The following is a 53962-nucleotide window of genomic DNA, read 5'->3' as shown; positions in this document are numbered from 1 at the left end:
GTTCACCACTGTTGGCCCTCGTTATTTGGGGAAATTAGGGAACTGGGGGCTGCAGCATCTTTGGGCTGATGAAATAAGCCTTCTGCAAATACAGCAAACCCATTGATCCAGAGTGGATCAGAGGAGCAAGAGAAAAAGAAAGGAGGATAGAGGGACTTTGAAGGGGAACCCAGATCTGTGTGGTCTCCAAGCCTTTTTGGGAGTGAGCTTCCCAAATTGCACTGAATCTCTCCCAGCAGGGTAGAAGTGCCAGGTCCAAATGATGGACCATATATTGTCGGTTCACATACACAGTTTGTTTTGAAGTAAATAGAATCTCTTTGTAAATACAGCTGGGAGAATGTGGCTGCTGAGGAAGAGCAACCAGAAAGGGTGTCGTGGTCTTACCAGGTTGCAGGACTGGGACTGACTGGAGAGGACCAGCTCCCCACCATGTCCCAGCAGTGACCTGGTTTAAAATACACCAGGAACGATGCTGAAGATACACCCCAAGCGATAAGAATCTGCTGCTTCTCAAAAATTCCCAGGTAAACAGTGTGAGAGATTAAATCAGCAGATACATCTTGGAGCTGGCTTCAGGGGGGTGGTTGGTTTGCTTGGTGAAGTCCCGCTCTGGGCTGCCAAAACTTGCTGCCTTGCTCACGGGCTGCTGAACTTTGATTAATGTCATTCTGCTTTTTGAGCATCTCCTGGGTTTAAACAAGGGGCTGAGTATCTCACAAGCTTCCTGCTTGTAAACAGTAAATTGATTTGGTTGGGGTTTTGCTCAAAGAAATAAACATTAACTGTTTGGAAGAATAGAAGGTTTATTTTTTTTCTTGGAGAATGTTGGAGAGAAGACTAGACAGCAGGGCTTGGAAAAACCATAGCTGCTTCCCTTGGATATGCCAAAGCTGGGAGATGGGTGCTCCCCACCTCTGTGCTGGTGCCCCCTCCACAGCCGGGGCTGGGTGACCCCACTTATTTGCCAGGAGATGCACGAACCCCACAGTGCTGCCAGATAGGGACCCCGAGGGATGCCTGTGGCTGGAGGTGCCTGGCCCTGCCTGGGCACTCAGCTCCACAGCATCCCACTGCAGGCTCTCAGCATCCCCCTGCAGACTGGCAGCTGCTGTGGCAGAGGTGCTGTAATACAGCCACGGTGTTACGATACCGGTTGATTTTTAGTCTTTTTTCCTGTTTACTTAAAGAATTAAAGTAGGAACTTGCTTCTTGCCTTTTGCTCAATCGCTTCCTTTCATAGGGAATGAAAATTGAGCTTCAACAGTGCACGTAGAGGTGCCAGGCACGGGGCTCGGGGTGAGAGTAGCGCTGGGGCTTCTTTTGGGCATCAGCTGCGCGGTGGATGGAGGTGACCCCCGCCTGCTGTTCCCTAACTTCTCTTTCCCGCATCCCCCATAGCTCCGGAGCAGCGGGACTCGGCCGTGGGGCTGCGGGGGGAGTGCGGCTTTGGGAACGGGAATCCGGTTCCGAGCAGCCGGCCAGCTCTGGGAAACGGGGGTTTGCCGGGAGGAGAAGCCAGCTCAGCCCAGCTCCACCGCCAGTCCCGGGGACCCCGCTCTCCCGTGGGGTCTGGAGGAGCTGGCTCAGCCCAGGAGCAGCGGGACCCGCGGTGGGGTTTTCCCGTGGGAGCGGGAACGGCCGGCCCTGGCAGCCGGGCGCGGGCAGCGGCTTCGCTCCCTCGCAGACAAATCCCTTGCTTGAATTCCCCCTTTCCCCCTCCCTCATCCTCTCCCCCCCTTCCTTCCCCCTCCGGCAGCGGGGAGGATGCTCCGGTGTCCCCGGCAGCCCACGGGCTGCGAGTTCTGCCTGAAAGCTGCCTGGTTGGGGGCGGGGGTTGTGGGGGGGAGAGGACAGAAACCCCTTTTATATGACCGGCTGGCTGCACTCCTCCCCCCCTTCTCCTCCTCCTCCTCCCCCCCCCTCCCCGGGTGTTGTATTACAGCCTTTGGGAGGATGGTCCTGCCTTGCGGAGCCCCAATGACTATCTGCAAACTGCCGCGATCCCAAGCGACACCCCTCTCCTGCCTCCTTCTCGTGGTGTGTGCCCCCTCCCCCCCTTCTTTTTTTTCCCCTCCTCCTCTTATTGCCACAGGCCCGTCGCCAAACGGAGTGATCCAGGGTTGTCCTCTTTGCCTGGAGAGCATAAATACCACTGGGGAGCTCTGTGAGACTGCAGTTGGTGTGAGCTGCTGAGCTGAGACCTCGCGTCCCTCGCACCTCCTCAGGCTTATTTCATCCTTCCCTCCCCCCCACACACACCTCCCTCAACCCCCTCCTAGTTTAAATAGTTCAGATCTATAATTTATTTTCCACAAGCAGGTTTGGAGGAGCTACAGTTTCCTGGGCACTTGGGAAGTACTCGAGGTAAGTGTAAGCTTTGGTCCCCTGCTTCTGAAATGTGGGGTTTATTTTGGGGGGGTGGGGTGGGATGTGCAAGAAATGTCTCTGTTAAGGCACAAATTGAGTAACTTCTCTAAAAAGTTGCCTGGATGGTATAAAAGAGAGAGCTTTCCCTTGTATGTGCCTTGCAGAGGTAATAAACGTCAGCCTCGAATGAACAGGAGGAGTTTGGAAGTGCAGGAGTGGATTTCTGGACAAATGGAAAATACCTAAGGGATGCTGTCGCAGCCTCTCTGAGCTGACTGACTACCTACAGGCACATCTAGTCTGCTCCAGGAAGCCTGTGTTTATGCAACTCTGCCCTAAAGTCCCCGTCTAGAAGGAATTTCACACTGCTGCCACATGTTGTGTCTGTTCCCAGTGGGTTTTCCGTGTGGTTTTGCATAGAAACTCACCCACTTCAGGTCTGTGGGAGTGGGTTGTAATGGGAGATCCAGATGCTTTGGCCCGTGGCCTTGAGGATGCTGAATGCTGAGTGTGTTCTGTGCGGGGCAGCGTTACATCCTGTGTCAAGGAACTTGTCATCCCCTCTTTCCCTTTTGAAGCCACCTCAAGTCTTCAAAGCTTAACATGAATGGATCTTGGGTCAAGAGATGACCTGGGGTTTAATGTGTTACATGTGTTGGGACTTCTATCATTGGGTTTCTCTGCACAGGTTAGAAGCTGATCCCAAGCTAGCTACTGTCTGCTTTGCTGGTTTAGATGCTTTTTGCTGGTTTAGATGCTTTTTGCTGGTATCCCTGCTAACTCTCCTATTTCCCTGCCTTGTCAGCTCATCCCCCCACAGGTCCCGGGGATGTTTTGGCTGCAAATGTCATTGCTAACCAAGGAGCAGACAGCCACTCATGTACCAATGAGGCAGTTAAAGATCAGGAGCTGTAAGGAATAAGGTGAAGCGAGGACATAATGAAGTGCAGAAGTCAGCCTGCATGTGGCTTTAGTAGGCAGCGCTGCACGCCAGGCTCCGAACGCTACCAGTTCCTCTGCTTTCTGTGAAAGGCAGATGCTCTCCATTAGCTGGGGAAATAGCTTTCTAAAAATAAGCTTTAAAGTCCGGTGCTGCTTTTTAACTTCATCAGACCCCAGAAGAAGGCCTCCCCTTTGTCCCCAGTTTGGACAGGCTTTACAGCATATTAAGGAGTCAGTTTCTGCTGACTCACTGGTTTCTGATGGCTCCCAGATGTTTACCTGGCACCAGTATCAAGGGCCTGATGTGTCTAGAGGGAGGCTGTGCGAATGCTTCGCTTAAACCCGTGAAAACAACAACAGAGACTTCCTCAGCTGACTCTCAGCTGATGATTTGGAGCAAATCATGTCAAATCCTGACTCAAAAGGCAGTGTGATTTCTACCTTCCCAGAGGAGGAGTTCCTGGTGCAGCTGGGAGGCATCGCCTTGGCTCTGCAGGGTGCTTGGGCAGGCTGAGCTTTAACATGCACTCCGGTATTTCGTTGGGGGTGAGGATGTTAATAGGACGGACACCTGACATCGATGGGAGCTCGCTGAAACGTGAGCATCTTGCTGCTGCTTTCAATTAACCCAGCCAGCGAGCCCTTTGCTCCCTGCCCCTCTCTGGTCGCTTCATCCTCCCTTTGGATGCTCAGCGCTCCCCACCTCGAGCCAAAGCAGAGGAAGGGACCCGTGCGCCCCAAGCGAAAAGGAAGGTAGTGCCAAAGTGACCTAATTTAAGAGAAACACTAGTACTCCTTCGCTTGCAGACAGGACATGGGGAAGAACATCCCAAGGAATAATGCACCACTTGTTGCAGGCTTTTTGGCTGGGTCACAAAACCGGGTGCATCGGCTTCATTGCATAGCCAGGAGGGGCAGGGCAGCTCCCCAGGCTTTCAGATGTTGCAGATGATTTGATTTTAGATTTGACTTTAGATTTGATTTTAGATTTGATTTCATTTTATATTTTTTATTTTATATTTCAATTTATTTTATAATTTAATGTATTTTATATTTTATGTATTTTATATTTTATGTATTTTATATTTTTATTTATTTTATATTTTATTTATTTTATATTTTTATTTGTTCTATATTTTTGTTTAATTTAATTTTTTTCCTGGCTGCCTTTTCTGTAAATTCAGTGTTTGCCTTAAATGGGTGGTGGATACGGGCTCCTATTTAGCCAAGGGCACCCAGCCAAATGAGGGGGTGCAGCAGCAGTGTATATTAGCCGTCTGTTCCTGCTTGCTCTACCTACAGGGCAGTCTGCAGTTAAAATCCCTTGCATTAAATGGCTGCATTGTAAATGGCTGCGGCAGAGCATCTATTTTTAAACTCTCAGGGAAGTGCCTCAAAGTAGGAATTGTTCCCTGGATTTGGGTCAGACAGTCTACAAAAGCAACAGCTCGTTTTGCCTCCCCTACCCCTCTGTACCTGGGTTAGAAAGCTGGGCTCCTGCTCAGGGGGGGTGGGATGGGGGTGAAGCAAATGCCAACAAACAGGGCTGAGGTTAAAGCAATATTTGTCCCGACGCCACCGAACGTCCTGTCTTTCAGGTGTGCCTGGAGCTGGGGACAAGGCACGTTGTGTTCAACTTGCTCTGTGGAGCAGGAAATAATGCGAAGCCGTTACCTAAACCCAGCAAATTACATTCCCTCATTGTTCTACCCAGGCAGAGGCTTCGTGCTCTGCCCGGGGAGGGACTGAGGGCAGCTGGTTTTCATCTGCTGCGAGGGAGAAGCCTCAGAAAGGGAATTCATCTATTTTGGGTAGACAGCCAACAGGTTTTGAGGGGTTTTCAATAGCCTTAGGAAGTTCTATCTGCAGAATTGCCACCTGCATGAAGCCCTTCTGTGCTTGTCCTCCACAGGGGCCATTGTACTTCTGGGGGACAGAAGTTTGGGACTTTGTGCTTGAGTGTAGCTTTTTCCAGCTGGGAGCTGGAAGGTGCTTCTCTGCCTTGGGTGGTATCCAACTCGCCCTGCCTCAGCGTGTCCAAATCCTGTGTCACTGGACTGAATCTTCTCAAATAATTCCTGCTAGCCAGGGGTCTCTTTCCTGATGCTCTGTAGGAATGCTTTCCATGGGTCTTTTTTTGCAGTGGTGTCAAAACCAGACCCTCATCCAGTGTTAAGAAATTTATCTCAGAGGAGAGAGATGCTGTGCCTGCATAGCATCCATGTCTTGGTTCTGCTCTGGTGGCTTGTAGATCCCACCTAAAGAGCACTAGGTGCTGCAGAGCCATGCGGCAGCACATATTTCCTTCCCTGAATAGCTCATGATCTAAATAAAACCACTCAAGACGCACGAGGCTCGTTAGATGGAGAAATGGGGGCGGGGAGGGGAAGGGAGGAAGAGTTTGGAAATGGCAGGTGGAGCAGGAGCACCATGGAGCAAGGGAGGAGTTGGGGATCCAGTGATGTCATCGAAACACGGCAGTGACCAAACCGACACCCTCCCTCCCAGCCCTCAGTGCTGAGGGCTTGGGAACACCTGATCTCCTGGCCAGGGGAGGACGGGTGCTCCGGCTTCTTTCCGAACCCGCCATAATTCACATGGCTGGCTGTGCTCCCCTTCCCTCCCCCACCATGAAATGATGCGTCAGCGTCAGTGAGAACTCCCCGGTGCGTCATTCGCCAGCGGGGATTTCGGTTGCTCTGCGTTGCAGGGACATTTCACATCAACAGCCGCTTTCAGGGAGTCTGGCAGCTGCTCTGCTTGGAGTCTGTTGGCAGAGCAGGGTCTCTCCAAAATAGCTCTTGCTGGTGTCTGACCTCTGGGATCTGGCTTGCTGGGAATCCTACTTCCCCTTTTATTCGTATCCATTCTCTGCTTTACCAGCTGCTCCTTGGGAGAATGGCTTCAAAAACCTCCCCGTCCCACCTGGGAAGGGATGGAGCTGGGATTATTTGGAGCTGCTGGGCATCGCTGGGTGACACCTGTGCCCTGGCATTGGTGATGGAGAAGGCATCTGCTGCCATGCCTGGGTGCTGCCTGGCTAGCACTCCCTCCCAGCATGAAGTTGCTGGATTTCCCCAGTGTAATAAACTGAGTTCCCATCACTGGTGGGTGATGTTCAGGTCTTCCTGTCAGTGGGGTGGGAGGTAGCTGCTTAGGCTGTAGGTATGGCTCTTTTTCAAGCAAGAACCTGGGTTGTGTGGCTTCCTTGGTGGGGCTCATACACACCGAGACCTCCTCTGGCACTACTCTGACTGCCTGTTTCTCCCCAGAATTCAGGCCCGTGCTGAGCCACAGGAGTCCCTGTGAGGAGATCTGTCACCATCTTCATCTCCACTTCTGCTGGCTGCAGAGGAGGCATGAATCCCACCGGACCCTGGATCCTTCCTCTCGGATGTGTACTCCTCCTGACCCAGGCAGCTGAATGCTTTATCTTGCCCAACTCGAGTCACCTGGAGAGCATTTTGAGTAAATACCAGGATGGGGAAACTCACTCCAGATCCAAAAGAGCCATCTTATTCTCAGACAGACAGGAGATATTGATGCTCCACAACAAACTGAGAGGCCAAGTGTACCCAGCAGCCTCCAACATGGAATACATGGTGAGTCTAGCTCCTGATACCTAACTTTATTATTACTTTTTCTTTAAACTTTATTTTAATTTTCCTCATTGTGGTGCAAGAGCTGCAGCAAATTTCCTTTAAAGTCAGGTTTTTTTTTTTCTCGAGAGGTTTCCTGGAGCGGTTTCATTCCGGAGTGAACGATGCTTTAGATCATGGACTGTTTTGGTTGGAAAGGGCCACAAATGGGTCATCAAGTCCATCCGCTGCATAGTTTCAGGACTGGTTCCATTATTCATAAACTAGCGTCTGGCCCAGCCCTGGATGCATCTCCAGTGATGGCAATTCCACAGCCTGCCTCAGCAGGTTCTTCCATTACCTTAATGTCATAAAAGCATCAATTTTTCCCCAGTATTTAACCCACATTCTCCCTGTGAAAGATTTCAGACCATTAAAACCAGTGTTTCTGGATAGTGCAGCCTGCTCAGAGAAACCTCTCAATGGTCTTTGGGTTGCTGCCAAAGCCTTCCTCCCTTGGTGGTCTTTTGCTACCACCCAACTCTGGAGGCAGCATCTTCCCTTTTGTCATGCACTAACTCCCAGAGATTATCAATGTCAGCCAAGCATCTGTGATCACAGCATCACAGAATTGTAGGGGTTGGAAGGGACCTCAAGAGATCATTGAGCCCAACCCCCCTGCTAAAGCAGGTTCCTTAGGACAGAAATGGTGTAGTGATGCTGCTGGGAGTCTGCTCAGCATCTTAGGGAAAGAAGGCTCGAGGGATGTGGCTCCATCTGCAGAGAAGTTCAGTCCCTGGAGTCAGCTGCAAAAACTCTGGGAGCTCATGGGTGGATGGGTCAGTGCCATCAAAAGTGCTATTAACTTCTTTGCAGTTCAAGAAACCAAAATGCAAGTTCGGTCAGTGTCACAGTCTCTCATGTCACAGGAAGAACTTTAAGGTATGAAATATGCAGTCGACCATCAACAGTTCAGGTGGATGGATTTTCTTCACCTGATGCCAAAGACTTTGAGCTATTTTTGACATGTACTGCGGGGCCAGGAAATGATGTAGGCAAATAATTATTTAATTTTTGGGGGGTGCAGATGCATCTGAACCTGGCCTGATTTCAACTGGCACGCTCCTACTGACAGATTAAATGGTTAACAATCTGTTAGGGCTGTGTTTGAAAGGGTAAAAGGTGTAGTAGGCTAAATGTGTATAAAATGCTTGCCAGCTGTGCCAAAGCAGGGGCTGCAAAGGGGAAAAACCCCACCTTTTGTGGCTGCAGGGAGAAAGAAAAGAGGAGGGAGAGAAGAGGATAGTAAGAGAGGGCAAAAGTCCATTGGTTGGTCTTCATCATCACTTGCAATGCTGGCCTTTCCTCCCGCTTTGGCTGGAATTCCCACAGGAACTGGGGCGTTCGATCTCTCCCTCTCGGTGGGCTCCCGCGTCTCCCCGCTGGCTGCCTGAGAGCAGAGGTGACCCCATTAATTTCCAGAAAGTAAACGCAAAGCCTGAGAAAGCCAAAACGTGTTTTGGTTGGCACGGAGGATCTGAGAGGGCTGCCCTTGCGGGCGGCCCGCTGGCCGGCTGCTGTTTACGCTTGCAGCGCGGTTGCGTTGCCGTGTTTGCCTTCGCCCGGTGTGCTTTTCTAGTGGTTTTTATGGGCGATGGAGGGTAAATGAAAGGGCCTTATATGCTGTGGAGAAAGAGGCTGAGCAGGAGCTGGTGCTACTTGGAAAGGCCATAATCAGCCTTTCATGTGTCCGTGTTTATCCAACACTACTTGGAAATGCCGCGTGTATTCTGAACGTGAATTTTACTTTAATCCTTTGTTTTGCGTAGGGCACTTCTCATCTGGGCTGGTTTGAGAGGACTGTCTGTCTTTAGTACCATAGATAAACTTCTCTCTTTTCCTTTGGTGTCAGTAAGGGGCCTCACAGGCGATGCGTGGTGCTAATTTGTGGACAAGTAGGTAGAACTTGTTCTTGCCCATCCAGCAAGTCCTTCCTCCCAGCTCCCTATCTGACGTATTTAGGTGATCTGAAGTGGCAAGGGGAGCTAATGTATTCCAGGAAAGGGACGGATTTATCTACTCTGGGATGAACTTTAGTCGGCGGAGGCTGTTAATAAGAAAGCATAGAATCGCTTAGGTTGGAAAAGACCTTTAAGATCATCAAGTCCAACCGTTAATCTAGCACTGCCAAGTCCAAGCAATAACACAGTCCCATGACTTTACCTGGTGATCAGAAGGATTTGGGATAAAGGTAAAGTGGAGGGAAAGAAATGGAGAAAGAGGCGAGTTTTGCTGCTGGGTTTCTGTGATTAATTGAAAGCTAGCACAGTTATTCATGCTAATGAGGACTGAGTGAGCACTGTGCATCTTCCTTCCTGATGAAGCTGATCAAGTCCACGATTGCCTTAACTCTGCAAAGAGCTTTAAAAGTGGCCCTTCTGCTCCGTGCTTGGACTTCAGAACAGCAGTGGCGGCAGCGGATGGGCGCCAAGACCAAAACAAACTCCTTGTTAACAAACCCAGAGTAAAAAGGACATAATAGTTCCTAAGACATCTTGACCTTTTAAGACGGCTTAGTCAGACAGCTTTCAGCTGTGATGAAAGGCAGAAATCTTTCCTCTTGCCCAGGCCTCAAAGGCAGCTGGATAGAATGAAACTGTTCTCAGTGCAGATTGCTGGGAGGGAAATAGTTTGTTTTCCCGCATAAGGTATCCATCCTTCCTCTGAGCTCTAGGGTGGTGGCTTTCCTTGTCAGGATGGGATAGCATTTCTGTTTGGGTTCACAAGGCATGTCCAAGCTTCTGCTAGTACATGTCAGTCCTGGACTCTCGTGCCACTCCCAAAAGCCAATTGCCAGCATCGCAAGAAGTCTAAGCTGGGGAGAAAAATGCGAGTAACTCGACCAGTATGGTGCCTAGGGTTGGCTTTACAGGCTAGCAAAGGCTGAGTAAGTAGACTCCTTAGGGGATATATTCTTAGTAAATCCAAACCTACAAATTGCAGTACAGTGTGTGTATGTCAGGCATGTGTTTCACACACACGGTGTATACTGTACTTTGGAAGGATGTTACTGACTGCAGGAGTGAGAAAAGAGAGCCCCTTTGCTAAATCACACTGAATCACATGTACCCTGAGGCTTCTCATCCTCTGCTTAAGAAGGAAACTGAACGTAGACGTACACAACCCCTCTGGCTTCAGTAGTCTTCCTAGATACTGCTTTGTGTATTGGCATTCTTGCAAGTGCAGCTGGGAAGGTCTGAAAGCTATATTTTTTTTCTTTCTTCATATGTTTATTGCTCTGAAATAATTCCAGCCTCCTGACCACATTCACATCTGAGAAGCAAGAGGCGAGTAACTGCTCTAAATTAAATGGGATGGCTTTGTAATCTGACGCCCACAGAAACGAGCTTCCCTACTTATGGAGTACAAAGCCATGCCATCATGTAGCTCATTCCCAATTGCCTGTTGAGTATCTTTTTGTCTGAGTTCATTTACTTTATCCATAGGCATCAAAGGAAGATGTAACACATCCATTCCCATCAATTTCCATTCAATGGCCTGTTGCTCACAATGTCTCTGCATTAAATTAGGAGAGTTGGAGCGACTCTGAGGCTGGGGGAATAACGCTCTGCTAGAAAGTCTGAGGCACTAGCAGTGCATAATGTCTTGGGAGAGTTTCTGTGGCTTATGTGTTGGATGGGAAGGCAGATTGTGGCTGGTCATTGCCTGGTGCAGAAAGTAGGAGACTGCAGAAAGTGTGTGTCTAGGCTCAACTGCAGTAGTCTGCTTGGACAGAGGTTTGGAAACAGAATCACAGAATCATAGGGGTTGGAAGGGACCTCCAGAGATCATCACTCCAACCCCTCTGCCAAAGCAGGGTCCCTAGGACAGGTCACACAGGTCACCATCCAGATGGGTCTTGAATATCTCCAGAGAAGGAGACTCCACACCCCCTGGGCAGCCTGTCCCAGGGCTTCCTCACCCTCACTGGGAAGAAGTTCTTCCACATGTTGGTGTGGAACTTCCTATGCTCCAACTTGAAGCCATTGCCCCTTGTCCTGTCTCCACAGACCATTGAAAAGAGGCTGGCCATTTCCCCTTGTGTCCCACACTTGAGGTATTTATAAACATTAATAAGATCCTCTCTTAGCCTTATTCTCTCAAGGCTGAACAGCCCAAGTTCTTTCAGCCTATCTTTATAGGGGAGATGCTCCAGTCCTTTAATCATCTCCGTAGCCTTCACTGGACTCTCTCCAGGAGATCCCTGCCCTTTTTATACCAGGGAGCCCAGTACACAGTACTCCAGGTGGGGCCTGACCAGGGCAGAGCAGTGGGGGAGGATCCTGTGACCTGCTGGCCATGCTCCTTTTGATGCACCCCAGGATCCCATTGTCTCTCTCAACCCCCAGGGCACACTGCTGGCTCATGGCTAACCTGTCACCCACCAGGACCCCCAGGTCCTTCTCCACAGAGCTCCTCTCCAACAGGTCATCCCCCAGCCTGTACTGATACAAGCAGTTATTCCTTCCCAGGTGCAAGAGCCTACACTCGCTTTTATTAAACCTTTTATTAAAACATGTGTGTGGTGGGTCAGGTCCCACACACCTTCAAGGGGCTGGAGGTCTGATGTGGAAAACAGCTTCATTCCCTCTGTCAGAGCCATGTCCACATGGGGTGTTGCAGACTGGGATGAATTCGCTGGTCAGTCTGAAGCCAAGCTGATGAGCTCAGAGCAGCGCTGGGACGCTGTCGGAATTTGGGTTGCTGAGCATGCTTAATGATAAGCTGTTCTCAGAGGCCTGGGCTGTTAGCTCAGTTAGATGAGCTCATGTTTGCCTTACGAAGATAGTGTAGACGCACTAAGTTCCAGGAGACACTGTGTTTTCCTGTCGTCTTGGCCAGGGACAGCCGGTCCCTCCCCATCCCAGTTATAACTGCCTGAGACGATGTTCAGATGCTTACTTGAAATGAGCACTTGATGTTTTTGAAATGTTTTTGAGACCCTAAATGCTCTCCAGTCCTCCAAACAGGCTCTTCTGGGCCCTTTGATATGTTTGAGATCAGGAGCTGGTTTTCTTCTGGAGAAGAGAGTATTTGGTTGCAATGTTGAAAGAGGACATGGTTTTGTGCTGGCACGTGAATGGGCTGGAGACAAATCACAAGACCTCCCTTTTCTTTGGCTTTATTTGTAGGTAATACTGGGCCCAGGCTGACCCAAGTGAAGCATCTCCTAAGCAGCATGATGTCAAGCAGGAGAAGTCATAGACTCCTTAGTGCCCTGCATTTCTGTGACAGGGGCACATCTTGAGAGACCTGTTTTTAGGTCAGGGCACACCACTGAGATGTGCTGGCTCCACAAGGCCAGGACAGGCAGCAGGGCTGAGCTGTAATTCAGTCTCTCTTTTTCCTCTAATTGCCAGTGGTTGAGCCTCTTGATCTAAGAAGCTTAAGGTGATAAACTGACCTGTTCTTTTCTCTCCTCAACCCCCACAGACCTGGGATGATGAGCTGGAAAGATCAGCCCACGCCTGGGCTCAGCAGTGCATCTGGGACCATGGGCCGAGTACCCTCATCAGGTCCATTGGACAGAACTTGGCCGTTCATTGGGGCAGGTAAGAGTTGGGGTGCTACAAGCTCGCTCCAAAGAGCAAGTTATGGATCCTCCTTCAGAGCCAGTTGATACTTAGAGCACTGGGGAGATGGGAGGAAAGGTGAGGATGGATAATTGGTACCACTGCAGTGCACTGGTGACAGCAACAGCATCTGCAGCCACCTTCTGCTGGCCATTCCCAGCACACCAGCATTGATGGGGGTCACTCCATTGATCCATACCTCCAGGTACTGCAGCTGCAATGTGCCTGAAGATGCTCTGACTCCTTAACGAGAATAGTTACAGCAGCCATAACCCTTGCTCTTAAATCTGCTCTTTCTGAGGAGTTTCTGGCACCATGCTGAGAACAGGCTGGAGTTTCTCAGGAACAGGCTGAACTCAGCTGCTCAGAACTCATTGCTGTAAAACTTTTAATTGTCCCTTGCTGTATTTCCCCTAAATATTTACCCAGCTCCTAATTTCTCTTTAATAAACCACTTTGCAGGACATATCTATCTATCTATCTATTTGTTTGTTTGTTTATTTATTTCCTGGGGAAGGTTTTCAACCCAGTGATCTTAACCTAGTGAGGAAAGTTGACATTAGGACTTCCAAATGGATTTACTTCTCTATTTTATAGTGAAATTTGTTTATTCTTAAGCCTCTCTCATTAAGACTGGCAGAGCTTAAGCTTGTGCAAACATTTTGTTCGTACTCAGGAGCCCTAATGGGTGGAAATGCAGTTATGCTGCTTCCAAATCAGGTAGAACTTGGTTGAGAGCAATGGAAAATTGCTGGTATGAAATTGGCCCGATATAAAAATCAGGCCCATTTTTTGCTGGCAGAATAGAATAATGATTGGAAAGTAGAGTGGTTAATCCATTGGAAACAAAGTCAAAAGATTGGGCTGTTCTTGGCTCTCCTACAAGCATTCAAGATGGCCATGGGTTACTGATGGAGGTAGATCCAATCTCCCACCCTTTGCGGTCGCTGAGAGGAAAAAGAAATCAGGTTTATCTCAGTTTTTTTCAGGAACAGGCCATAACTTGATTGCCTCAATTTCCTCTCCTGTAAAATAGGATTCGGAAAGAATTCTCTTAATGACATCATGAGATTAACCTTATTAAAATACTTCTAATGAATGATTTTTAATGAAGCGTTGGCTGAAAGACCAAACTCCAGTTGGTAATGATATCATTTGTGTTTCTGGCCTCTTGCTTCATGTGAGCTGTTGAAAGCAATGAGAAGTGGTGGGTTTGAAGTGCTGCTCTGCTTCGATACAGAGTTTGCTCTGCTTGCTTGCTCTGTGTACATAGCATGCAAAACACATATGGGTTTCTATAGGTGGTTTTAACCCCGTCTGTGCCCACAAGTTACATCACTGCTGCACCAGGCTGTGGTACCTTATACAAAGTTTGCACAAGATGGGGCAGGTTGAGGTGCACCAACCATTCTTCCCTAGCTACTAACTCTCGGTGTGGTGTGACTGGAAGCCCACTCACTCCCAAAGCTCTTACAGCATTAGCTGCTAGCGTGCTCCCAGGTTCAGCAAACTGCCTGGTGGGAACAGCAGTACTCAATGGTTTAAGATGTTTGGCAAACCTTGGCTTCTGTTTACTTTCAAAATAGGACTTTCTGCCAAACTAGACGTTTTTTGTAGTTGCATGGAAAAGTCAGGAGGACATTTCAGGTCAGCAGGGCTTGAGGAGTGTGTCAAACCTATCAGTGATACACAGAGTCAGAGCAGGGCTGTGAATCTTAGGGGGGGGAGAAAAATAATCTTTAGCATCTTCAATGAGATTTATATTTTTCCTATTCATTAGACCACACTACTGGCTTCTTTAATCAAAACCTTCCCCACAAATGGACCTTGTCTGAAGAAGCTTTTCTGTAAGAATTAGCAAAACTTGTATTAAAACACCCAAGCTCCCAACATGGCAGGAGGATGTAGGTACCGTATGAAAACCTCTCCTGGAACTTTGTGATTGAAACTGCCTTTACTCATGCAGGTACCGGTCTCCAGCTTTCCACGTCCAGTCTTGGTACGATGAAGTTAAGGATTACACGTACCCATATCCCCACGAGTGCAACCCATGGTGTCCAGACAAATGCACCGGCTCTATGTGCACGCATTACACCCAGGTAAAGGCAACGGTGTGGTTTTGGACCTCCAACTCTCTGCACCTCCCCATGTCCCAGTTGTCACTGCCCCATGTGCCCACCGTGGGGTAACTCACCTAATTTCCACAACCATGTTGCCCTTGCAGATAGTCTGGGCCACGACGAACAAGATCGGCTGTGCTGTGAACGTCTGCAAGCAGATGAACGTCTGGGGAGAGATCTGGGAGAACGCTGTCTACCTGGTGTGCAACTACTCGCCGAAGTAAGGCGGATGGGCTGGGCTCTCTCCAGCTTTCCTATAACTGGCGGGTTGCTTAACTAGCCCGGGATCTGGGGAAGAGATTTCAAGCAGTCTAGACTGGTGGTTGTGGCTTTAAATTTTCTCTTTAGACGGCAGCACAGAGCTGGGTTCAAGATTTTCTGAGCATCGCCTGGAAAACTGAATGAGGGGCTGGGGCCAGGCCGGAGCTTTGATGTTCCTGCCATGGGAAGGAGGAGCAGGAGATGGCCGGGACGGAGCTGCTGTGTGCTGCCAAGCCAGGCTTGCTCGCTCTCTCTGCTGCTGGGAGGGGACGGGGTGGTGATTTAACACAGCCCAGCGTGGCTCCAGCAGCAGCCTCCATACCCAGCCAGGTAGGCTGTGGTATCGTGAGGCGTTTTCATCGCCTCTCCCTGCACAAATCCACTGGTTTAAACACACCACTGCTTAGCACCAAGCCAGCCCTGCTGCAGTCGCTGGGGGAAGCAGAGCGAGCTGGGGCCCGCTGCAAGGAGCTGCAACAAGAGAAATGCCAGAGTCAGTGAGCTGCCCATGGCTTAAAAACAAAACCAAGGAGAATAGAAGAGTGAAATAACTGAGTCTTGACCGGTGCCGTTACTCGATGGCTTGATTAAGTTTCAAAGTGAAATACATGTTTCTTGACTCATCCGTCCAGGAGAAGTTTCTTCCCTGGCAGTGGCAATTAATATTGTCAGCTCTGATGGCTAATAGCAGAAACATTCCCACTCCAAGTCCTCAGCAATTTAAATCTTAGCAACCAAACAAAGTAGGGAAACGTCCATATACAAATAGAGCAGCCTGGGGAGCATCTGGCTTCTGGAGATCATAGGGCAAAGCATCACAGAGAAACGTGTGGGCACAGCACTGGCACCTCACAGCACTGGCACCTCACAGCACTATCGCTGTGGGTGTGTTATCCAAGCCTGTCTCCCCACATCAGCTGCTGAACGCTCATGGGTTGGTGGGACCTGATAACCCAGCCCTCGTATGGGGTCGCGCTGTCTTCCATGGAGCTCCTGCAGCAGGCTGGGCTATTTGCACATCATCTGTCCCGGGCTGATGGATGGATGGAAAAATACTCTTTATTTCTTCAGCTTCTGCTTAATCTTCTCTCTCTGGCATCAGCACGCGTTGTCCTCATCTTGCCTTATAGGTGGAGACAGCTGAAAGAGCAATAACCGAAGGGTTTGTAGCCACGGGCTGAACTCTGGCTCCTTCATTCTCCTCAGCCCCTGAAGTCTGCAGTACATAGTGCCAAGAAGGGCTTTTGTTTCTGGGTAGTTTCTTGAGGAAAGCGCAGTAATCCATTGATTTGCTTCTGTTTACATAAGATCAGAGTATTTATACTGGAGTTTAATGTAAAAGCGATATTGCACGCAATTTATTTAAGTAAACCCCTAAAAATGTCATCTGGGAGGTGAAATGAGGAGCTTTCCTAGGCTGGTTGTTTAGTCTTTGCTTAGTTGCTCTGGGCCAGGACGATGTTTCTGCAGCCTCAGAGGCAAAACTGGGGATTTAAGGAGGCCACGTTGGGTGAGGAGAGAGTGCAAAGTGCTGCTCCCATTCCCAGATGCTCTGGCACGAGGGTCCCTCTACTTCTGTTTGGAAATGATTCCAGATGGAAAATGGAGCAGCTTTTAAATGGCAGGAGCTGTGCTCCTGTGCAGCTGCCGGGGGGTGTACCAGGAAAAAAGCGGTGGGAGATTTGTGGTTCTGATGGACAAGAGAGGGGAAGGCAAGCATCAGGCAAAGGGAGGCAGCCACTCAGCAGGCACCACCAGGGTGGAAAGAGTGGGGACAGGCTATCTCTTCCTGATTTACAGCCCCAATCCAAGGATGGGTGCAGCAGAAACACCCATTTTTCCCCACTCCTGTAGTGCCAGGAGGTCTTGGGGGCTGCCTGGGTATCGAGGTGCCTGACAGGTGTGCATTGTTCCTCTGCTTGCAGGGGGAATTGGATCGGAGAAGCCCCGTACAGGACCGGCCGGCCCTGTTCTGAGTGCCCACCGAGCTACGGAGGGGGCTGCCAGAACAACCTCTGCTACAAAGGTACGTGGTGGGGGGCTCAGGGCACCTTCCTGCCTGGGAGGAAAGCCTGGAGCAAACTTAACGCCTCCAAGCTTTGAATTAAGAAACAGCCACAGCTTTACACTCCTTTTAATTAGCCATCCTTAATATTTCAACATCGTGACACGCGGTAAACTGGTGGCTGCTGCTGAAACCAAAATGGCTTGAAGTCTGGAGCTGGGATGGGGGGGAAGCTGCTCTGAGCTTACGTGGGTTTGGCTCGGGAGCTCCAGTGGGATTTTAAGCACTGGCAGGAGCAATCCCAGGCTCGTGGGGTTTGTTTGGGAAGGGAATGTTCTCCAGCACTTACCGGAGGCAATGTGGGTGGGCAAAGCTTGGCCCCCCCCTCCCTGCTCTTTCAGGGGCTGGGGACGGAGCGTGTCCCTCTCTCCCTACCTCGTTTTTCACACTGCAAAATGAATATAGTGATTTGAGTCCCTTGAAAGAGAGGAGGGCTGAAAATAATACATAAAAAGTATTCTTCGTGCTGAGATCCCTGGCGAAGCCGTGCTGCGCCTACGGCACGCAGAGTTTCCTGGGGTGATGCATTGAGGGCTTTTTTCCCTTCCCATGTGTTTTGCTTCACAGAGAGCTGGGCTCTTAGAGACAGGCAGCTTCCCTGGAGACCTGCCCAAAGCAGAGGCTTATTTTGCTGCAATGTTGCATTTATCATTTGAGTTTGCGGGAAGGTCCCCGGGGGCGCGGACAGGATGCACTGGGGAGAGGGGAGGGGATGTCCCAGTAGCAGGAAGCTCTCTCAGAGCCACCATCCATCATCCCTTTGTTTGCATCCTCTGCTGAGGATGAGAGCAGCACAGGCTTTTGGGTAGTGGCGGCCAAGCAGAATGAATTTCCTTGGCACCACTTCCCAAATCCCTTTGTCCAGCTGCAGTAGCAGAAGCCTTGTTCTCCAGTGGAGGCAAAGTGAGGGACAAACCTGCCACAGGCACTAAAGCTGGGATCACCCTGCAGCAGGGCCCGTGCTTTCGCAGAGGATGGGCTGAAACCGTGCTCGTGGGGTGGTTGGAAGGAGTAAGCCAGGTGGGGAAAACACTAGGATGCTCTTTTCTCCCAATTTCCAGCAAATTTGTGTTTTCCTCCCAAGAGAAAGAGCTGTCTGGGTATCAGAAGAAGAAACATCAGTGGGTTTTTTAGCTAATTAGCGGGGATCATTTCAAGCCTTTATTCTGAGATGCTCTAAATGCCACTCTGTGTACAGAGGATCTGGGAGAGGAGCAGGAATCCCCTCCGGTGCTGTACCTGACCTGGCAATAGCCACACGCTGCCTTTACTGGCAGGTTTGAGTTTCCAAGTGTTTAAAAGCAGATCCTCATCAAACCAAACCATCTCCCTCAAAAACATAAACCTGGCTGACTCTCCTTGTCTGTGCCAACAGGCTGTGATTATTTTTAATCCCTTCTCCTACCCAGATTACCGTTACCAAGATCCCATCATCTCCGAGACAGATGAGGCCAATGAAGTGGAGATTCCACAGGTTGTGGAGCAAAATCCAGTGCGGTTCTACCCTCCGGAGACCAAGCCCAACAAAGCCAACAAGCCCAAGAAAACCATCCCAGAAACCTACATGAGTAAGGCAGCCTCTTTCTTTTCTAGTTCCTATAAGATTTAAAGTACCTTTATGGGGACAGGTGGAGAAAACGATGAGGATGCTCAGTGAAAAAAACATTGGGAGGGTGTTTGAGTGGAGGGGGAGGCAATCTGTGTGAAAATTCCCTGATAATCAGAGCAGAAGCCTGCCAGAAGCAGAGAGGAAAAGCTTTCAAAGACCGCTCGTGCCTTCTGCCACATCAATCTGCAATAGTTATTTGTTCTTTCAAGCCATCTCAAGGAAGGAGCAAGGAACCAAACGGCCCCCAACTGACAATCAATTTAAGAAATACCAGGATTATTTCCCATTTAAAAAGCTCCACACCCAGCCATTACCCCCTCTGCAGCTTTTCTGCAATTTTTCATTTGTTTCCTTTTGATTTTTTCCTTCCTTGGGAAGATTTCTGGAGTTATTTGTGGAGCCAGTAGTACTTCCTTGCTTGTTTCCTAATCATCGTTAATTAAAAGAGACTTATTGTGAAAGCAAGGTGAGGCAAGCCAGCGCATCCTTTTCAAGTTTATCTACCAGCATCTTCAGAGTCTGTAATTAAATGCAGAATGAGAGCACTGGCAGCAGACCTCGGGCTGTAAATCAAAGCTTTTCAGCTGTCAGATGTTTCTTCCTGGCTAATATTTCCAAAGGCACCTGTCTCAGGTGAAGGGCTAAAGAGACACAAACTTCTCCAGGCTGGGTTTGCCTGTGATAAGATTTTTATCTTGCTGCCCCAAAGACCTCCAGGAAAGATGCTTTGGTGGTTGCTGATCTCTGTAGATTGAGAGCAGGCTGTGGCAGCCTCTTTCATTTTTCAAATATTTATTGTTTTTAATTTTTTCCTTCTTTTTTTTCACCCCAGCACAAGTCATTACCTGTGAAACCAAGATGAGAGACAAATGCAGAGGCTCAACATGCAACAGGTAGTGTTTTATTGATACCTCTTGGAGCACTGAGGGGAAAAAGTAGCCTAAAAATGGTCCAGTTCTTGCAAAAGTGGGATAGGCTGCACTGTGTATTTTTGTAACTGTCTAGGCAGACCTCTTTTTTAAAAAGAAAACCCAACAATGCCTTAATTTCTCTTAATACAAAGCCTTCAGCCAAGCCCAGCATTAAGGTGACTCAGTTTATTTCATCCGGCCGTGATGACCCACAGCTTCAGGTGTCCAAAATCAGTCCAATACATTTTGGCAGAGGAAATTCTGAGCCTTTTTCATGCATTCCACCACTGTCCAAGCCAGACCAATAATTCATAGCTTGTCCCCTCCCAGCCAGTCAAGAACTTCTGGTTAAGGTTTCTGCAAAGAACGGGACAGTTTATCACTTGGAGAAAACCCAAATCCACGGAATCTAAATATTGGTCAGGCTTTTAAGGAGGGTGGAGAAACCATTTTAAAAAGTAGCTATTTTGCAATCTTGTTTTTAAATGGAAGAGTTACGTGAAATGAATGGAATGACTATTAAACGAAACGGAGTCAAAGTCTGTTTTTCTTGAATTGTTTTTTTGCCACCCTCAAAGATATATATCTTTACTAGGTATTTGTGCCCAGCTGGCTGCTTGTACAGTAAGGGAAAGATCTTTGGAACATTTTATTATGAGAGTGTAAGTACCTTTTAATAGCTTATAGATGTAATTTGTGGGGAGTTAGTGGTAATAACAGAAATGGGAAGTGCCAACGACTCTGGTGCAATTTGGCTTTTACGTATTCTCCAGTTGTGGTGCTGTAAAATGGTGCTAATAAAGATTATCTGTATTTTCCTCATCTTCCTGATGAAAAAAAAAAAAAAAAAGGAGCAGTCTGGAAAGGCAAAGTGATTCCAGACTTGATTTTGTCATGAAAGCCCTTAATATGCAATGGAACCCTTGGAAAGGGAGGGATGGGGACCAACAGACAGTTCTTACAGAGATCTCTTCTCCAATGTGGGCAGCTGTCATGCTGAACAGAAACTTTATATGAAAACCACTCTTAAATGTTGTAACTAAATAAATTTGGGGGCTGATTTTTCTGGATCTTGGATTAGCAAGATAGCTTTTAACTACAGCGTGGCGCTGCTTTCCCATCACAGCTACTTTTGGGGTGAAGAAAGGTTGGTGATGAAAGGGGGTTTGTGTGAACCCATGTTTGCTTTCCCCATTCCTGCCATTGGTGCGTGACTGTGATATGCTTTGCTCTGCCATTCTGTGACAGCAGACAGCCACCTCCTCCAAATGGCTTCAGCAGAATTATTTGGGGGTTGAAGTATTTTGTAGAGCACTAGAAATATTTCCTACCAATCACGGATTTCCAGCACTTCTTTTCTTCGAAATTGTGTCTAAATGTATGGTTTCTCTATTTGGGGGGGAAAAAAAGAAGCAAGCAAGCTTGCCATTCAACCAGACAGTGCTTAAAATAATAATAATAATAATGAATAAGGCTGTGTAAGAGTAACATTTAACAACCAGATTCCAAAGGAGCGTACTCAGCATAGTTTCCATTTGGCACTTTGGTGGTGGTTTCATTTCTCCTTTGGGTTGTTTTTTGTGGCTGCTCAGCGTTGCTCTGTGAATGAGATTTGTGTCACATCCTATTTGTATTTGTACTCTCCTCACAGTCGTCAAGCATATGTCGCGCTGCAATTCATTACGGCATCCTGGATAATAAAGGAGGGCTGGTTGATATCACCAGGAAGGGGAGGACGCCAGCTTTTGTGAAGTCCACCAGGAATGGTGTGGAGTCTTTCAGGTGCTATTTTCATTTATAAGTCTCTATATGGGCTTTACATACGAGCAGATGTTCAGTTGTCATTGCTGCTCCTGTGTAGACATGGTGACTTGAATAATTCCAGCCTGCTTATTTCTCTTAATGAAAGTTTTTCTTTGCTTGTTCTGCAGGAAAAGCAAGCCTTCAAATGCATTCATGGTTTCCAAAGTCACAAGTAAGTTTTAAAAGCTGAGAAGACACTGCTCTTTCTAGAGCTTTATGGGATACCTGAAAACATCATCCCTTACAGTGGACAGTTTAATTTTAAGTGGGCGTGTCAAATGGTTTGGTACCACAACACACTGGAGTAGTGATCCATCACCTGCTCTAGGCAATTCCACCACCACAACCTCATTTTTCTTTAGGGATTTAAGTGGGTGGGGCAGAAAAAGGTGATAATGGGCCATTTCCAGCAGTATCTCCTGGTGATGGATCGCTCAGGTCCAAACACCAGCTGCTGTGTCATGAGCTGGGGCAGTAAAATGATGGAAGATCCTCGAATGGAAGTCTCAGTCTCATGTGAACACTGTACAAACCCCCCCAAAAAAATCAGTACCTGGAGTAATGGTGTGATAGTGCAGTGAAACACATCACGCACGCGACATGAGTTTATAGCAGTGAGTCATCATATGTATGATAAGCTTATAAATAGCTACTGTGGAGTTCTACTTCTTAAAAAATTCCCACTTTCTGAACGTCTTCAAGTAACTCCTCCTCCCTATAATCATCATTTTGGTTAGATCCACCTGAGCCCCTTCCAGGGGAAGCTATAGGGGCCAGGTGGTTTGTGCTCCGTGCCTGGAGCTGTAGCAGAAAGATACACTGCCTTTCTTTTTTGAAAGCCGAGCCCTTTTCTAAGCCACTTTGTAGTGTGGCAGCAGGATTTCTGCTGGGAGCTGCTCAGCCTCACTCCTGGGTGCGTGTGGTTCTTAAAGGAGCCAGCAGCTTTCCTCCTGGTACCCTGGGTCAGGCATGGGTCTCCCCAGCTGTGTTATGTGACTGTGGCTCGTGTTTTCTCCAGCTGCCTGAGCTATCAGGCCCCGTAATTTGCCTTTCCATGTTTATTTCCACAGCACAGACATTGGATTGCTATACCACCGTGGCTGAGCTCTGCCAGTTCAAAAAGCCAGCGACCCACTGCCCGAGGTAACGCAAACCTGACTATGTTCAGCTTGAAACCCGCTCAGCTCCAGGGAGGGACATGCTGGGATCCCCAAACCTGGGGGCAAGGGGGAGCAGAGCTGGTTTTTACCAGATGAGCTGGAGGGGAAGGGGCTGGGGACAGTGTCATTTCCTCCTGCCTCCGTGCTGCTCTTGGCACCAGGCGCTTCAGGGGTGTGTGTGTGTGTGGGGCTGCACTGTCTCCTTGCAGCACACCCCAATGCATGAGTGTGCAGCACCCCGATGCACGAGTGTGCAGCATCACGTTGCACTGTGCCCTCCTGTGCTTGCTGGGGTGGGATGCAGCTGTCTCTTCCACCTCCAGCCACGCAAGACGTTTTTTCTAGAGAGTTGCTTCATGCAGGTGGGGGTCGCAGCAGCACGAGGGCCTCTTAGATGTGCACAGCACTGTAGAGAAGTGCAGGTGCTCCCCTTTGAAAGTGTCATAAAGGACCAGCCCTTCTTTTATGGGCCTGAGCCCCTCCACGTGTAAGTTCTCCAGTGGCCACCGAATGCCATTTGAGGGGAGCAAGTGACTACATTCGCTGTTGCCACCTGCAGACCAGATGCAGGCACTTGAACTCTCCCAGGAATGCAGTTTGCTTTCCTGTTCGGCCTTGAAATAGAGAATAAATATGAATAAATTGTTTTCTAGGATTTATTGTCCAGCCCACTGTAAAGATGAGCCATCGTACTGGGCACCGGTGTTTGGCACAAATGTTTATGCAGATGTGAGTATGCTCCTTCCCCCGTGACCCTGTGTGTTGACATGTCTGTGGCGCAGAGCCGGGGTCATCCTCTGTGATTTTGGAAGGAGAGGCAAACTCCCTGGGATGGTTGTGATGTGGGGATGGGTAAACGGGAATGATGTAGGAAGCAGCACCAAAAGCTGAGGCATGGGGCTGGGCCAATGGCATCCTGGGGTGTATCAGAAAAGGGGCTGGTTAGTATGTCAGGAGAGGTCCTTCTCCCCCTCTGCTCTGCCCTGGTGAGACCCCACCTGGAATAGTGTGTCCGGTTCTGGGCCCCTCAGCTCAAGAAGGACGCAGAATTTCTAGAAAGAGCCCAGTGCAGGGACACCAAGACCATGGAGGGAGTGGAACCCCTTCCTTGTGAGGAGAGGCTGAGGGAGCTGGGCCTCATTAGCCTGGAGGAGACTGAGGGGTGACCTCATTAATGTCTATAAATATGTAAAGGGCCAGAGTCAGGAGGCTGGAGCCAGGGAAGGCAGCGACAGGACAAGGGCCAGTGGGTGCAGCTGGAGCAGAGGAAGCTCCGTGGGAATGTCAAGAGGAACTTTGTCCCTGTGAGGACAGGCTGCCCAGCGAGGTTGGGGAGTCTCCTTCTCTGGAGACATTCAAGCCCACCTAGACACGTTCCTGTGGGATTAGTCTGGGTGATCCTGCTCTGGCAGGGGGTGGGACTGGATGAACTTTCAAGGTCCCTTCCAAATCCTAATGACCTGTGATACTGTGATTCTTTTCTCCGACACTGACTTAGTCTAATGGACTTGGGCAGGTCACTTAACTGCTCTGGCCATGAAATCTGGTACTGCTTGTCTGCCCTAGCAAAGTGTTTTGGGATCTACAGATGAGCCAGATGAGCACCAAAGGACTTTTATTAGAAACAGTCATTCTATATAATTGGCAAAACTAGGCCTTCTTCCCTCTGCCCTCTCATCCTCTTTCGGGAGCCTAACAGTGGTTTTGAGCACTTGGGATGCAGCACAGAGCAGTGGAAAGAAAGCATGCAAGTTGGTTTTATTGGTTTGTTTTTCTAAACTCTGCTCGTGGGGATAAGCAGAGACTTGATGCTAAAACTAGGCAGAGAGTCATTTTTTTGAAATCTCTTAATATTAGGCCTCTGAAAACTGGTTTTCAACATTTTTTCCATTTGTGGGTGCCTCTTTTATTTCTTTCTCTTTTTTCTTTCTTTTTTCTTTTTTTCTTTCTTTCATTTTTTCTTTCTTTTTTTTTCTTTCTTTCTTTTTTTCTTTTTTTTTCCTTTTCTTTTTTTCTTTTCTTTTCTTTTCCTTTCTTTTCTTTTCTTTTCTTTTCTTTTCTTTTCTTTTCTTTTCTTTTCTTTTCTTTTCTTTTCTTTTCTTTTCTTTCTTTTTTTTTTTTTTTAAATCCAGTTAGAGGCTGTGTTTAGAAATGCCAGCTCACTGGCTGCTGTGTAACGTGTAGGAACGTGCTTTCCCAAAGCCTGGGAGAAGCAGTCCCCCCCCAAGCTTGGGGTCACAGTGGAGCTTTGCAGGCTCTTGAGAAAAATTATCCTTCAGAAATCATACAATAATTTGGGGCAAGCAATTGTAAAAGATATATATATATCTATATATATATATATAAACCCCCCAAACCAACAACCATTTTTTAATTTACTCCAGACCAATTCTTTTTAGAGGCAAGAGCTGCACAAACAGGTTAGCCTGGACTAGCTCTCATGCAAATTCATCAGGCAGCTGCCACCCCATGGTCTCTGTGCGTGCTCTGACCTGCAGGAAATGGGAAATAGTTTTCCCTCTTTTGCTGAGGACAAACCTACCTCAAATTACCCCCGAACAGGACCCGTGATTACAAAGGTATTAGGAGAGGACCAGCATCCTGGGCTGGCTTTGTGTGTTGATTTGGACTGACGCAAAAGGATTAGTGTCCTGTAATGAATCTCAAGCTCCATTTCCTACCCCCTGGGTATCCTTTCATAAATGGGGGCATGGACTTTGATTTGGAGGAAAATTGAACAGGGGGAAAAATATTAAAGAAAGCATTTGGCTGCTTCCTAGAGGGTTTGGTTAACCTTTGTGTGGACTGCAGTCCTAAGAGCGTGGTGCTGGTGCAGTAAGGAAAGGATTTAGGTGTGAGATGGGTGGTGAAGCAGGTGAAGCCAGCTGGGAAAAAGGACTTGAGGTGGGTGGGGAAGATGCTGTGCAGGAGAGGTATTGATGCTGAGGAATGCTCAGGCTGGGCAGTGGGCAGGAGAAACACGCTGTGCAGCCAGAGTTTGGGCAGAGGGTTTTTCCCAGGGAGTGCAGGCTGTGCAGATGCTCTCCAGGAGGGGATGCTGTGAATTAAACCCAGCTCCACCACCCAAGAATGATTAAAGCAAGGAATAAGCTGGATGAGACAAGTCTTCTGGGAGGGCTCTTTGGTTTCACTGAAGTGGCACCTTCATGGCCCTGGGGGGACCTGCTCTGACTGTGTCTTCTTAAATAAGTTATCCAAAAGAAAAAAAGCATCTTTCCCTCTTCCCAGTCTGTACTCCCTGCAGAGTGCCCGCTGGCCTTTTAGCATCTTCTCCAAAACGTCAGTTTGCTAAATGCTCTGGCAGATAAGGAGTTGATAGTCCAAGCTGTGATGACAGAAATGCTTGGCTAGTCCATGCAAGGACCTGCTCCACTGTGCTTTTGGCCAGAGAGAGTGTTCACATTTACACGATCCCAGGAAAAGGCATGTGGAAAGTTGTTTTGCCAAGAAGAACAAAGCTGTGACATGAAGAATTGGCAATTTTTATGAGATAAGCCTGATTGTTATGCAGAGGCACCACCCTTGGTTTGTGTTGAGGGATTTTTATCCACTTAAGATGCATTCTGAACGTTTGGTTCAGGGTTTTTTTTTAACATGTTACTATAATATTTTCTTGGTTTGTGTGTTTGTAAGATAATCTCCTGGGTACTGCTGAGGGCTTAAAGCACAAAGAGATATTAGCAGAGATATTAGCAGCCTTTACTATATAAAGTAGTGCAGGAAATTCTTCCTGGTGAAATTAGTAAGACTGTGGAAAAGGGACATGAGAGATCCTTAATATTTGGGGTAAATTAACCAAGGAAACACACGTGGGGAGAAGTTCATGGCCAAAACCCCAGGTTTTTCCACTGAGTATCATTTTTTTTTGGTGAGAACAGCCTTGCTGCCCTCATGCATGGGCTGCAGATTGAAATGGGACATAGGGAGAGTGTACCCAGCATCATTCCAGTGCTGGAATCAGGACTGAGAAGCAGCTGGCTAGAGAACAGAGAATTTGTTGCCTCTTTTCCCCGGTGGCACATTGCAGCAAAGTTCTCTACACAGTCATGTAAACAGGGGGGAACAAACAAAAAAAACCCCTGTGAACACATGATTGTGTCAGGGAAATAAAACTCTGCTCTTGCTAAGGTCCACAGGACCAGTTCTGGGGGGATGCTGGAACTGCATGATCCCCTGAGGGGCTTTATCAAGGCTGTAAAAGAGCTTTTAAGTTTCATTGTCATTTGCCACTCTGCCTGGCTCCTAGTGTGACATCAGACTGCAAGGGAAACCCATCCCCATCCCTGCTCAGGAGTCCTACCAGCTCCTGAGGATGAGAATAGATCACCCACATAATGAAGCAGGCGGTTGTCACCAAAGCAAACCAATTTGGGTGGCTCAGCTCCCAGGAGACAAGGGTTAAACCTACACTGGACACACTAATGAGGAAATTATGGGTGATTAAACTCACAGTCACGGAGTATTGCTAATAGTCAGCTGTAAAAAGTACTGTCATTTTATGGTGTCTGCCTCAGAGTCCCCTTGGTCGGGAAATGCTCTCAGAGCATCCCCTGGGGAGGGGGAAACCATGGAAAGCCCTTACGCAGTCCATACTGCTGCTGTACTTCTGAACATCTCATCTTCTGAAAGCTCTGCAGTCAATTCATCAAAGCAGAGCATGGCCTGGGATGCAAGAGGGCTATGATCCAACGGAGTGATAAGGGGAGGTCTAGGGTAGGACAATAAAAAGCCTGTGGGTCAAAGCTTTGAGTAAGTTATGGAACAGCAAGTCCTGGAAAAAGCCCAGGAACGCCTTGAGAAGAACATCGTTTAGGATCTCTCCCAGTGGAGAGTGTTGCAAATTGATTCAGGAAAGTTTAATTTTACGAGCCAATTTTAGATTTACAGATTTCCCACTGCATACTAGGGTGAATTCAGAGCATATCTTCCAAACACAGCATTCTCTTGTTCCCTTCACCATATATAGAAGCAAAATACCAAATTGGCCCTCAAAAGTCAGGGAGCTGCCAAGAGATAGGCCATCCAAAGCGATAAATACATAGGGGACAAGGCAAACCTGCCATATATGGCTGCAAGAAGGAAGCAGCACGGTCTGTATCGTACATATGAGATGGGAACATTTGTCTTTGGCACTGTTTTTGTGGTACTTTGGTTTTTTCAGGGAGTTTACAGGGCTGGGATTTTCACCTGTCACCAGTCCCTGTGCAGAGCTGGTGGTTTGGTTTTTGCTGTTCTAGCTCACTGTGGGGAAATCCTCTAGAGAGTTGATGGCCTAGTTTACGCTATGCCTAAGCCTTCATTGCTTTTATTCTCTTTTCTGGATGCTTGGGCAGCTTAGTCATCGTTTGTGAGTGTTTCTTGTTCCTCCAGCTCTTCTGACTTGGCACATCTCAGGGAGCAGAACGGCGCGATGCGCAGTAGAGAATCACAGAATCACAGGGGTTGGAAGGGACCTCCAGAGATCGAGTCCAGCCCCCCTGCCAAAGCAGGGTCCCTAGGACAGGTCACACAGGCCAGCATCCAGATGGGTCTGGAATATCTCCAGAGAAGGAGACTCCACACATATTAGTGTGGAATTTCCTGTGCTCCAACTTGAAGCCATTGCCCCTTGTCCTTTCCCCACAGACACTGAGAAGAGACTGGCCATTTCCCGCTGTGTCACTCACTTCAGATGTTTATAAACATTGATCAGATCCCCACTCAGTCTTCTTTTCTCAAGGCTGAATAGACCCAGGTCACTCAGCCTCTCCTCATAGGGGAGATGCTTCAGGCCTAGTCTTTTCAGAAATGTCAATCTCCCTCCATACTCGGTGTTGTCTTATGGGGTAAAGCCTGTCCAAAACCTGCACCGCCGCTCCATGGGTGCAGTCCCTTTTTTCCTAGAAAGAAGGACAATCCATGGTTGTTTACATTCATTCCAGAAGAGCATCTGCCTCTCAAGCAACTGGGTGAATAAACTTTGCTGAGGTGGCTGGTCACTAGCAAAGAGTTTCACCACAGTGGTTTCTCTGGTGCAGACCCAAGAGGCACTGGCTGGAAAGCTGTCCTCAATTCAGCTTTGGCCCTGGATGATCTCCCAGGCGTGGCTCCACCGTGGGAGGGAGTGGTGGAGAGGCTGCTTGTTCTCTACAGCAGTGGTGTATCTTCTTACAGACAGGGCTTATGACACACCTGCAAGACCTGGGCCATGACATCTTTTATCCCTAGTCTGCCCATAAGAAGGGCAGAAGTGTTTCAAAGCATTTTCACTCCACTTTTCCTGTTGTTTTTTTTTAATTTTTAGTTCTTTTTTTCCCTCGTTTTCCTTGTTTTTAATGTAGATGGTAAATCTCTAGGTATATAGACAGTGTTTAACCCAAAATAATGCAAATCTTTTTCAGAGTTCCAGTATCTGCAAAGCTGCAGTGCATGCAGGAGTCCTTGCAGATGAAAGAGGTGGCTTCGTGGACGTGATGCCTGTAGAAAAGAAGAAAAGTTACGTTGGCTCCTTAAAGAACGGAGTCCAGTCTGAGAGGTGGGTTCTTTATTCTTCTTTGTGCTTTCTCCTTCTCGACTGTGCACTCAGTGGTATGTCAAAGTCGGCAGGTATCAGCCAGAAAGGCTGGTGGCTTGGAAATATGTGACTTAACAGCGTCACTGTGAATTTTTGAGACCCAGCCAAGTAGAGCGTGTTGTCCTGCTCTCACCTCCCGCGAGCGAGTAGCTGCTTTCGGACTGGTGTGAAAGGTATGAACCTTGTAGTAGCCTTGGTTTATTTTGTGATGGTATGAGCCCGTGTTAACGCACTTTGTTCTGCATCTTTCAACCTGGGACGTGTTTCAAGGCTTAGAACTGGGATTTACATTCAGTTTTGGGGCACAAGATGCTCTTGTACTTGTTAACTCATTCCCTATATTCTCTCTGAAAGAAGCATGAGTAAATTAACCTATTGAGAGGCGATCAAACAGGTTTTAAGGGTGGATTTGACACACTTGTGATTTGTTTCCTTGCAGTTTCTTTTGGGCCAGCCTTGCTGGTTTCAGTGCACAATCACAAACTAGCACTTCCAAAACCTGGCGCCTCCAGATAACTGCGATGATGCAGTCGTAGCATATTCAGTCCTTTCTAATTGGAAGCTTCTGCTTCAGTCTGTGAAGTATTTTTTCAGACACCAGTGTGATGGTACTACTTTCTCAGAGCCGTCTTTGCAAACATAGAATTTCCTGCTATTGTAGAGGATTTTGGGTGCTACTGGATGCTCTGTGTGATTCCTCTTTATCCTATGAAATCCAAACAAGTTTGCTGATTTTATTCCAATAATGGGCATCCTGGAATGCTTTAGAGCATTTCAGAAAATAAAAATAGGTTAAGACAGGGAAGCTACAAGCATTAAATAGGGAGTTCTCTAGTATATCTCTATGATGGTCAGCATCTTGCAGCTGTGTGATTTGCAGTGTGGTCGGTTGGATGTAGGTGACAAACCTCCTCTTCGTATGAGTTTTCTTCTACCTCTTGCTTCCACTTCTCTCTCATACTAGCAGACAACTTTCTCCTTGAATGGCAAACTCTGCCCTAGCTAAGAATAAACTCTACCACTGGCAGCATGACATGCAATATGAGCACCAGGTGCTGACCTGGAAGGTGAGGGAAACCAAAGACGTTCTCACAGCAGGGATGAGCAGGAAGGTTTGGACAGTGTTAGTTGCACTCGGTGATAAAGGAGCACCTTGGTGCTGTGAGATTCACTGGACACCGAAATAGCTTATCAAAGATCAAGGTGAAAGCCTTACCCTTCAGGACACTGGAAATAACCTCTGGTAAAGATACATACCCAAGTGGGTATGGGAAAAGGTTGCCTTCAGTATTTACTGAGTCTTTACCCTTGTTGGAATATATATTTGGGGAGAATATGAAATTTTGCCTTCTTTCCTGGGGTTTTGCAGCCCAGCAGGGCAGGGAACAGAAACACCCCCTTGCCCCCATGCACACAGCCACCCCTAGCAGCTCAGAGCTGGAGCTGTTAGGGGCACCAAAAATGAACATCCCTATTTACTGTCATTTAACATGAGCCGGTCTGGTGGCTCCCATTGCCAGCACTGGGAGATGGGCCAGATAGGCCCTGGGAACCTGCCAGCCTGCTTGACAACTGGCTTTGGGAAAGCATCTTCCCCTCTGTGTCTGAATCCCTGCACGGGGAGCACAGTCGTCCCTAGCACTGTCAGAGAGGATTCTGCTTCCCAGCTTCTCTTGTTGGCTTTAGCACCGTAGATATGGATTGAAAATGTCAAACAAAGGTGAACACGTGGGTTTGTGTTTCCTCTTCTTCCTCCTTTATCTTTTTCCTGCTCCTGTTAGGGCCACATCAGTGTAGAGCTGCCTGCCAAAGCAGGGCACTCTGAAGAAACTCAGTGTTGCCTTTAGGTCTATCATGTGGTGGGTCCTGCATTTGGTTGATCGCTCTATTTTCCTTGTTGTGATTTTTTTCCCCCCTTTTTCTCCAGCTTGAAGAACCCTGCAGATGGCAACGCGTTCCGAATTTTTGCTGTGAAGCAGTAAATCCCCAAGGAAGGTGCAGGTTTCTTTGGGAGAGCGCTCTGTTGATCTCCAGAGACAGGAAGGCTCCTCTGATGGCATCAGCTCTCACCATACCCTCCTTGCCAATCTCTTTCAGGGAAATTAAAATAAAGAAAATGGAAAAAAAAAAAAAAAAGAAAAGAAAGAAAGAAAAAAAAAAAGACAAAACTAGACCAGGTTCTGACTCAGCTGTTCGCATCTCATCGCACCCGTTCAGCGTTGTATCTTTTCGTTACATGTTTTCGTTTCTCTAGGGGCATTCAGCAATGATAAACTGTTCTAACTTTCACATTACAAGAGAGGTGTGCTCCACGGAACGGCGGTGGCTCAATGTCCAGCAGATGTGGGGATCTCAGCCTGGCCCTGGACGGTGTTTTTAGGGTGTAAAGCATCTTCTTGCGGTGGGTGTGAGGAGGAGGTGTGCTGCCGAGCAGATGCAGAAGTGAGCGGCTGCCTGGGCGCTGGACCCTTTGAAATGAGAGACTGGTTTAAAAGTTGCATCTTTTTGGGGAGAGTCTGGGCTTTAATAGAGTGGTTTTGTGTGTGTTTGATGTTTCCTGTGCAAAAGGAGAGAGAAAATTGGGTATTTTCCCAACGAGGTGGCATGCATCAGCACCGCTGTGTAAGGCTGCCAGGGCATCGCACTAGGCTTAAGTTCGGTGATAGTGTCACATGTGGGGAGAGAACGTTCTTGTTGGCTGGACCTAAAGGTTTCTTGGGGATTGGAGTAGGTTGTGAAATGGTGGCAGAGATCCTTGCTGCAGAAAATGAGGGCACCAAATAATCAAAACAGCAGGTTTAGTGTTTGCTGGTCAAACACATTGCAGGTATTTGGCAAGTCTGGCAACCTGTGAGAAGTCAGTGAATCGGGGCTCCTGTGCTGGCACATCTCATCCTATACTACCCGCCATTTCAAATAAAACTTCAGTTAAAATGCAGCATATTGTTTTATACAGCAGTGCTGGTTGGTTTATCTGTAATAGTTAAGTAGCAATGAAGTTAATCTTATTTCTTCTAGGAATGGTTGCATGAGTAGGAAGCATGTTCACCTCCATGAAGCTCTTTGTGGTGTGTGTGGTTCTGAGACCTTAAAGATACGGCAAAAATTGGGGTAGATGAATTTTTCCTGTTCAGTTTGTGACACTAAGAGATCCCCCCACCTTCAGTGCAAAAGCTGTACCCATGAACATTCAATATCCAGCCTGGAATGTTTTGCAAACCCCATAGGTGTTGTAATGATGTTGTTTAATAACTTCTTTATATTTATGTCTCAACATGCATCCCAGCGCGTTTCAAAGCCACGAGAAGAGCCTAGCATGGCCGGCTCCTTAAAGCAGGAGAGTATTCTCTGCTTTATATTGGAAGTGAATTTTTTTAGAGTTGGTCTAAATACAAATTTGGTTGTCTCTTGATGCACACGCATCCGGTAACTTCATTACTCATGAGAAGGCAATGTAAACCTCGGTTCTTCGCCTCTTGTAAATGCACAGTCCTTCTGCTCAGCAACTCGATCGTAAAGTTGTACAACAAATGGGTTGTTTCCCTCTATTTGGCAGACATCTCGTAGCTGCTCTTGCACTCAGGCTGTGTTTGGTTTAATCTAGACAGATATAAAAGTCATCTCTTCAAGCTGTTTCAAAACACAGGCCAAAAATTGTTGATATGATGAAGCGTTTCTTTAATTCTGTAAACACCGTGGAATCAGCAAGGAAATTACTCTTATTGCTCACGTTGTCTCACTGATGGGGTTTCTTCCTCTGTGAAATCTGTATTTGGTAAGAGACCTTCCATAAAACACAAAGTCAGAGCTGCTTTGCATGGTCTCCAACCATGTTATGCAACAAACCTACCTTTGGGTTGGAGAGGGGGAGATGACTGTGCATCGCCCTTGTTTATGTAGTATCATCTCCCAAGGTGTACAGTATTTGCTTTAGATAGGAAAAAAATCAAACTGTGGGGTTTTTTTCTTCTTACTGGGTAAATTGGTGTTAAAACCAGCTGGAACAAATCTTAGAAAAGCTGCTGGTTGGAAGCATTTGGGATCTTGGCAGTGAGATAAGGCTTCTCTGTTTCTGCCCGCTGTGAATACTTATGCTATACGTGGTCTGGTTGAAGCCCATCAAATACTGCAGCATGAATCGATGGCCATCGTGGGCCAAATGGGTAACCACAGTGCTGTCTAGTGAATTGGGAAGTGTGAGAGATGCGATCAGGTATGGGGACAGCAAGAGCACATAAATCACCTCCACATTAATGTAGGCTCCCACCTCTAATATGCTGTCCTCAGTGATTACATATGCTGGAAAGGGATGGAAAGAAATGTCAAGGGCTCATTGGAGAAAGGTTTTGGGGGATTTATTGTGAGCACTTAAAAATCTAAACAGCTTGGGGTGTATCTACCTGGCAAAAAGGGGGTGAGGGAAGAATTATTATTCCGACAGAACTATCCTAAAATGCTTAATTCGCGTTACAATTGCGTCTTGTTATCTTCAGCCAACTGGTTTGGATTTTTAGAAAGCGATGTTAATTTAAGTCTGTATCTGTTTATTTTTATATTTGTTGTACAAAAGAGAAATTGTGACTTTACTACACAAATATTATTCGAGGTCCTGGGTGCTATTAATTTAAACATACCTCCACCAGAATTAGGGGCGATCAGGTCCTCCAAGGCGGTCATGATAGATCAATTCCTTGCAATCGCGTGCGCTAGCTGTTCATATCTAGGTGGGACAGTACCAGGTTTTTTAGCCAAATATTTCCTGATTTTATTTCTGATACCAAAACATTTCTCAGCTTAATATATTTCCGTGCAGCTTAAAGATGCAGCATATCTTTATATCACCAGATATGCTCCTCCTTTGACCCCCAGCTCAGCAGATTAGTAAGCACGTGCCAACATGAAGCACCCGGGCGTAGCCTTACTGGAGCATCTGGTTAAACCCCTGGCAAAGCTGACACTGCCTGGTTGTTCTTTCTCAGAATATCATGAAACCAGATGTTGCCATTGCAGAGCATCTGGCTTAGCATTGCCAAACCTCTGGAAAACACAACCAGAGTGGAAGGTGAAGCATGGTGCTTCCCCAGCTGCCAGTGTGCTGTCAGATCCATGGGCTCCATTTGTTCCTTCATCTTAAGATGTTCAGCCAACAGCTGATTGCGGAGTCTCCATCCAGGTGGTCAGTTGTGCAGTCTAAATATTTAGGGCCAGTTCATAGAGTTGCTTTTTTTTTTTTTTTTCTATGAAAAATGATGTATTTTACTTCCTATGTATAAAAGTTTCTTGTAAATTTTTGGTATGCCTTTGCATGTTTTTCAAGGGGCCGTGTGTTTGTTTATAAACTATGGGAATTTTTTTTCTAAATAGAGAATTGTAAAATATCCCCCTCCCCTCCATTTTCTTTGGATTTCTGAATTATTTGTGAAATAAAACCTTCCCAGAACGAATTCTTCCTTTGTCTTTAATGCTCAGCCAAAGCTGGGGTTGTATTTAGAAGAGCTATTTGGGATTACTCCCTGGAGAGCCCGAGTGAGATCGGGATGTGCAGAGTCTGTTCCACAAATAAATAAAATGCCCTAGTACCCAGGCATTAAAATTCAACCTTTAGCCCACCAAGAATAAGAGACATCCTTGGGAAAAACCTGTGTAAGTCCCTGGGGACTTAAGGGAAGAGGTAGATTAACAGGTTGGGAAAAGTGTTTAATGAAGTGCTGCAAATTGCATCTGAGATTAACCTTTCCCTACCTGAGCAGGCTATTTGTTAAATGTACCCTCAATTTTGGAAAGGGAAAAGTATACACTTCTCCCCTCTCCCCATTGAATTCCTCTTGAAACTTTCTCCAAGCTCCTACTTGCCGACAGCACCGCAAATCACACCAAGTTGTTCCATGGTAATTCAATACCATTTTGGTTAAAGGAACAACATCTCAAGGAGGTTTCTAACTCAGGCTCCAGGTGATGACCACCGTATGGCTTCTGACCAAAAATGTGGACTGCCCTATGGGAGGGAGTCCTGATTGACAAGAAGGCCATGAAATTAGGTTTTACATTATGCATATAAGAAGATCACCATCAAATACAGAGATGTTTGTGTGGCTTCAAGGCAGGTCTGATGCCATTATGGTTGAACAGCATTTACTTGTAGAAGTAAATTTACTTGTAGAACTTGAACCAAAGACTGACCAGTTAATGCTGATAACTGGCTGCTGAACACTCTGAATTGCAAACTGCCCATTTGTACTCACTCATTGCCCAATTTGCTCCCTGGTCTCGCTGCTGCAGGAACATCTCCCTCACTGAAGATATCAGGGAAGATTTTTTTCATGAGAGGAGCTTAAAAGGAAGCAGAGGAGGGTAGTCCAACCAATTCTCATGGTCCCTCTGAGTCTGCCGAGACCATCCTATTGGTTGCAAGTTTGATTTCCTATTTGCTAGTGCTCCAAAATGCTCTCAAACACTATTGGCAAAATCTGTGTCCTCCTTGGTGTAGGGAAGGAAACAGTGTAACACCCAAATTTTAAGGCAGATACTCCCACTCTTGATGCTAGCTTCCATCCCTTTGCAGTGTCTCTGCTCCAGCCTTGTGCTTCATCCCGTGCTGAGCACCAAGAGCCGGTGGTACCTCACTCTGTGTGTAAGCAATGCTGCAGGCAAAGCTGTGTCGTCATTCTGTACAGAGGCTGCGTGAATCAGGTAAGAGAAGACTTAGGGCAAGACATGAAGAGGTAAGAGTAAAATTTACTGCTATTTTTTTTTTTTTCCTCCTGCACAGGGGTAGAGTTCAAGTTCATGCTTCAGTGGAGAGGACTCAGCTGGAAGGTTGAGTGAAAGTAGAGGGGAAAGGAAAGATAAGCCAACGTGGACCTGAGCAAGGGTAGCAACCTGCAAAAGGAGTGGATCCAATAGCTCTGTTTGCCCAGGTTGCTGGGTAATCCTCTGGGATCAGTAAACTGCAGGGCTCTCCCTGCTCCCTGTTTCAGGAGAGATGTCTTGTTGCCTGTTGCTCTGCCTTCTGCTGCCTGCCCCTCACCCCGTGCTGAGCTCACCAGAGGCTATGTATAGCACGGGCATACCTTGGGGTGGGTGTTCTTCCAAAAACCCACATTCATTTATAGGATGCACTCGGGTGATGTTTTCAAAGTCATTTCACAAACGACAGGGTTGGTTCCCATTTATACTAAGGACCTACTTTAAGGCACTTAGAAGACGTTCCTGCCACTTGAGGGTGTGGACAGAGCAGTGTAAAGAAGCCCCAGTGCAAATAGAAACCACCCTTATATCTTGTTGACAGTGGTTAAAATAGGGTTCTGGCTTTAAATCAACAGACAAGGTCTCCCTTATGCAGCACTCTGCCGTGTTTGCCTCTCACCATGCGAGGGGGCAGGGGCTATATGCAGGTTCCCTCATCACCCGCTGCACAGCCGAGCACATCGCAGTGTGATTAAGTGTCACACTGAATATAAGGCTATTTATAGTGGGCTAAAAGTCAGGAGGCTCAGGTGGAATGTTATAGCTGGAAGGTGGAGGAGATGGGGGGGTGGGCACAGGCTTGGAAAATAAATTCCGTGCTTAGGAATGCCTTGCAAGTCAGTGCTGCTTCTCACAGCCTTGGGGGCTCATTTGGGGTTGTGGGCAACCGTGACCCCATGACAGGACCTGCCAAACACGTGCATTGTCCTGAGGAGTGCCTGACACTGATCCTTGGGGTTTTATTTCAGTAGCTGCTTCGAGGCTTGTTCCTGCACGTCTGCCTGCTACGCTTGGGGAAGCGAAGAAAATGCCATCTGTGAGCCAAGGGGCCAGAGGACAAGTTTTTCAGACACAGATCTTAAAAGCAGCCTCATTTCCTTCTCTGCCAGTTTACTGGGCATCCTGAGTTGGAAAAAAAGAGTAAAACCTGATGTGGGTTGACCGGAGGAGGGTTTTTTCGTACCATCTCGCTTGTCATGTTTGTAAATCAAAATGTGGTTTAGATCAATTCAAGTGGGTGCCAAAACTGGATCAGTAGCTGTGTCTGTCTGGAGAGTAATTCTCAATGGCTCACAGATAATATCAGCTTTGTTTCATCTGTTTAAATCTAATTACTTCATTCATAGCATTAATTAAGATTATGCATATTAAATCTGCACAGGGATGGATGGCACGGAGCTGAGGACTGAGAGGGTGCTGAAAGGGAAGGCTGGAGAGCAAAATCATTCTAGAAGTTGGAGAAACAGCCTGCAGAAACAAGGTGGCACGCGGAAGGGAGGATACAAGGAGTGAAAGATGGGGACCAGCCTGTAAGGCAGGAACTCAGCCCAACTGAGATAAAAAAGCTGAAAGCATCACACTCTTGCCAAGGAAATAAATGTCATCTCAGATGTGTGAAGAGGGACACAGTCTGCAAGACACGTGAGAACCCTTTCAGCTTTGCTGTTTAAATACCAACTGTTTTAACAAGAGCAATGCAATTATGGAAATGTTCTGATGAGCTTGAAACTCCCTAGTTTTGAGTGAGAAAAGGACTTTAACCAGTATCTTGAGTTGGTGTTGTGGACAGCTCAGGATGCAGCATCCAGAAAATGCTTGCCATCCTCTTTTGAGGAGAGTTACTGGGAAAATGGTCAAGCCCTGGCTCCTTGTCCATGTTCACAGCATGGCATGGTGACGAGGGCTCGGGGTGGAGGGGGTCCCCGGGTCTCCTACACTGACGCAGGAGAAACTCGTGTGAGGTCTCTGCTCTTCTCTTATATAATCCATGACTTCAGATAAAATCAATGCCAAGGACCCAAAAAAGGGATTGTGTGTGTGTTCCCTCGCAGCCTTTTCCCGTAATCTGAACACAGCGTTCGACTGTGACAGTTCTGCCAGTAAAAAAAAAAAAAAGAGGTTTTTCCTTTGCCTTGAGATCCAGATTTAAAATTAGCTGTGTCTCAGCAGAGCCATCCCTCAGCAGATATCCCTGCCAGCCCCAGCTCTCAGCCTTAGAGGTTCAGGCCCATAAAAGAGCCCAGCAGCCCAGTTTAAACAGTGACCAGAAAAGTTTGTTCAGGGAGGGCTCCCTGGCCGTTAACAACAGGAGCTCCTACGTTGAGAAAAACCAGTCAAACTTTATAAAAATACTTCCTAAAGTAAATGTTAGTGAGTCACAGATACTAAATATTAATAATTCATACATTGGGAACAGAAATATTAGTGGGGTCTGGAAGGCAGGTCTTTTTTATGTACAATATTACAGAATTGGCTGTGTGTTCTTCTCTCTCATTTTCCCCCCCCTGCCTTGCCTGTGCCAACCTTTCACGTCTGAGATGCAGGCTTGGAGTTGCTCCGAGGTCTTGGGTCAGTGAAACCAGTTGGTGTCTGAGTCTCATAAGGGAACAGCTTCCCCTTGAAGGGATCCAAGCAGGGACAGCGTTGAGCAGTGCTCCTTGTCTTGGGGAGGTGGTGGGGGGGGGTCAGTAGCAGGGCATTCCTGGGGAATCGAATTGACTCCATGCTTACACATTGTGGATAAACTAAGGGTTGGGGTTATTTTTTGTGTGTGTGGTTTTGATTTTTAAAATTTTTTTTTTTTCATTGCTAAACTGACCCCTGGAAAAAAAAAACCAAAAAACAACACAAACCCACATCCCCAAACCAAATTCATTTCTGCAAAGTTTATGCAACCACCCAATCCCCCAAAGCCCTTTGTGTCATGTCGAGGAGCAAAATGGAGTGAGAGCCACCCCTGGTTTTCCTAGTGAGGTGGTTTTAAGGGAGAAGTGGTTTTATTGATCAAAATGGAAAAAAAAAAAAAAGAAGAAAACATTTTTAAAAGGTTCTCAGAGTTTTAAAAAGTGAAATTGCAGTTTATTTCAGTCTTGTCTTTTCATCTCTGAAAGCATGGCTTCCTAAAGGGTTGCTGGCACTGAAAAGCAGTAATGGAAAATTTTAATTTGATTTTTTGGTGGAGTTTTTTGAGTTTCCCATGGTGTATAACTGGTATTTTGTAGCTCATGGTAGAGACTGATGTGTTGTCTAGGTGAAGGGAGGAGCAATTTTGTTGGTTGAAATTGAAAAGGAGTGTGAAGAAGGGAAATAAAACCCCCACCCCCAACAAACACTTAAAAGAGATTCCAGGCAGAACCGTGAAGGACAGAGGCTTTTCCTGGAGGGAGCAAAACGAGGAGCAACAGGCTCTGATGAAGACTCAAACTAGAGTCTAAGGCCTTATATTTGTCAAATCTGAAGGCGTTTTTTGCCTTAGATATTGAACGAAAGCCAGTGCCCAAAAACCAGAGGGGTGAGTGGAAGTCTAGATGTGAGGTGATCCTGATGCTTTGAACCACCACAAACACATTTCCCTCTTCCTCCCCGACAGAAAAGTGTTTTATGCTGCCAGTTATGAAAGACTCAGTTTCATCATCAGTGCCTAATTTCATGATGCTGTGCCCTGCCTCTGCAGCCCATCCCACCAAGCCTGGTCCAGCACTGCGGTGGGGAGCCTGCAGCCACTTAGGTGGTCCCAAATTGCTTCTTGCTTCTTGTTCCTCAGCTCCTTTACACCAAATCCCAGCTTTTCAATGAGTGGGGAGAGCTTTTCACTCTGAGCAGTTGATTCATTAGTTATCACACACATTAGCTTGAAGGTCTTGCACCTCTCACTGGTAGCTTTGTGGTCCTGTGTGGCAGTGCAGGTGAAGGTCCTTTTCTGGGCTTGGGGAATGGATGATCATCTTCAGATTTGGCTGGATCTGCTTTGATACAAAGGGAAAAGGTACTCTGTGGCTCCATGGAAAATACTTGTTACATCGCTGAGAGCTGTATTGGCATGGAGGTGCCAGCCAATACACACTGAGCTGGTTTTCTCTTTCCCCTTAGCCTGGGAGTCTCAGGGCTGCAGGAGATAAATCTGTGTCTTCTAAGCCTGCATCAGATGGTTAATACTGAAAGGTACTCAAACTGTCCCAAAAGGCTGAGGAGATGTTTCACCTGAGCTTAAGTTCAAGTTTTTGGTAATTAACAGTTGGTTTTGCAACTTGGCTGGAGGGTAGACAACATGGGCATTATTTCCACCTCTGCTTTCCAGCAGGCCTTCCTCAGAGAAGATGAAGCTGAACGGCTAATGTAGCTGGTCAGGTATCACTGGGACACACAGAACCAGGATAACAGATGAGGGTTACAAGCCCGGACAAACCCCAACTTGTGCAGTTACACCAATGACAGATGCTATTAGTTTTCTGCTTTATCACTGACAAAAGGATATTCCTGTGTAGCAAGTCTATTTTAGACACACAGGTGTTTAAACCACAGTGGTCTGCTCCCTTGCTCGGGTTGCAGAGAGGTTTTATCTCTGTAAGCGCCATCCTATCCATAGGAGCTTCTCAGTTTTTGTAGATGGGTTACAGGAGTCATTCCCACAGCTGGAGACGGGCAAAGCAGAGGGAAATCCTGTTCCCACCAACAGCTTTTACCTACCAGCCCTCTGGGCACGGTGCTTTTGGCAGATGGGAATTTCCCATCAAAGCTCTGCTTTGTGCTGAGATCTCCCCGTACCTTCTTATTAACGACCTGACAACCATTCTAGCCTTCTCTGATCTCTGCCTTTAATTAAAAGCAGACCGGACACCCCCGGGGGCTTGCACCCTCTCCCCCCTCCTCTTTTTGCATCCTTCCATGGCAGGCAAGGCCATGCTGAACATGGAGGGCAGCAGAGCCAGTGAGGCACGCACAGTCTGCACGCAGCGACCAGTAGAACATGAACAATGAGGGAATTTCTTTCCCAGGAGAGCAGGGTGGCAAACAAAGCTGTTAGAAGAGGAAACAAAAACCAACCACTGAATCAGTTTTTAATGAGAGAACTGAAAATTGCTGGACATTTCAACATCTGTTTAGACTGGGGCTGGGGAAGTATCGTGGGGTGCGAAGACACAGATCCCTTTTCTAAAAGCACATCTTGCAAAAGGCTGTCAGGATCCCATTTATGGAAACCTTCAGCCAAACTCTGAGCTAATAGTTGCATTTCTACCCCAGAAGTTTGGCTCCTCAGGGTTTGTATGTGAACCCCAGTTCTGTACAAATTAGAGGCTCTAAACCATCCAGAAAAATGCAGATTTTTCTGGAGTGGTGGCATCTTGATGGGGGATGCAGGGTAGAAGATGACATCAAACCACACCTCTGGTTGTTGATGGCTGTGCTGGTATTAAGAAAAAGGTATGGGCAGTATGTCCTGTGGGTATCCACAGGGCTGTGGAATGGGGGAATCGAACACAGGCTCAGCAATGAATTTTTTAATTAAAGGGTCATGAGTGGGCCTCTCCATTTTTTGGAGGATATTGCACGGCAATCAGGTGCCATAGGAAGCCCACAGACTTGAACCACAGCTGCGTAAGTCCTGGCCTGCAAACTGCACGGCTCTGACTCAACGTCTACGTGGGGCAGCTTGGTAACAGCTGCTTAGGGAGCTGCTCATTTCCTCCTGTATTTTATTGAGCTCTACTCTAGGCCCATTGCTGAAATAACTTCAGAGTGTTGGCGGGCTGATGGGGAACAATGTGTGTGTTTGTGTGTGGGACACACCGTTGTGTCATTAGATATTTGAATGGAGTGCCCTGCACGGATGATCCCCTCTGGGCATGGCAGTACCTCTTCCTGGACATAATCGCTCGTTGTTAAGCCCCGTTAGTCTGCTGGCAGTTTGAGGCTTGGATGTCATCCCCTTGTGAGTCAGCAGATGATGAGGTGGCATCGTGCCTGAAGCTGGAACCCTGGTGCATGGTGCAACACAAGCTTTTTGTGTCTTAGCTTGCTTTATGGAAGGCACAGGAGTTATGGGATGAGAAAGGCTTCAAATCCAAAATCAAGGTGTTGTGAGACACGACTTGTGATAAAAGCAAGAAGGACCTTTCCAAGTATGTCTTGATTTCAGGGAGCAGGACTGTGATGGGTCTGACAGCTGGATGTACCCTCTTAGATGCTCAGTTGTTCTTCTCCCTCATATCATCTGGGGCAGTTGGCCACCATCTCATCATCATAGCAGGGCTTAGAGTTAGAGCTCTAGAGCCAGGGGCATGTTGACTTTGTATTGGGTAGGTAATGACAAGATAGGAGGGAACAAAATGTTTTGAGGAGATATGTATGAGAAAAGCAAGAAAGTCTCAAGAGCACATGATATAGCTACTGTAGTTCTTGACCATATCAAGAACACATGTGGAGGCCTTCATGATGTGCCATGGGAAATGGGCCAGGAGGTGAAATCAGCCTCTGAATGCTGCCTGTCAGGAGGAGCCCATATGGCTCTGGATCAGTGAGATGGGTTCTGGACAGGAGGTTTGGGAAGAAGAAAGGTTGCTTGTCTCCCTGTTAATGACGCCAATTACTCCCTTCCAGAAACAGGGAAGGCAGATGTAAACCATCTTTCCAATAGCGTCACAGATGTTATTCAATTGTTTGTAGCCCTGTTTGGCTGAGTCAAGATTTCCAGTGTTTGTGTCTCATCACAATAAAAGCAAGAGCTGCTCATGTCCTTGTTCACCCAGAGGAACCAGTCTTAACCATGAGCTTTTTGAGCCAAAGGAATTAGAGCCATGTCCTGAGACACAGGAAAGGCAGCCACAGTTTGAAGCTTACGGGATTTTCCTTCATGCTTTAACTCACGTTGGATCCCTGTGTACAGCCTGACTCATGGCTCCGGGAAGGAGACAAATAGGTATTGCCTGCTCAGAAAGCCAACTGCTAGCAACTACACCCAAACCACCACGTTGGACTCTTGAGTTCCTTGTGTGGATGACTTCCAACTAAAGCTTCCCATTAGTAGTCTTCAAAGGGCACAGACAACAAACGGTTCCATATTGCACGTTTCATTCCTCCAGTCTTGTCCAACTGTATCTTGTCCTATTTGGCACAGCATCTACTGGTATCAATCTAGGCTTTATTTTTTGGAATGAAGCTAAGATTGCCTGGTATACCTCCAGAAAGCATGTTAGCTCAAGACACTCTCCTGATCACAGGGCAGATAAATGTAACTGCGCTCTCCTTTGTGAATTATTTGCCCTGAGAAAGCAACTTGGGGTTTGTGTCCGTGGACAGCAGAGCATGTTGTAGCTGTTCACATAGCATGGAACTGAGATGCACAAGTCTTTAGGAGAGCTTTGGTGCCTGCCTTAGCAATGTTGGTCTAAGGTGTGACCATTTTCCAATCAAAACTTTTTTTGGTGGGAAAGTTGAACTTCCAGCATCTGAATTTTGTGGCATTTTAAGCAAGAAGCTGACTTTTTCTCTGGAAAATGTTAGTTCTCTCATGGGAAGATGAGAGCACACCCAATCTAAATACTAAATAAAGTCACATATTGCTTTAAATACTTCTTCCATGCTCAGGGAAGCTGTTGGACAGTTACCTTGTGTTGCTTTTCTGCTTTACAGAAAACCCCTCCAACCTGTCCTGTAGGTGTGTTCACCCCCAACCTCTGGCATTGCACAGTATGGATTTGGACAGTAGGGGAGACAGCTTTTGCATTATGCTCTGGCAGTTACTGCATTGGCATACTTCTGATTTTGATAGAAGCCCATCCTTATTAGCACAATTTCTCTGCTTTGTGATAAGTGTTTTGATCTGATTTGATGTCTTGGAGAATCTGCATAACTGGTTCCAGGTATCTGTAAATACCATTTGTAATCCTTCTTCAACTGCTTAGCCAAATGAATGTATTCTTGCCTGTAAGTTATCCATGAGACTGAAACTGTAAACAACTTGTTCAGGGTTTGAATGGGACACTCAGTTTTTCAAGGCACAGTGAACCCTCATCAGCAGTATCTGAGGTGGTGTAAATTGGCACAACCTCACTGCAATTGGTGGACCTGCTTCATATTTTCTCTGTGGGTGTTTAAAGCATAAAAAAACCTCACACTGTTGCTACTAAGAGCATGAGATACATAATGTCATGCATGCTAAACCCAACCCTATATGCCGAGGCAGTTAGACCAAAAGCAATCTCATCCCATTCTAAGGTTCAGAACATGACCTGGTGGGACTTGCAAGTCTTGGCTATGAATTATGCCATTGCTGAGGGTGGTTTCCTGTTACGGTTGGAAAGGCTGCATGGATGGAGGCAGAGCTGCCCTCTCCCAGAGAATCACGTGGGCTTGGAAACAGAAATAAACTTTGCATGGCATTTCTCCTGATTGCTTGCTCCTCTGAGGTATATGGTATATCAAGAGACCAACATTAGCAAATGCATCACTCTTCACTTACTGTAATGTTATTTCTAGATCCTGGGTTGGTTTATGAAGAACAGCAATCTAATAAAATGTTCTGGATGAAGCACAGGATAAATTCAGCTGTTCTGCAGATGTGAAATGATAGAAAGCCATTTGGGTCTCTCTCTTTAAAAACAAACCAGCTCCTTCACTTCTTCAGCGTGCAGCCTCTTAAGCAGTGTCACAGCCTCTCCACCCCAGCAGAAAGAACAAATAACCTCCCCGTGCTTTCACTGTTGGGAACTCATCTGCAAGTCATGTGTTTTAGGCTTTGTATGTGAATATATTTTTCATAGGCCTGGGGCTTTTTGAGGCTAAAATGGTCCAAATAGAGCAATTATGCTGAGCATAATGGCTGTAAAGAAAATGGGATACCATTTTTAATAACAATAATTTAACAGTCAGCTTCACTTTGTTGTTATTTATGTTGTTGTTTTCTCAAACACATTTGAAGAGGCTTTTCTCAACTTTCTGTGAAGAGGCTGTTGAAGAAGTTAAAGGAATGCTTACGTGCATTTGCCCACTGGATGAAGGCAACTCTTCTCTTGGCCTTCAAGTTTCTTCACTTCTGATGTGCCCAACTGGAATAGCAGGTAGATGTCCTGAGAGACTCTCTCGAGCTTTCCTGATGGATATGTGTCTCATGATTTCTGTGCATATAAAAACTAAACCACACTGCTGCTGTACTATTGTCCTTTCTCCTCTTTTTATCTTTGCAAGGCTTCTCAGAACTACACACCAATTCCTCTTCCACTCTCTACACGGTGATACACGGGAAGATATTAAACCAGAAAACAGCAAAGAAGATATGTTTCATATTATTTTGTTTATAAGAACACTCTTGACTGGTAAATAGCTACACCCTTCATAAGTGTTTTCAATTTTCTCTTTGAAATACAAAACAAGGAATACTTTCAACAAGCAGCTCTGCTTTGTCAAGTATTTTTCTTTTTCTTTTTTTTTTAGGATACTCAAACAGTTTGAAAATCAAAATGTTTCCAGCAAACACTTTTGGGGCACACTTTTTTTTTATTAAAACCATGCTAAGTTCAAGCTGTGACTATAAAGACATGCTTTTTCAGAATGTTTAATGCTGCATGCTGAGTAGAATATTTTTCAGTATGGGAAGCGATGTGTGATTGTTAAAAAAATACAGCAAGCTTATAAAGGCATTGGTGAGAGAATTAGCATTTTAATTTATTTATTAATAAATTCAGTTAAAATGATCTGCGTGTAAGAAACCAATAGCTTGAGATGTATAGGGAAGAATGGTACCTTGAGACACATGTCAGTGGCTTGGCATGTCCTTGTGATGTTCATTTCTCAGAAAAGGATGCCCAGACACCATGGCATCTCAATGTCCCTGCTATGTTGCTCCCAGCAACACGAAATTTCTGTTGGAGAATTTCTGTGACACTTGGTCCCTTTTCCCAAGTGGGATTCTCCTTGACTTCACCATGAGAGAACTTGAAAATTTATGCCTGAAAGCGAGATGGCCCAGACCTGGCTTATTCTAGGTTAGTCTTAGAGCCTATGAAAGGCTTTCTGGTTTTGCTGTACCTGGGATGGTTTCCTCTAGATGTTCTGTATTTTGCTGTGGTATTTTGTACTTCCAGAGTGCATTATAGGGGAAATAGCCAGCCTGTTTTCAATGGTCTCTGGGGACAGGACAAGGGGTGATGGCCTCAAGTTGGAGCACAGGGAGTTCTGCACCAATCTGGGGAAGAACTTCTTCCCAGTGAGGGTGACAAAGCCCTGGGACAGGCTGCCCAGGGGAGTGTGGAGTCTCCTTCTCTGGAGATATTCCAGCCCTGTCTGGATGCCAACCTGTGTGACCTGTCCTAGGGACCCTGCTTTGGCAGGGGGGTTGGACCCAATTATCTCTGGAGGTCCCTTCCAACCCCTGTGATTCTGTGATTATTTCAGCCCAGTTTAAGATCACCTTGAGAGCAGCTGGGCTTGGCACTGCTGATTTCTGAGCCCTGGACCTGCTGCTGATCTTGAGTTGTCAGCTGATTACACAAAGAAGTTTATAGATTAAGTCTGAATAAAACCTTCAGCTAAGATAACAGTTAAGATTCTAAGGCTTAAAGCACCTTATAGCAAAACAGGCTCTTAGGAACTAGTTATAGTGAAAGGAATGATTTGATTAGAGAATGAGAAACAGGACTGGGAAGACAGGAGCTTGACCTTAGCAGTAGTATGTGCATAGTTGTTTGCTTTTTTGTTTTTCCCTTGCAAAGTGGTGTGCAAAGATAGAATTATACAGCATGGCCAATGTTTCAGCAGGCCAATGCAAACGGCTTGTGCTTTCCCTGACTCCAGGCATCTGCACAGAGTTTTGCTTTGCTGTAAAAGTCTGGGCCAAATCCTCTTGCTAGCATGAAGTGCAAAGAAGTTGCAATGTGAGGGCTGAGATGGGTGCTGGGACCCTCCGCTGCCTGGAAGTTGTGGAGGTGCCCATGGATGTGAACTGACCGTGCTAAGCTGAAGGGGTGTTTGGCTCCTCCAACTCAGAATAAGGTTTTGGATGCTACCAGACAGTAGGAGTTGAAGTTACAGAGTTCTGCAGGCAGAATGCTATTTGGAAGAGCAACCAGGGCAGATAGCCTAGGTCACATTGTTGGAATCAGTTGAAATTGGAATTGGACAGAGGCTGAAGGAGGGGATACAGAAGCAGCCAAACACCCACACGAGCCCAGCGCCAACTTTTACTGACTTTGCAATATTTGATTTGCTGTTTCCTTAAAAAAACAGGTTAAACTCCCACAGCAGATCGTTTTCAAACTCTCTGAGTTAGAGAGGAAAGGCTTTATCCCGAAGGTGGGTAATTCCAGTATCACTGGAAGTGCCAAGTGGAGTTTGCACTGTTATTATTCTTTCTTATCTGCCTGCAGAAGGAAGCCTGCCCTGGGAGTGGGGCCCCTACACTCGGATCCTACTGTTGAAGTGTTAATGAGGTGTCCTCTGGTTTGCTCAAGAGGATGCAGGATACAGCCAAGAGGGCTGGGAGCCAAAGGGATGGACAGGGAGAGGATGCATCATCATGGACCGCAGCTCTGTGCCTGGTGGGAGCCCTTCATGTCTGTGTGGAGATCCTGAGACTAGTATCGAAGGAAAAAGCAGCCTCACTTGACCCATGCTGAGGATTTTCTCATCCTGCCTCCTTTCAGTGGGGTGCAAGCGTGGACAGGCAAGTAGTACAGTGGAAGGTGATAAGAGAAACCATCAGACAGGAATCATTGGTGTTTAACCCCACAGTTTCCCCATTTAGTTATAACAAGGTTCGCATAGGGCTATAGCAGGAGAGGGAACCTTCCTCTGCCACCCAGCCCTTGTCTGAGTGACCCAGCTTCTTTTCCAGGCTGCATAACTGGGGGGCAGAGCATAGCCCAAATAAAGTGTCTTTGAGGGCAGTGTCTGCAGACGAGGCACTGTGGTGGGACGGATGAGTCTATTCTTGTTTGCACTTCGACAGTTGGCTTTGGCAGCCTCAAAGCCATTACAGCCCATGAGCATCAAAGGGTTCCTGTTTGAACATGGGCAGGCCAGACTTTCCCAAAGGAAAAAGCAGGACCACATTATTCAAAGTACTTGTGGGTAATTGAATAAAGACACTCAGCATCTTGCAGGGGAGGTATGGCCGCTATTTCGTGTCTCACCGTTTCACATAGAAGCTGCAGAAGGCTTAGGTCAAGGGGAGGCCTCCTAGAATAAATACTCATCAAACACAAATGTGCAGCAGCCCTTAAATTCTGGTGAGAAATAATTATATTACATTTACTGTTTCACTATGTATAAGGCCATAATCACAAAGGGGGTTGGAGGTACTGTGTGTACACACTACAAGAGACCCATCCTTCTCCAAAAAGCTGCCAGAAGGTGAGATGTAAGGAAGGCAGGATGTTCCTGGATATCTGTTTGTCAAATGCTGTGTTAATATAGAGTTTGCCATGTGTCCACTTGGTCTTACTTGGTCTATTGAAACCATGATGTCGCCACACAAACCTGACTTCATTCACCTCCTCAGAGGCTTTTTTTTAAAGTCTCTTTAACCCCTGTGTCTGTCATGTTTCATGTGAGGCAGGTGTCAGCATCAGAGGTAGTCATAAGAAGAAACCCAAAACAACATGAAAGTTCAAGCACAACAAACTGGATGTGTCTGTCGGAGTTGGTGGTTGCTCAGAGGGAAATAGATCACTGGGTTGCAATGGTTGTGTTTCTGGAAGTGACTGAAGGAGCTGCAAAGCCAGGAAAAGCTGCAGGTAACGTGTGTGTGCTTCTAGAGGTCTGTGCAAGACCTTGTCTTTCATTATCACTTTGTGCTCCTTCAAGCAGCAACATTTCAGGGGTAAGTGAGCTGCCATTCATAAGGCAGCACAAGGCAAACCTCATCATCTAAGAGTGCTTCATCTTCTAATGAATGTTTCTCCAAAAGCCTTGAGATGCAGAAGGGAACCTAGATGGTTGGAAGGGTAGAGGTAATAGTGATAGCACAAAATACTTCATGTGCTCTGCGTGGAAGGGGTGAACAAATTGTATAATCTTAGAAGCTCTTTAGTAAAGTTTGAATGTTCTGTTCTGAAGTGTGATTGTGATTCCTCCAATTAATTTGGTGAGGCTGCAAGAAAAGATCTACTGACTAAGCAAATGTTTCCATTTCCTCAGCTTAACCACTTGATTGAAGTATTGAAGCACTACATGGGCAGCCAGTGTAACACAAGTTGAGGAGATTTAGACAGAATTTAAATATTTGGTCTTTTTTTGGTCTTTTTAAAAAATTTATTTTAATGTTTCACTGGCAAACACTGCATAATAATTCCACTGGCCTCAGTAAAAATGTCCTAGTCTGAACACAGCATTTTTCAGGTCCAAACCGGCTTGTGTTTGTGGAAGATTTATGCCATCTTGCAAAGTTTATTTTCTCAAATGAGAAAGAAACATCCAGAAATATCAAGACTTCTACAGAAAACAAGTTGGAGTAGGCCAAATAAAATGACGGTCTCCATTTGGCAGAGAGAGGAAATGATGCAATTAGCTGATTTTTTTATTAAGAATTGAGTAGAAAGGTATGAATTTGATATATAGCCTTTTTCTGGCCAGAAATACCATGGCATACAGAGCAGAAAAGATAAACAGCTAAATGCTTTAGCAAAAATGACCTGTGTCTATGGCTGTAGTCAGATAACGCTCAATTATAAGACTTAAGGGAAGAAAACATAGACTAAAATAAATCTTCTTAATTTATTTTCCTTCTCAGTTCTACCAATTTCAAGTTTCCTTCTCCCATTTCTGAACTTTTCTCTGGCAGAAACCTGGTCTGGTCTTTTGCACAACTAGAGCACAAGGGATACTTTCAAAAATCACAGATAGTTTTTTCTTTGTTCTTTTCTTGAAGATGTTGGAAAACACCAAGTTCTCTGTGTAAAATCTCAGCTACTGTGAAAATGTATAAGTAATCATGGTATACTCCAGCAGAATCAGAGCTGATATGCAACTCAGAACAAGTAAAAGTAAGTAAAAAACCCCTACGAGTCTTTGAGAAAACCCTGTTTCTCTACATATATATACCTCTGGGGTTTATGGTGATTTGATTTTTGGGTTGGTTTTTTTCCTTTTCTTTTTTTCCCCTCCATTTTCATCATCTAAAAAGGTACTGACACGTGGAGGAGAAAGAAAAAGAGGTAGTTGTGCTTAGGATGTGGGATGAAGCTTGCTTTTATGCTGTCCCAGATTACAACACCACTAAACACTAGACAACATGATGACTATTCCCACTGGTTTCCCTGGATTGTTGTCAGTTGTTCCCTGGTGAAATAAGGGATCTAAAACCTGACACCCATTCAAGCTTGAGTAGGCACAAAGATTTAGACAACAGCTCAAACTCCAGGAGTTTCAATGAGCCACCAATTTTCTTTAATAAATGCCCACTAACAGTGAGAAGAGAGGTGTGGTGATTTTCCTCCCTGAAGCAAACTCAATAGCTGAAGCATTTATTACCAAGGCCACCAGGACAGTGTTGTAACTAGGCTTACTATGGCTTGGTGGCCTGGATGGGGATCCATGAGTTCCTACGGACCTTCTAGCACCTAATGAGAGTCAAACGGTCTACACTGACCACCTGGGCTGCCTCTGCATCCCTGGAGAAAGACAAATATCCCTGGGGAACCCAAGAATCTTCTACTGATGGTCGAGAGACCAAAGAAAGAGCACAGCTCATTACCTTAGATGGTATCTTTCATTTTTTGCAAGCAACTTGAAGACTTGTCCTAAAGAGGTCAGCTTTTGATTGAGGTGAGGAAAGTCTGTGCTATGAGAAGAACAAGGAGGCTGAGCCAGTTTAAACTGGTGTTTAGGCCAGCCACCAGTGAGGTTATGTTATTGGAGTTGGCTGTGAGAAGCACCCAGGGAGATGTAGGGCTTGTAGGGATCCCACAGGCCCCTCCCAGTCCTGTCATCTTGCCTGAAAAGTGGGATATGATATCTCCAGGTGTCATCACTGCAGCTCTCTCTCAGTAACCAAATCCAATAGCTGTCCCACCTTTATTACAGACGTATGGGTTTAAGTATGTGTCTCTATGAACATTTTTCAGAGCCGTGGTTGACAAATCATCGTGTGTGGCTGACCCAGAAAAGCTAACATCTGCCCAAAACTGTGTGTTCATGAATGTGAGTACATCTGTTCTTGCTGCTCCATCTATTTTTGAAGGTGTATCAACAGGCACATTCTGGTTTCGACCTCATAAGAGGCCAACGGTGTAGTAACCACCTCTTTCATCAATCAACATTACATCATGTGTTCGATTTAGCAACTGTTTTGTTTTGTTCTTTTTCTCTCTTTCATTGGTGAGTTGCTGGAGTGATGTTTGCAAAATATTTGGGTTATATGTGGCAAAGCGTGAAACGAAACGTCGCTCGGGGTGAAGCCCAGACTGGCAGAGGGTTTGCTATGCCAGAGATCTTTGGAGCCCAGTCCCTTGAGTGACATCTGCAAATGGAAACCGGAGTTGTCTGAGGTCACGTCACCAGAGGTGACCCTGAGCGTTACCTTGTGCTAGGAGGCAGCTTCTTCCTTTTATTTACTTTCTGAGGTTGTCCCTGGGACTGTTTGTGGTGGCATTGCATTGAAGTCTTCTTGGTAGAAGAAGACTTTGTGGTGCTTTGTGGTGCTGGATGCTGAAGCCAGCTCTGGCAGCTCCGGTGAGGCTGGGTGTGTGGCTGCAGAGCTGTGCTGCCAGAGGATGGGGAACTTGTTTCAGGGTTTGCTTGAAAGTGTTTCCTCACATTTGGCCGTCAGACAAAGCAAATGGACACAAAACATCAGCCTCTTCAAGGTTCTAGCTGGTCCATGCACCAGAGGCTGTTAGACATGTAAGTTCATTGTCCTGAGTGTTTCTCCTATATTAAGCCCGGAGAACTGATATAATTTATCTCCCACAGCATTTCTTGACCAAACTGCACTCTGCACAAGATCTTATCATTTCCTCATACAATAATAACCAAATCTTTTCAATTATATTACATTCCTTTATCAGTGCAACCGACATCCTGTTTGCCTTCCGTGCTGCAGCTGCACATGGAGTTGAAAGCTTCAGGAATATTTTCTACAATCTCCTAAATCTCCCGTGTAATTTGCTAGCTGCAGCCCTTGTCAGCTTTTACAGCACCTCCTGTCTGGATTGGAGGACAGATTGCTTCAGGAAACATTGCCCAACGTGCTCACAGAGTCAAGCCTTGATTATTTGCATCCTATTTATGAAAGCTGAGCTTCAGTGAGAGTGACAGAGCACTGGAATAGGCTGCCCGGGGAGGTTGTGGAGTCTCCATCTCTGGAGATATTCAAGACCCATCTGGATGCTGACCTGTGCAATATGAGCTGGGGAGCTGCTTTGGCAGGGGGGTTGGACCTAATGAGCTCTTGAGGTCCCTTCCAACCCCTATGATTCTATGATTCTTCTATGCCAGGAGCTGGGTTTGCTCTGTGACGTGGGAGCGTGGGTGTTGCAAGGAGTTTTGCTCCTGGCAAAACCAGTGTTTATGGGTGAGATGCACCTGGAGAAAAGGAAGCTTTGGGGTGGTGGTGGTGTTGAGGTTCAGGAGACATTCAGGGCTTGCCTCAGTGAGATACAGCCAGTGTGCAAATGTCACCCTAACGTCACTGTGCTCTGCAAATGCACAAGCAGGATGTGGTGCAGGGTAGTGAGCGTAGGAAAAGACAGTGTCCACCAATGGTTGGGACAGTGACTTGGCTCTTCCACCCAGCATTGCTGCTCAGGCTCTTCCTGCTGTGCGTCACAGGGCTGTCACGCTGCCTTTTAGTGTTTCCTGCAGCAAGCGTGGCTGTGTATACTTTAAAAACAATAATCAGCTCTTTCTGGGCTGGATCGCACAATCCCAGCAGAGTTACAAACCCTGAAGCTTCTTTGTGCATTAGTAGGGAACACAGACCAAAGTTTTTGCTTTTGACATTCCAACTCCCAGTTACAGGGTAGTTAAGTCTTGTCTCCTCCCCGTTCTGATCCACTTTTAACTTACTTAAAGATGAATGTCTCAAAAATCCTACAGAGAATCAAAATCTGACCATGAATTATTGCTCAGGCTGCTCGATGTGCTCTGCATAACACAAACCAGCCTTGCCTGCTGATGATGACAGAAAAATCAACGTGTAACTCATTGCTTCATCAGCTACTGGCCCCAGGGGACAGGTCTCAGAGTCATTATGGGCTCAGTGCAAAAACTGTGTCTTCATGGCAACAAGGACCATGTTCTTCTTGAGGCTGGGGGAGACCTTGTGCCTCTGCCAAACTGAAGTTATTTCAGCGCTTCTGTGGGGTCGATGACTAAGAATTCATGTTGTTAATATATATATATATTCACCACTGCCTTCAGGATGTTTGATGTAAAGAGGGGAAAAAAATACCCCAACTAAGAAAGTAACAATTACATCCAGTGCTTAAGCCCAAAGACGTGCTCAGGGTTCCCAGCTGGAGTAATTCCAGAAATGTGTTTTTGTCTGGGGAGGGTGGCAAAATGCTACTTGGTCCTCTGCTCCTAGGCAGGATCAGACACACCTAGCTTACACTGGACAGCTGTCTGTCACTGCTAAGCCTGTCCCCAGCTACCCGTAGGATCTGCAATGGTTTGGACTAACCAACCTCCTGATTCTTTCTTGCAAATACAGCCAACTGCTTCCTGTGCTCCTCACAGCAGCCTTGGAGAGCTGCTGCTTGCTGATTTTTTGATAACAATCTTTATGTCCTTAGCTGTGAAGACACATTTCCCAGCTCCTGTTGCTGCTTTTCTAGTTTAGACAAATTCTGCTTTGTACACTGTGTTTTCTGAAACCCTTTCTCCTCCCCCCCCAGCTGTTCTCTTCTGTCTTCTTTCAAGTTTATTCTTATCACCTTTCTAATTCCTGAAGGAAGACGATGGTTAAGTTTGAGAGCCAGCAGCACTGAGCAGGATGGAGTAACCCTGGAGCATTCATGTTACTGCAACCCTGCACAAGGTTGGCTTTATCTCAAGCAACCTGAGTCCCACTGACTAATTCAGTCTGTGGCCCCATCTTGTCCCCAGATTCTTCACAGCCAAGCACAGCCCCTGTCACCAGTTCCCCATCCACGTTTGGTTTCTCCTTTCTAAGTACTATCCTTTGCTCTTGTCTCTGTGAAATTTGATCATCTTCATTTTGGCCCATTTTGCCAGTTTTCCAAGAATATTTGGAAT

At 46.6% G+C, this 53962-nt stretch overlaps 1 protein-coding gene across 1 annotated transcript; it reads left to right on the top strand.

Moving 5' to 3' along the window:
• The first annotated feature begins 2228 nt into the window (after nucleotides 1-2228).
• CRISPLD2 (cysteine rich secretory protein LCCL domain containing 2) lies at nucleotides 2229-31959 on the top strand. The gene is made up of 15 exons (XM_084270248.1): nucleotides 2229-2367; nucleotides 6585-6914; nucleotides 12384-12502; nucleotides 14490-14622; nucleotides 14748-14863; nucleotides 16830-16930; nucleotides 18379-18537; nucleotides 19411-19471; nucleotides 20085-20151; nucleotides 21141-21271; nucleotides 21421-21464; nucleotides 22363-22435; nucleotides 23106-23181; nucleotides 28854-28987; nucleotides 30954-31959. Exons 2-15 carry the CDS (start codon nucleotides 6672-6674, stop codon nucleotides 31006-31008), a joined length of 1512 nt encoding a protein of 503 aa, XP_084126374.1. The 5' UTR covers nucleotides 2229-2367; nucleotides 6585-6671; the 3' UTR covers nucleotides 31009-31959.
• The last annotated feature ends 22003 nt before the right edge of the window (nucleotides 31960-53962 follow it).

The sequence above is a fragment of the Gallinula chloropus genome, assembly GCF_964237585.1.
Source record: "Gallinula chloropus genome assembly, chromosome: 13".
NCBI lineage: Eukaryota > Metazoa > Chordata > Aves > Gruiformes > Rallidae > Gallinula > Gallinula chloropus.
This window is presented reverse-complemented; position numbering and strand designations above follow the sequence as displayed.

What these genes read in the sequence shown, in the direction of transcription:
- CRISPLD2 (XM_084270248.1), top strand. Translation starts at nt 6,672, where the DNA reads ATGAATCCCACCGGACCCTGGATCCTTCCTCTCGGATGTGTACTCCTC. An exon ending in GTGTGCAACTACTCGCCGAA is followed by an intron (nt 14,864 to 16,829) that starts GTAAGGCGGATG and finishes CTCTGCTTGCAG; the next exon opens with GGGGAATTGGATCGGAGAAG. An exon ending in CCAGCGACCCACTGCCCGAG is followed by an intron (nt 22,436 to 23,105) that starts GTAACGCAAACC and finishes ATTGTTTTCTAG; the next exon opens with GATTTATTGTCCAGCCCACT.